The sequence below is a fragment of the Apteryx mantelli genome, chromosome 12, assembly GCF_036417845.1.
Source record: "Apteryx mantelli isolate bAptMan1 chromosome 12, bAptMan1.hap1, whole genome shotgun sequence".
NCBI classification, from domain to species: Eukaryota; Metazoa; Chordata; class Aves; order Apterygiformes; family Apterygidae; genus Apteryx; species Apteryx mantelli.
In genome coordinates this window covers 23,341,771-23,411,984 of record NC_089989.1, presented here as the reverse complement: position 1 = coordinate 23,411,984, position 70,214 = coordinate 23,341,771, and the positions used below count along the sequence as shown (strand labels likewise).

The 70,214-nt window shown below is 45.3% G+C and overlaps 3 protein-coding genes across 5 annotated transcripts; 2 read left to right on the top strand and 1 right to left on the bottom strand.

Annotated features, from left to right (window-relative positions):
• Window positions 1-12,369: 12,369 nt before the first annotated feature.
• PROK2 (prokineticin 2) lies at window positions 12,370-19,036 on the top strand. Its single transcript, XM_067303627.1, has 3 exons — window positions 12,370-12,477; window positions 15,913-16,038; window positions 18,164-19,036. Exons 1-3 carry the CDS (start codon window positions 12,370-12,372, stop codon window positions 18,287-18,289), a joined length of 360 nt encoding a protein of 119 aa, XP_067159728.1. The 3' UTR covers window positions 18,290-19,036.
• Window positions 19,037-29,855: 10,819 nt separating this feature from the next.
• On the bottom strand, window positions 29,856-31,867 carry GPR27 (G protein-coupled receptor 27). Its single transcript, XM_013943305.2, has one exon. The coding sequence runs from the start codon at window positions 31,865-31,867 to the stop codon at window positions 30,722-30,724; it is 1,146 nt and encodes a 381-aa protein (XP_013798759.1). The 3' UTR covers window positions 29,856-30,721.
• A 7,472-nt stretch (window positions 31,868-39,339) lies between these two features.
• Window positions 39,340-66,308, top strand: EIF4E3 (eukaryotic translation initiation factor 4E family member 3). Of its 3 annotated transcripts, XM_013943313.2 has the most exons (7): window positions 39,340-39,358; window positions 54,892-54,964; window positions 56,568-56,662; window positions 58,712-58,772; window positions 61,952-62,018; window positions 64,198-64,353; window positions 64,908-66,308. In XM_013943313.2, the coding sequence occupies exons 3-7, from the start codon at window positions 56,637-56,639 to the stop codon at window positions 64,952-64,954; spliced, it is 357 nt and encodes a 118-aa protein (XP_013798767.2). In that variant the 5' UTR covers window positions 39,340-39,358; window positions 54,892-54,964; window positions 56,568-56,636; the 3' UTR covers window positions 64,955-66,308. The 3 variants fall into 3 exon arrangements, with proteins under 3 accessions (XP_013798767.2, XP_013798776.2, XP_067159595.1); XM_013943322.2 differs by lacking the exons at window positions 39,340-39,358; window positions 54,892-54,964 and adding an exon at window positions 54,971-55,802; XM_067303494.1 differs by lacking the exons at window positions 39,340-39,358; window positions 54,892-54,964 and adding an exon at window positions 60,656-60,738 and having other exon boundaries at window positions 56,642-56,662.
• The last annotated feature ends 3,906 nt before the right edge of the window (window positions 66,309-70,214 follow it).

The following is a 70,214-nucleotide window of genomic DNA, read 5'->3' as shown; positions in this document are numbered from 1 at the left end:
AAGTCAGACCTGACTGTCCGCTGCGTCGAGCCCTTAGATTTTTTTCTTCTCTAAGTTTAAAGTCTGCACTTTACATACAGTAAGGGAAGGCTTAAGCTTGACTGTCAGAATAAAAGCTTTTTCTTTTTAGATCGTTTCCTCTCTGCAGTTCAAACCAGCGCCAGCCCAAGTAACGTCAGCTTCAAAGGCTTCGCGGCGCTGCAGCCTGTCTCAGTGTCTCCGGAAAGCCTGCGCATCCGAGGACCAGCTGCGCTTTGCCAGTTGTTTTCGTGGCAGCAGCAAAGAGCCGGGCTGCTGGTAACAGCAGGACGGGCTCAGCTCAGATCCAGCGTGCTGGGAGCTGTCGTGGTAAAGCTGAGGCAAAGGGAGCCAGCATTTCTCGTGGGGGATTGCTCTGTCCTGGTAGCGAGAAAATCATGAGTAATTGGCCCTTGTGCATAGAAACCCTTGAAAAGCTTCTCCGGTTTATACTGGATTAGAGAAAGAAACATAAATTACTATCAGCCCTCCCACGGCCGAAGGGAAAGCCCTGTCCCCCCAGGGCATGGAGAGTTAATCCTGCATGCGCCTGGTTAGACTCATGTTAGGGTTAGGCTGTGGCAAAGCTTTCTCTTCCCGTCTTCGTCCTCGGCAACTTTTCTGGTAGAGGAAGTTGTTTAAGATGCTGATAAAGGTGATGATAGTGTACAAAATGATTTCTATAAGGTCCTGATTTACTGAACACCACGCTTAACTTTTTTTCTCCCCTAAGTTTGTGTTTAACATTAAGTGAACAGGACTATTTAATTGTAGGAAATTATGTACATGATTGAATATCTTGCTCTACTTAGTTTTATTTTTAACAGAATATCCTGTTTATGTAGTTAAGGAAAAGTAAAACCCATGTCCATGAAAGCTGCTGGTGCTTTTTTTAATCCACATAGGCTGTTGGCCATATGAGGCTGTAATCAGGAAGGGCAGAACAAGGACCAGTCATGGGGAAGTTTCAGCTAATAGCATTCATTCACATGTGAGAAGGGAACAGCAGGGAAAGGTCAGCGTAGGCTAACAGTTACGCGTTTTCTCCAAAGGAATATACACTCTTCTATCTTTTCTCCTAGGCAATTATCATAATTGTGTGAACAAGCTATTTAGCAGCTTTCTGACTGAATAAGCTATCAGCTTTGGCTACTAAAGGTAAGTCACTTGACATTATTCTGGTTAAACACAAAGCACTTTCTGCTTAAAATGTCACCTCAGACAAGGCAATGAAATGAGATAGAACTGGACCAGCGCTGACTATTAACCTTGGCAAGATGAAGTACGGAAGGACACTGTGACGGCACAGGCAGAAAGAGCTAAAACAGGTAGAACGCAATAGGTTTTACTGAGGGATTTACATGTCTGAGTGGTTCATTGAAAACTGATTCGTTCCTCCTTTTCACTGTGCTCAGCAATGCAAAACTAAGGGAATTGCTGGTTACATCACCCACTGGAATTTAGGGTAAACTGAAGGAAATGTTTCTTCATCTGTAGTGTAGTCACTCTTCATTGCCACAGGAAGTTGAGTAACTGGGTTTAGAAAGAGTTGGCTTTAGAAAGCGTTGGAGCAGTACCTGCCTGTTCCTCTATCTATATCTGACAGGTTTTGAGATGCTCAGTTATGAATGCAACTGCTTTTTGAGGCACTTTTGACAGTTGTCTCAATGCTTCTCAGAAAAATGACCCTTGAACCTCTAGCGCTGCAAGAAAATCCTGCCTGAGCAGTGGTTTCTCCATCACAATCACAAGAAAAGCCATTTCTGATTTATTCGCTGAACCAGTACATTGAGTGATCAGGGGAGGACTGGCTTTAGGAAATGGTGCTGTTCCCCAGAGAGTGCATAATGGATTGAGTGTAGGATACTGTGCTTAACTGGTTTCTCGCTGCTGAACGCTACTGTCATGGTCCCGAAATGCGATGGTCACTAAGGAATGCTGAAATTAGACGCGCCATGATTTGAATTAATAGCAATATAAAAGAAACAACACTCTGTGAAATATGAATTAGAGCTCTCCATAAGCAACAACCCGCTGTTTGAAGAGCCCCAAAGTCCATCGAAGTTGGCCACAGGTTGTCTCTGGACTCAGCAGTTTTTGCATGAGGCCCTGTTTAAAGGGCATGAGCGTTTTGAACATTTTGGTTTATTTTCAAGCCACGTTTTCAAAAAATTCCAGAGCACTGGACAAAGGGATTTGCTGTGTAGTATTTGTAAATCATTTCTCTAGAGTGAGAGACTGCAGAATCCTTCCTTGGCAAACAGCCAGCCCCTGTCCCAGGGCAAAAGGCCACTTATCTTAATGATCTTACCACATGTGTGAAAACTTGTTTTTGCAAATGTAGCTGCTTGTCTTGTTTCCAGCAGGGTTTTGTCAGCTGGTATTACCCCAGCACAGGGTTAAAATAGATATCTTGAGCTCAAGTATATTGTCAAGGCAACAAGAAAATACATTATGGTCTTATCCAGCCATTTACCACAACCATGTTACCCTCAGGCAATGCTATTTACGTGGGACCCCGGTCACAGGGAACGAGGCTTCTGCAGCGATAGGAGATGTCGGCTTTTGGGGAGCAGAGCAGCATGGGAAATGTCATTGCCACGTGTCCTCGGACTTGCATTCCTGTTTCGGCAATAGTCAGTAAAAGGGGAAAATTAATTGTGTGAATCTGGGCTGTGAAATAGGAGTGGCAGAGAAGAGTGCAGGAGTGTGGGAAGTGCAGGACACTGCTGGCTCGGAGAGTACGTCTGCGTAGGGCAGAGGCAGGCAGGGTCCTGCCCATGCACCTTGGGGATTCACTCCCAAATTTTGGCATGGCTGGGAGGCAGGAGGCTCAGAAAGAGCTACCCAAGGACCTGACACCAGTGATGAACATCTGGTGTGTGTGCTCTGCACCTGGATTTTGGTCTGCAGCAGGGAGAGACAGGGCACCCCAAGTCCTTCCCCTGGCTGTGCACAACCCGGTCCCTTCATCATGCCCTGAGGGAGACACAGCAGATGGAAGTAAGAGCATATGGTGCACCTGTGCAGAGGCTTTGAGAGAGTCTGAGCATGCTGCTGGGCTCCGTAGTCAAGCCCAGACAACCACTCTGCCATCTCACTCATCTGTCATACTCCAGACAGATTCTTTTCTGCTGCTTCCTTTTTCCTCAGCCTTGGATCATTCTCCTCCTCCTCTCCTTTCATTCCCGGCCATCTGTGGTCTAGCTGCATCTACCCAGATAACGAGCTGTTCGGAGAATGAGATGCATCTTCCCAGCATTTGACTTGCCACCGGGGCAGAAAGCCAACACCAGCCTGCATTGTTGGGGTTTTGCTTTCCTTTGATCTTTACCATAAAAGCAACCAATTTGGATTCCTGGAATACTTAACCACCCCTTGCACCAGTGGCTCTTGAAATGTGAGTTGGCAGAAGAGCAGAGTGGGAAGCAGGAGGGTGAGGTGGATCATTTGTCCTTTGTAGCATCTCATCTCCAGAAGGTGATGCAGTAGGTCACCATCCTCCCTTGAAAGCCAGAGCTTTGCTGGCACTTCGAGCTGCCCACGCAGCTGGGGCTTCCCTGCACGCCTCCTGCCGCAGCCTTCTCCTGCCCTGGCCCCGAGGCCAACCCCACGTTCTGCATGAACCTTCAGAGGAGCCAGTCCTGGTCAGAGCTAATCCAACCAAGAAAAGCCAAATGGCTCATTCTGGGCCCAGATCCAGTTTGGTCTACCCTATAGCAACCCTTTGGTTTGCCTCACCTGTGCTTGTGCCTGCAAAAGGGGGTGCGGCAGAGCAGGGCAGGAACAGGAGGTTGGGGCAGAGGGAGGGCATGGTCCTCTCCTTCAGTACCGGAGTGCCTCACCTTGAAGTGTTCGCAGAACCACAGCCCAAGCCAATGCCTTCACCTACACGCTACTCTCATTTCTTTAGTAGCTATAAGGAAGTTGCTTGAGTGATGGTTGTTTTATTAGGCTCCCTGGTATTTGTCTAAAAGATAAAACTGAAATGCTGACCTGTTGTCGATGTTAAAGAATCCAGCAGCCCTAACATAGTCAGAACATCTAAGTTCTGTATTAGCTCTTTATTTTCCACATCCTAAAAAGAGAAAAACACAAACCGAAAGCAAAAACCCACCAAAACCAAACCAAAGGGTCTTTTTTCTTTCCTAGTCCAAAGTTGCTCTTTCATGTGGGCAAGTGATGTTAAATGGTTGCCAGGTGCCACCCCAGACTTGGTGGTACCCCACCCACAGCTAAAGCAATTCATGAGAATATGATTTGCTAAGTGCTTTGGGATGCTCAGAAACATAAGTCACTAGAGATATTTTGTAATTTTCTAAGCTTATATCTAGGGGAATGGTAAGTGAAGTTTCCATGCTGGAGATGGCTCTGGTGAGGTGAAGCGTTTTGCAGCTGTCCCCAGAGGGTTTTTAATGCGTGCTTTTGCTAACATGCTGTTTCACTGAAATTTTCACCTTTCTGAGCAGAACTTGCATGTGGACAAAAGGGGGAAAAAAGGGAATCCAGTGGTACTCCAGGCCTTGGAGGCACCTCAGCTATGCCCTGTGCTGGGAATGCCTGCCTCTTTACTGGTGATGGCATTAAAAAATGAAACAGCACTAAGTACAGGGGAAAGAGAAAAGAGGCAGAAATGAGAAAAGTGAGAGGGAAAGAAGAAAATCCTGTGAGTGGGTCCTGAAGGCAGGGATGGATCAGAAAGTGGATTAGATCCTTCTGGGTGTACATCCTCCATATTTCTGCTTTGGATGACCAACATTACAGAGCAGCAAGGGAGGATGGTGGGCCACAAAGCTGCAAATGCTCCTATTAACAGTGATAAATGCCCCGTCCAGCAGGAGATCTAGGAATACAGGCCCACCTGCAGCACTGCATCTACTTCCCAAGCTGCAGATCCCTTCGCAACACCCTACCACAGACCTGAGACTTATAATAATTGCCCCAAAGTTAAAGAACAAAAGCCCCAGCCATAAGGTGCCCCATGAAGTGGCAGGACACAAGGAATGTAAAGTCCAGGGGCTCTTTTGGATGAAGTTCCCAGCTGATTCTGGGAATTTGCTACACCCATATTGCAGAGGATGTAAAAAAACAAACAGAAAACTACAAAAAAAAAAAAAAAACAGAAAAAGAGTTGTTTCTGGCCGTTTCCTCTGGGGGTAATTCTTCCCTGACCATACAGCTGTGATGAGAGCTGCCAAGCGGGCGCTAGACCTGCCGGGCCCTTAGGAAACGTTAATCCGAACAGGAGTGCGAGCACAACCCGGCATCCCGGCTCGGACCGCGCCCAAGCTCCAGCGCGTCAGTGAAAGCCTGGAAAAGCAAAGCAACGCCACCAAAACAGAAACCAAGCTGTGCAGCAAGGAGGAAACGTCTCTGCCTGCTCCCGGCAGGCAGCCGGAGGAAGCCGTGCAGCCTGCGCAAAGCAAAGTAAATACGGAGCGAACAAGTGACCTCTTCTTGGTCCCCTTGGAGATGTTAGTAGGCGAGACGTTAGCAGCGTTCATAGCTGGCTTCCACGGCGAGCCGGGCACAGAGGAGGCTTGTTGGTGCCCCGGGAAGGTGCAGGCGGCTGGGCACGTCCGCAGGGCGGCGGGGCGCCGGGCGCGATGGGGACGGGCACGCCGGGGCCCGGTGGGGGGTACAGGGGGGACCGGTGGGGCACGGGCAGAACGGGCACTGCCGAAAGGTGGGCTATTTTATTTACTGATTGTGGGCTTACAAAACACGCTCGGCGTTGGCCTGGCGGGCTCCTGCTGAGGCATACGGTAAATACGGCGTCTTCGGTGGGAGCAGAGTTGCAGCAATGCCCTCCTGAATAACCCGTCTGAAATTCCTACTTTCTGCAGATTTCTATGGCTGTAGAAACTTTTCCATCTCCCTTCCCGACAGGCCGGTAATTCCCACCCCAGTGAATAACTACCTTACTGTGTTCACCCGAGTGTCGGCAGAGACCGTGGCTCCGCAAGCCCGGTCCCCTACCCGCAGCTTGCATCCGCTAACCCATTTTGGCATGTATTCAAAGGAAAGAAGTTTCCTACCAAAAGTAATCACTAAGAAGAACAAAGGTTGAAAGAATGTTTCCCCGAAGTCCAGCTAACTCCCCAAACCAATATTACATCTTCTTGGCAAAAATTCTACATTTTTTTTTGAAAACATATCTGAAAATTACAGAAAGGCATTGAGTCCCCGCCCGTCACATGAATCTCCCTCTCCTCAATTCCCACTCCATCGCTCAGGATCATGCTGCCCTAGGATTTGTAAATGCAATCACACAAATATGTAGAAGTCTGAATAAAATATGTATAAAGTCAAAGGATTCATCTCTCATGAGCAACTAGAAAATGTTAGTTTGTCTTTTGCTTGTATATCTGCAGCTTTTTTTGGTCCACCAATACCCGATTTCCTTGACTCGTCTGTGTGTAATATTCCACTTTAACCTTTCTGAACTGATGGGAGAATGTGTACTTTACAACCAAAATGATTCATGCAGTTACGTGATCCAGTGCCGAATAAGAGTGTAAGAATCCCTAATCTAGAATATTAGCACTCATCTGTTAAATACTCCTTTTTATCATACTGCAGGACCATCATCTTATTTCTTACATAAGGTTCTTCATAGACTACTATGACAACGGCAGCAGAAACGCCGCTGAAAAGCAGCATAATGAGACATGAGGATCATTAGGAACATGCCGCTAGAACAGCAGCTCATCACAGTTGTTCTTATCTGACCTCAGAAGTAAAGACGTTCTTAGATGCTGTTTTGTTGTTAATGCTTTTTCAAATCCATTTCATTTTATTAGTGTATTCACAAGGCTGTTTCAGTTTACATTTGTTCCATCTATAAGAATATATAACTAAAAAGAGAGCTGCGTGGATATTCTTGTGGGGTGAGATATTGCAAGCTAGAAAGCAGTAATTGGAAAAGACTGAAATTTCCTGTTTAGGTAGGGTGGTATCTCTCCAGTGCGGTGCTCAAGCCAAAACCACCACGTTTTCTGTATTATCCAGGCAGTATGGAATGAGCCAAAAGATGTCTTCACCCCTATATATGTCTTTACCCCCGTCTGTGGTATTGGTGAGAATATTCCTGAAAGAATGCTCAAAACTTCACAAAATTTGTTGATGTATTGGAAAGGGTTTGGAGAAGAGCTACCGGAATGATTTGATGGTGACAAAAATGTTGCTTTATTGCAAGAGAATAAAAGGGCTCAGCTCGCTTTATCAACAAGGAGGTGATATGGAATTTGTTCACAGCCAGTAACTGCTGGCAGAAGGTGACGATGGCTGATACGAGAGGGCATGAGATCATCCATTGGTCTGAATCAGCAAAATTCAAACTGGAAATGAGGTTTTCAGAGCAGGAACAGTTTGCCAAGGGAAGTGGTGAATTCTTCATTGTTTTCAGTGAAGGCTTGATTGCTCCTGAGATATGCTCTAGTTCCAAAACAAGCTGTCTCTCCATATTTGGGATTTGCTGATGAAATCTGTGGCTTGATTTAGTAAGATTTCAGACTGTAGTCCCCCATCTAATCCAAAAATCTGCAAGTCTCCTGACACTTTTTTGTTCAGTTGGTTTATTTGATGACTAATGTCTCTAAGTCAAAAGAGGACAGAAGGGAGCCTGTGGTGCAATACTCATGGAAAAGACTGCTGTGGCTCACTCCGAGCTGTGAATGGTGTGCTGTCCCCTTAATAATAAGCATTTTCCTGTTTCTTGTACAACTGGCTTCTGTTTCGTTGTAGGTGGACGTGCCTGCTGCTTTCCTCCTCCTCCTCCTTCTCCTCCTCCTCCTCCTCTTCCTCCTCGCACGTACAGAGCAACACCTGGGCACATAGACACTAACTGGTCAGGTTTGTGCACAAATTCATGCAAGTAACAGTTTCCATGGCCCTCTCCAAATGCGACTGGAATATAAATGTGAGGTCGTCTCCCTGAGTCACAACAGATACTGTATAATATTATAATTACCGTTCATTTTCTTTATGTTATACAATTACACAAACTGCTGTAAATAACCTAAAATCATACCTGTGGGTGTCCAGACATGCTTAAACAGTTTATGTTTTAAATCCCAACTGGTTTTACAGTTTCAGTGAGAACTGCAGGTAAGAAGCCTTCGTTCTCAGCCAGCCCACTGCTGGTAACTTGTGAAGGTATTGGCCAACTTCAGCCCTGTATGAGAGGGAGGTAGAAAACTTCAAAATAGTTTGCAAAAATTTTGAAACTTAAGGATAAGTTGGAGAAAGCTTAATGAGAACTGGTAACTGAGTCTAGGGACCCAAATTAATACCTACCCAAAAAGAAAGACCCTCTTCTGCCTTCTGTACGCTAGTGCCCGAGACAGAGGGCAGAGGAGCGAGGAGTTTCTTAGGCCAAGCCCCTGTGAAATGGGGTGAATTGGGCCTGGGCCCGGCTTCACTCAATGTTAATTATTTGCATAAAATGGAAGTGCCAGGGGAGAGAAAGATGGCATCTCAACCCAGAGTACCAGCTTTCCTCGAGGGAAAAAAATTAACATGCAACCCTGTGTAGCAGGATCTATAACGTTATACAAATCTACATAAGCATCTCGGGTAGATGCTTGTTTTCACCTTGTGTTGGAGCCTGCAAGCTTGCGCTGCTTTGCTGAATCCAGACCACTGTTTGATACATAGTGTGAAAGATTAAACAAATTAGATACTGTAGCCATTAACAGACTTTTTAGGACAAAAAGTTAATTCTCCTGTCTCACATTATATGCTTTTTCTCATTTCTTTTATGAGAAAATTGTCTTTTTAGAGAGCTCATGTATTCATGTTCTTATTCTTCAAAAATCTGTAAACTCTGTAGTGCATTATCACTTGAATAGGCCAAATAATTATTTGAATGCCTACTCATAGACAGCTTGCGGTAAAATTGAGGCTTCAAGAAGAATTAGAGAGAGCTACCAACTGCATGGAAGGCTAAAAATAGGTACTTCACTCTGGTTCTAAAAGCAATTGAGGTCTTTTAGATGAGTCTTAACTTACTGTGTCAAATTTAAAGCATCCTGATTAATTTAGAATGATATTTCCTAATTCTGATACTGGAGTTTTTATGGTAGAAGAAGCTGATGTTTAATGGATTTGTGAAGGCGCTATGAAAATGGGACCTCATGGGTTCACCCCTGCGAGGGGAACCTCACTTTTCCAGAGCCCAGTCCAAGCTGGGACCCTGCAGACCCTTGGCCCGCAGGGGAGCTACACCGGGTCCTCCACCGGGTGGTTTCGTACGGAAGCCACCACGTTTTTGTGAGCTGGTTCAGTGACACTGGGATGAAAGCGCAGAAGTTGGGGGGGGGAAGTGTCCACGGTAGCTGTGATAAGGCAAGAGGGGGCTGGTCGGCTGCTTCTGCGCTGCCCTGGGTTGTCCATCACTTGTGCCCCTGGGGACTCGTGTCTCCCCCGCGCGACCCGGCACCTCGGTGCAGCCTCCTGCAGCAGCAAAGCAAACGCTCCCATGGCATGAATGAAGCCAAATGATTCACTTTCCCTATTTTTTCCCATTCTCCTCAGATTAAAGAGCAACAGCTCGAGCTGCAAAGGAGAATGTGGAGGCATTTTTGTTATTGTTCCAGCAAAGACAGAAAGAGATACTCAAAAACCTGTACGTGTTTCAGAATGAATTGGTTCAGTAAAAAAAAACGACAGTGCAAAAAGCTTTGAAACCGAGAGACCTCATCTGGAGCTAGCCTTCCGAGTGGATTAAAACAAATAAAAGGACTTCTGAAATCCTGATACCTTTGTGAGATGGGCAACAGGAAGATTTACGTTCAACATTGTCTGTGGATTTTTCACTACTTTTCTGATCAAATAGTGTTCCAGGAGGTAATGACAGTTTGAAATTCAGAGATCAGCTATCAGGGAAAGATGTAGGAAGATCACAAGATCAGCAAAAAGCTGCTGAAAGAAAAAAAAGGGAAAAAACATGCCTATGCTGAATGCACTTTTTGCCTACTGTAGGACCACAGGGCACTTCTGGCAGCACAAGGGTAGCCCAGGGCAGGGTAGGGAAAAGGGGATGAAAGACAACTGGCAACCTTTCATAAATCATATATTTTGAATCAAGTGGCTTATTTTAAAAGGAATGACTGACTCCACATAAAACTGACCAAAATTCTTTCCTTCCCCCCCTTTTCATTCATGTTGATTCTGCAGTGTTTTTGAAGTATCAGCAGGTTTAGAGTTGAAAATGATAGTCTGACTTTTAAAAATTCTGGACACCTGGGAATTATGAAAATATTTCATGTATTAAATTCATTTTTAGTTTCTAGATTACAAATAAAAATTAAAATAGACTAGAACCTTCAGCCGGTTGCAAGTGGCAGTGGTTCAAGCCAGCCGTGCAGATTTACAACAACTAAGGATGCAGCCCAGCTATTTTTAATACTCTTGTGTTAAAATTGGCCTACCCCAATTTGCTTTTAAAGTATCCTTGGAGTAAGGCTCTATTTAGTCAGACCGTGTTTGTTTTGCGTGCATTTTTGCGACGCAGTCATAAACACCAAAAAAGCCAAGTTTGTAATGAAAACACCGCCAGACAGACTGCCCCCCTTAGGGGATGCCGTCTAACAAATCGATTCGACAGCTCCTGACCAGAATTGAACTAACCAGGATTTCGTGGAGACAATAAGTGCATTATATGTTCCCTTTCAACTGCTTTTAAAGTCACTTCAGCCAAGGAACGAGACTGTTTTAAGAATCATGTAAATATGGGCTCTGCAAAGACTCGACCTTCCTGTTTGGAAAAAAAAAAAGAGTTTGAAAAATCTGTCCGCCGCAGACTATCCGCAGGAATAACACGCTTAGCTTCCCGCTGCAAAGAGCGGCTTCGACCACAGTTGTGGCTGCCACTTCCGTGTCCCTTGGCCTCACTGCCCGCTAGCTGCCTCATTTAGCGTGTGTGTGTCTCCACGACGTTATCTCGTATTTTTGTGCAGTTTGTGCCTCCCTGCAGCCTGTGTGCGCGGCCCTCCTTGTCTGCGGGTCTGGCCACCTGCGCCTCCCTGTTTGCTCTTCTGGGTCCTTCTCCCTGCAGAGGGGCCAGGAGCTCCTAAAGGTAGTGCCGTTAGTCATTCAGCTTTGGCATTAGTTCATTTAAGTGGTGCAGATCTAGCAAGAGGAGCCCGCCGAGACGATCGCGGTATGGCTTGGTGTTGGGGTTAGGATGGTCTCGCGGTTCATTGCCTCCAAAACGGGAGGTCCCCGCTCAGCCTCACGCTCACCCCACCGCTCCATCCTGCCCTCTTCTGCCTTCGATTTAGCAAGCTACACAGTGCGCTGGTTCGGGTGGAAAATCAGCTCTGCGAAAGGAGAGGGAAGAGCTGTTTTCCGTCCAGTGAGCCAGCTCCTATGACACATGGTGTGTGCCCACGACGGTTCAACGTGAGGAGAGCGCGGGGAATGGGGGCGTCTGACCGCAGCAGCGAGAGTGAAGCGCGGTTAGGAGGGGATGCATGGGTAGGAAGGGGGTTTGCGCTCCAGAGAGCTTTGATGCTCAAACAACCCCACAAAACAATATGAAATAAGCTAAAAAAGTGCACATAAGTGTTTCTTTTTTCACAGAATTGCCACACTTCTTGGGCTAACTAACTATAGTAAGGAGGAACTGGGGTTACTTCAATTCTTACAAGGCCTACGGGGTAAATCTGCTTCAATGCTCCCTTACCCTGACAAGGTGAACTGGTGCCTCTGGGTGCCCACCCCAGCTGGGGCTTGCCCACACCGCTGCTGGGCCCAGCAGATGCGGGGATGCAGGCACGTCCTGTTTTCATGAAGGTGAGCAGACAGAACGTCTGTGTTGAGACCAGCGGAAGGAAAGTGGCTGAGCCTCCATCAGACCAAGAGGTTTGAGGGGCACAAACTGCGGGGACACGGGCACTGCCACCAGAGATGTGTTGCGTGAGGAACCCCCTGGAAGCAGGGGCAGGCTGCCGTGCACAGGATGCTGTCTTCAGCAGCTGTGGGATGCCCCCGAACCTGCTGTGGGATGTTCCCCAGACCTGTTGCTGGATGTCCCCCTGACCTGCTAGGAGATGTCCCCCAGACCGGCTGCGAGATGTCCCTGAGCAGCGGTGCGATGCCCCCCCGCTGCCCCGGGACGCCCCCAAGCAGCGGCGGGGCGGGCGCGGGGCGGCGCGGCGGTGCGCGGCGGTGCGCGGCGGTGCGCGCCCCTGCCCGCTGCCGCGGCGCTGCCAGGGCGGGGGTGACTCACGCTGCCGTGCATGGCAGCCCCGAGCTTTATAACGGCTGGGGCGGCCGTGGCGCCCCGCTCCGCTCCGCTGCGCCGCTCCGCACCGCGCCCGCGGGGAGCGCAGGGGCCGCGGCACCATGCGGAGCTGGCGCGGAGCTCCGCTGCCGCCGCTGCCGCTGCTGCTGCCGCCGCTGCTGCTGCTGCTGCTGGCCGTGGCCGCGGGGCACGGAGCCGTCATCACCGGGGTGAGCGCCGCCGCGGGGCGCGGCACCGTGCGGGGCGGCGTGGGACGGGCGGCGTGGGACGGGGCTGCATGGGACAGCACGGCATGGGACGGCATGGGACAGGGCTGCATGGGACAGCACGGCATGGGACGGGGCTGCATGGGACAGCACGGCATGGGACGGCATGGGACGGGGCTGCATGGGACAGCACGGCATGGGACGGCATGGGACGGGGCTGCATGGGACAGCACGGCATGGGACGGCATGGGACGGGGCTGCATGGGACAGCACGGCATGGGACGGGGCTGCATGGGACAGCACGGCATGGGACGGCATGGGACAGGGCTGCATGGGACAGCACGGCATGGGACGGGGCTGCATGGGACGGGGCGGCACGGGACGGGGCTGCACGACACGGCACGGCATGGGACGGGGCGTAGTGGGACGCAATGGGACGGGGCGGCACGGCACGGCACGGCATGGGACGGGGCGTAGTGGAACGCAATGGGACGGGGCGGCACGGCACGGCACGGCACGGCACGGGGGCGCGACGGACCCACCCGCGGCACCGGACGGGACGGGACGGGTCGCGCCGCCACCGCGGGCTGCGGGGGAGTCGGTGCCCGGGGCCGGGGCGCCTCCGGGTCGGTCCGGGGCTGGGGGGCTCCGGGGGGCTCCGCCGGGGGGCGAGGGGTGCCCGGAGCCGGGGGTCCCTCCGGGGTGAGTGATGCCAGGACGTGGGGGCTCTCGTGGGGTGAGGGGTGCCCGGGCTGGGGGTCTCCCCGGCTCGTGCCGGTGCAGCCCCGGCCCCGGCTGCCCCAGATGCCCCGGGGAGGAGCAGCTCGGGGCGCCTCGCCGCCCGCTGGCGCACCCCGAGCGCCTCCAGCTCCCCCAGCCGTCCCGCTTGCAAGGCCGGCACCGGTACTGCAAACAGCACAAAACGCTGGGGTTTTCCTTTTTCTTTTTTTTTAAGTATGACTGTGCTGCTTTTTTTTTCCCCCCCTTCAACAGCCACGCATTGCAAATGAGTCCTCTATTGTTGTTGTTATTGTTTTTACCCTTGAAGTTTACTTTGGTTGTGAAAATATTTTTTTTTTCCCAAGTTGTTATTTAACCCGAAGTATTGCATCACTCTTAAGTAAAATGATTTTCTTTTTAGTGTTTGCTTTGGATTAATAACCCCGTGCTTGCATTCTTTCGAGAGCTTACACGGCTTTTGTAACTGTCGGAAGTTGTACTCACAGCAGCGGGTTGCTCCACTGCTGTCCGGGCTCCCGATTCAAAGCACGCTGAAGTCAATGAAACGGCTCCTAGGGATTTCTCTGCATGCTAGCTAAGTTCCCAGGACCAATTAATTTTGAGATGACAGAGTGTGAAGGGATTTTTTTTAATATTTGAGAATTTCAAGTTCCTTTTAAGTAGAAATATTTCAAGCTATGAAGGGTCAGTTTAAATAGGTCTTAGTTTTTAAAAAGGCTACACCTTTAAAGCATAATTAATCTATTAAATAAAGTAATTGTAAAGCACAGAATAACAGATCAAGGACAAAATGTATTCAATCACTAAGAGTACATTAGAATTAGAAAATGCTGCTTCCTTAACTACTGCAGGGCAGTTTTTGCTTAAATCCCTTGGATGAGCTTTTGGCACCTGATGAATGGGCGCATCTCGGGTGAAAGTTCAGTTAGCTGTTCCTTCCCAAATTCTGCGGGGCTGAAAGGCCCTTTTCCTTTGCAATTTAAGGAGTTGACCGAAACCTTCCCCACTTCAGTGAAGGCTCCTCTGCTGGCTTCCGCAGGCTTTGGAGCGGGTGTTTCAGCTGGGACTTTTTTTCCCTTGGGCTGAATTATCCACAAAACCATGTTTGAATGGGGTGCCGAAGAACAATGTTCTTAATGTTGCGTCCTCCGATTATTAGGAAAAACTTTTTCACTGTGAGGGTGACAGAGCACTGGCACAGGTTGCCCAGAGAGGTGGTGGAGTCTCCTTCTCTGGAGATATTCAAAACGCGCCTGGATGCAATCCTGTGCAATGTGCTCTAGGTGACCCTGCTTGAGCAGGGGGGTTGGACTAGATGATCTCCAGAGGTCCCTTCCAACCGCAGCGATTCTGTGATTCTGTGATTCTGTGATTAGGAATATTGGTACGACTTTGGAGATAAGTTGTGGGGAGTAGCACTTGGTTTAATATTGTCATGCATTTTTGGAAGGGAAGTCTTAAAAGTTCTCCGGGACACACACAAACACACATGCACACGCACATATATATGTATATATAGGGGGAAAAGGGGGCAGAGGTATTCTTTTTTTTCCTTTGAGATATTAGAAAGTAAACATTATCTACTAAACATTATCTATCTGCTGTAATGGTAGTTTTATGGCCATACTACTCTTTTAAGTAAATACACTGGTGCGCTTGGGCTCACTTGTTGTATAGAGCTGTTTGCTTTGTTAAATCCATATTTTAGGAGGCATGATAGCCGTTTGGGTTACGCACACTATTTAGTTGCTTGACCCTAATGCAACAGCTCTTTCCTAAATGACTAGCTGGTCGGTAAATATGTATTTTGATCTGACTTCTGCTTTTTGAAATAGTGTAATATTTACCCAGTAGAGTACAGTCTAATGGCACTTATCATGTAAATCCCAAGGTAAGAGATATAAGCTTTTTCCATAAGCAAATGTTTGTTTGCTACGGTCTTCCTCAGGCCCATTACGGTCTTTTATGTACCTTTCTGCACGTTTGCCTCTTTATGTCCCACTCACCAGAATCCCCAGCCTGTCAGTCGTGCTGCCAGACATTAAAACAGTAGTGATTTACTTAAGCTTAGTTTTATGATGTAATCAGAGCCTTTAACCAGCGAAATTTCTCATCTGAGAAAGAAAACTGGCTTTTGCACCAACATCATATAATAAGTCTGATAATCTTTTGCTTAAAGAAATAAGGGAAAGATGTGCAATAACCTGTTTCCAAACTCTAATATGCCAATTGCTCTTAGTTTTGTTTTGTTTTAATATACCCAATAGTTGGATTTTGTTTTGTGCTCATATAAGCCACAAAATGTATGAGATAAGTGGCTGAAATTTCTATTTCCCCCTTGGAGGGTGAATGCATTTTCCTGGATGTGGATTCTTATACGAAGATTTCCTATCACATGTTTAAGACCTCTTGAAGTTGCATGTAATTCTAGCTGGCAACCGGAGACTACAAAGTGCTGCCCATCCCAAATCAGATCCCGCATCAGGCAGCGATGGCTTTAAACACGCTGGGCTCCTCTCCGAGAGGTGCCATGGACTCTGTACTCACGTGAGCGGGAGATACGCGGACTGTGGGCCGTGCCTTATAGCCTGTTGTTTGTCCTCAATGCGCCTTTATAACTCGTATAGCCCTTAAGCACCTGGCCTGGCCCATGTATGGAAAGGATTAACTGTTTCGGTGCTCTTCGCTGGACTGCAGGCCTGCGACAGAGACCAGCAGTGCGGCGGGAGGATGTGCTGCGCGGTCAGCCTGTGGATCCGGAGCCTGCGGATGTGCACGCCGATGGGCAACCTGGGAGAGGAGTGCCACCCCCTGAGCCACCGCGTGAGTACGGCGCGCTGCGGCCGGCGCTGGCGGGCCAGAGGGACACGACTCGCGCGCTGCGGGTCCGACCGCACGAAGCACCCGCGCGGTGGCAAGCTTAAAAAGCTGCTGAGAATATAGTGATGCCAGAGAAAACTTGCTCTTGAGAAATCTCACTGGGGGCTCTGACTGCTAGATAGTAATTTCAAATATTTATGTATGCATACACACACACATATATGTAACACTAATTACGTATTAGTACGTTATCTTTATATGATATACTATATTATTATTATAAGAATATTAATACATGAAGTATATGTATTTATGTATATTCTATGTACTATACCAAAAGCCATATTTATATGTAAATAATGTAATCTCGATAGGGAAGGCTGAATGCGATGTTGCCAATGAGTTTGAGACCTCGGTGGTTTTCAGGAGCTTCCTCAGGGAGTTAGCTCGTTGCATCTCTCGCTATCGCGTTTGATGCCTAGCTTCTCAGCTCTGTATCTATAGGCTATTTTCTCAGCTTTAGGAAGAGCAAGGCTCTGTCCTCTTAGTATTACATTGTTAAATCTTCTAGTAAGACACTGGGGGCCAGATTCTCATTTTTGCTATGCAATGTAATAGGTTTCTCTTGCAAGGGGTCTTTATATTTGCAGGATCCTCGGGATAAGAGAAACTGGCTTCTAGTTGTTCTATGAGTTTATTGCTATTCCACAGTAATTTACACTAGCTGATGCATTCGAAGCTAATCGTACACATAATTGCAATCAGTGAAGATGCCTGTCCACCCCAGATTTACGGTCACAGTCGCTGATGTTTATAAGCTTTATGAGGTTAATTTTAGCCTTGGATTCCTCACCCTGCTGCTCTTCATGAAAACCAGAAAGCAAATTGATTTACTGCAGTATGCGAAATTAAGCATTTTCAAAGGTGGAGAGCTTGCTCAACAGTTTCCCTCCTCTAAATATTTGGGTGGGAAGGAGGTTAGGAGACCAGTTGCCCTGAATATCAAACCCTCCATTTGCCTGCAGGTCAGGTACGGCGCAGACGCCGTCCGCTCAGCCTTTCCCCGCGTCGCTATGCCATTGAATTTCATCACTGCCTTTGAAGGCTACGTAAAGTGAAAGGCAATTAGAGCTCAGGGATTTTTAGCCCTGCGCTTGCATCAAATCACACACGGGGGGGGGGGGGGGGGGGGGGGTTGTGTGCTCGATTTGCCCGAGCGGCTGCGACAAAGTCACCGCAGCCTTTCGGGTAGTGCAGAAAAGAGGGTCTGGCCTCCGCGCGAGGCGCGGGTGCACGTGGACCTGCAAGGCCCGTTTCTGCCCGTAACACCCCTGTCAGCGCCGTTAATGTCGCTCCTTCCTTCTTTACGACCGCCGCGCAGAGGAGCGGGGCCGGGTGGAGGAGCAGGTGCCCCGTGTCCCCTGCCAGACCAGCGCCTGCAGCTCCCCAGTCCAGCCCCTGCCCCGTCAGGGTGCTCCTGCGAGCCCACGCAAGGGTCTGCGCTGGAAAAGCCCCAAAGTTGCTAGCTGGCCAGAGCCCCAAGGCGGCCACGCGGGGCGGCTGCAAGGCTCCCACCACCGCGGTCCTGCGGAGCTATCCGGAGATGCCCCCGGGGAGCCCGTCAGCCGCCCGGCTACTGGATTTCCACCGTCTAGTTTCCTTCTCAGCAACTAGGTGGCGTTGGCTTGATGCCGTTAAAACCATCGGCTGGCGTTTCGGAGGCGCGGGGCGGCACTGGCCGGCTCGGAGACGTGGCCTGCACGGAGCCACCGGGCGCCAGCCCCGGCCTTGGGGCACCAGCCCGCGCCCGCAGCACCCCTCCAGGGCTTTATTTGGCCACATCTTTGGTGTGGGAGTTTCTTGCAAAGAAACACTTCCTTCCCGCGAACATAAGGTTTTGAATAAATTGCTCGAGCTGTTGGAGGGCTGCGGGAAGCGTCTCTGAGTCAGCCCGTATCGGGCAGAAAGCCGAGAAGCGAGGTTTTCCCGCGGTGCTGCGCGCGCGTTCCCGCGCGGGGTGATGCTCGGGGGGGGTCCCGTGCATCCGCAGGCGGTGACCTTCCTGGCGCCCCGGCGTGGAAAAACCCACCGGATGCCTTGCGCTGAGCTCTGCCGTGTCTCCTTGCAGGTCCCCTTCCCCGGGCGCAGGATGCACCACACCTGCCCGTGCCTGCCCGGTCTGGCCTGCGTGCGGACCTCGCCTAGCAAATTCAAATGTTTACCCGACTTCAGGAAAGAAGATGTCTTTTTCTAGCAGGAGCTGTCCTTCGCTGGGAGGAGCTGCTTGATGTATTATTTTTCTTGTTATTGTGATGGAAATGGTACCCACCGGGGGAAACGCTGTAGTATACTTTCCTGCCTCACCGACATTACAACCATACGTGAGATACTGTGCTGCGACGGCCGAGATTTTCAGGAGCGACTAGTGATGACGGATGCTTTCATTTTGGGGTGGCCAAAATGAGATTTGCTAAAGCGATGTCATTTTTGGAGGGCAGGACCTGAATAGTTTCTGATGGGTCTCATTCTCTTCACGGTTCCAACTTAACCCAGCATGAAAACATCCAAGATTATTGTCAGTTTTAGAAAATTGTGGCCACTTTTTTACACTTTGGAATGCCTAAATCAAACTGAGATTTGAATAATTACATAATGCAAAGCATAGGATGATTGCCAAAAAAACTGTATTTACATTGCATTTCAAATCTTTATTAATATAACTGTATTTGTAAGTTAGGCACATCTCTACAGTAAACATTTAACCAATAGAAGTAGTTTTTACACTTTTTAAAAGTGACAGATGGAACCAAAGCATTTCAACATTCAAAGCATTAAAAGATTTTGTTATTTTAGTATTCTATGAGAAAAAGTTGTTGTTACTTGATTTGGTGTAAAACTAGCTGATCATCTCAAACTATGTATTAAAATGTAGTTTATATATTAAAAAAGGAACTCTGAGGTTTATTGTAATGGGCTGCCCGACTTCTTGTACCTGTATCAAATTTGCTGTGTAAAAATTCTGTATCAGAATAATGGCAGTATATGATTTGATTTATTTTAATATTATAACATTATTTTGTCATTGTGGTTTTCAGTTTTTATTTGGTGTAATCTGCTATCAGGCATTTCATTCACCCAAACTAGCAGAGCTCCTTACAGATAGTTTAGTAAAATATTATATGCCTCTGCCTGTTTTTAGGGAAACTCAGCACTTTACAAGGTGTGAACCCCCCCCAGCTAAAACTTTGATTTAGATGATGGGGAATTTTTGGTGTAGCTAACATGAGAGTTTTTTTTCTTGGCACATACCTCAAAGGAACGACTTTAGCATGTCAAACATACAATTTGTGAGGGTTTTATGAAATATTGTGCAACTTCATGTTTACTTGTCAGTCCCTATAGCTGGAATTCCAATAGTTTGTGTGAGTTTCACACATTTTTGGCTCTCAGACATGCAAACATATGCCGAAACTGGAAAAGTGAAGTCATTCAGCTTTCAACAATCGGTGCCTCTGCCGCCGCTGCTGGGGGGTGAGAGGAGTTAGCAGGGCCGTACGAAAGCAAACACCTGCATCACCCAGAGGAGACGGGAAGCGTCCCCGCGAGTTTGACAGGCGCCTTTCACTGGGCTCCCTGCAGGGACGGGGAGCCGCGTCGGGAGCTGCTGTTTTACCCGATCCTTGCGGATCTTGCGTGTGCTAGAAAAACAGGGGCCTTGGGAATTTTGGTTGCATCTGCCTGATCCCAACCCCAGGGCTCCCATTAGGAAGCCCGTGATGCTACGTTTTTCTCTGCCCTGTCTCTGCGCCCCATGCACTGGTGACAGAGCAGCCACGCAAGTGGCAACAGACTCAGCTCCAGTAAAAAAAAAAATAAATAAAAAGCAAAGTCTAAGGTGTCCCCGAGCCAGAACAGCAACTTCTATACTTGGTTTGCATTAATGTCATTGGGTATAAGGTGCCTGCACCAGTAGATTTGAACTTCGAGGGGCTCAACTCACTCTTTTCTTGCAGGTAGGATATTTGCAAGGAATTTTCTTCCAGGCTGGTTATGGAAAGCTTGGGTGACCTGAATTTGTAATTTTAAGCTCAAGTCACCGAAGCTTTCCATAACCAGCCGCCTGCAAGAAAAGGAGTGAGCTGAGCCCCTCAAAGTGCAGACCCACTAGTGCAGGCACGTTGTACCTGATGACGTTAATGCAAACCAGCTTAATAAATACCATGGACTTCAAAACACACTTAGGAGGAATAATCAAGAAGGAAAATAGAAGCAGTGCGAATGTGTATGTGTGCGTGTTTGCGCTGTCTCTCGGTCCATGCGTTTTTACCAAAGCACATTGTCAGGGCCCTCAAAACCAGGAGACATAGCAAGAAACACCAGCCCTGCTTCTCATCTCACAGCAGCATAAATCACCATAACTCCGCTGAAGGTAATAATCCTGTTTTATATCATGGTAAGTGAGTGGACAATTCTAGCTGATGACTGCCTTAGACCTGCCAAACACAACTCCTCGGAGAGTTTATTCTACAAGAGCAGAGCAACTTTGTAGTTGTAATTTGTGCCAATTAACTTGTGGGATCAGGTGTTCATCTGGGTAATGAGAACAGCCCCAACTACATCAGATCAAAGTTCGCAGCACGTACAGGAGACCGAAACACCCTTGTCTCCGAGACGGTCCCTGCCGAGGGCAAGGGGAAGGGGTTTCTCTGAGGGAGACGTTGTCCTGCAGCCATCTGCGACCAGCTTCCCTGTGCCTCCTGGTGCCCTCCGAAGCGTGGGCAGAAGTGCTACAAGCAAAACCTATCTCACATCCCCAGTATAGTTGTATACCACAACTCCCCTTCCAGTAATTGAATTCTTGTTAATTGGCACTCACAGTGAAGGTTAGTTGATCGGGGAGATCATTTTGGAATGAAGATTAAGCTTTGGCATCCTGGTTCTTTCCTAAATTCTGCCTTAATCAGTTATCTTTTGCTCCCATCCTAGAGAAGATTTCCTAATCCATCCACACCTGCAAAATGCCTTTAATTTACTTCTTTAATTTATTTTAATTTACTCGTGGTGGCAAGTGTCACCAGCAGATCAGGCAAGACACCACGTGCGTGGCAACACCACATCTCTGGAGAACTGCAAGGCCAACTTCCAGGAGAAACCAGACTGAGGAAAGAGTGTAAAAGTGTTACAGTCCTAGAAACAGCTTCCTGAAACAGCTACGTCCCCTTCTCCAGTCTACCTGGTTGGCAAAGTGTTGGGAGAAAGGCTGGCTTTAATGCTTTCCTTTATTCACTCCACTTAGGACATCTGGGCCAATGTTCAGTTTAATTTTATTAATAGTGTATTAATATTATTAATTATTAATAGAAGTGTATGCATTAATTTTTGATATTATATTAATATTGATATTACAGATATGCTATAGGATAATGACCATCTCCCACCAAACTGTAAGATTTGCCATGTTTAGTACCAGACAGTGGTTTTGCAGAGAGTGGTTTCAGGAAAGGACTCTACCATATTGGGTGAGTTGTGGCCTTAATTTAATTATACGCTTATTAGGGAAGGTGAAGAAGTCATGTGTTTGATGGGTCCGTATCTGGTGTAGTAGGCATGCACCTGTAAGCCTGGGGGGGGCGGGGGGGCACAGCAAAGGCAGCTGCGGGGCAGGAGAAAACCTCATCTACATCCTCCTGCCCACAATTCCTCCTTGGGGAATTTTGTCAGCTTGTTTGGAAAACTGCGAGTTTTTTTCAGGATGGGAGTGACACTAAACAAATTTTACAGGCTGTGAGGCAAAGAAGGACTCAGACCCATGTGGGCAACTCCCTGGGAGGGGGGTCACCCTGACCTCATGGGGGTTTGTATGAGCGGCAGCTGAAGTGCGAGTAAGCTGGGGTTTTTAGCTAAGGCGATAGCTAGGAGGCTGGAGCTTGCAGTGATATGGAGATAGTGTGCTGGGGGCTGGCCAGGTGCTAAGGTAAGGTGGTGGGGCTGTACTCCAAGTTGCAGGCTGTTGTTGTGGGTTGTATTCAGTTACACCAACACATAGTGCAATAAGTTTGTTAGTACTCAGACACCAATGAAACAGGCTTGTGTAGGGGGGTGGTGGTGGTGGTGGTGGTGTCCTTTGCCGGATGGGCTATGAATGATGCTTTGAGGACAAGGGTCATCCTGAATTTTGTTGCAGCTGCTCCCTGCAATTGTTCCCCAACCACAGTGTCCAGACACGGGAATCACTGTGCTCCCCAGCAAGCGTGGACACACCGCCTGGAAACGTAGGGCTTTGCTTAGCAGATAAGTCTCCAGCATGTTGGAAGGTCTCATAATGCACCTCCTAGAGAGGTACTTTGCTATTCTGCCCCGTCAGCGTAATGAACCGTACCGATGTACGACACCAGCCAGTGTGACCAGGGACCTCGCTGGCGGCCCCCCGTAACTCTCCAATTTGTTATTACTGCACAGATGGATGCTCAAAAGAAACAGAAGGTGCAAAGATTCCCTTGATTTAAACAAGATGTCTCAGGAATTTGATCTTGACAATGTGTAGCATGTTTTCCAGAAGGAATTAGAAAACTGCAGGAAGAGAAAAGACTGTGCGAATACAGGAGGATCTTGATAATAGCAAAATCAATGTGCCTTTCTCTGTTACCCGAAACAACATGCCAAACCAGCAGGGGTACAGCGGCTGGAATAATCAATAATTCTGAGCGCAGGAATGGAGGCGACTTTAATATACATTCAACATATAGCAAATCATCTCTCGTTTGTCAAGGAGAGTCTTGAGCGTGTGCAGGATGAGGCTAATGAGATAGGATGCGCGGTAAAAATTTGGAGGGGCCAATTTCCCTGTATGTCCCTGCTGGGGGGGGGGGGGGGGATCGCTGGCCTTTGGGCCAGTCTGGGTTGTGAAGGAGTTAAAGGCCCCCGTGCATAAAGAGCTGAAGATGGGTAAAGCTGGCGCGCTGCAAGGAGAGTGGATGGCAGTGTGTGTATCATGGCAAGGAGTACTGTGCGGGGGTAACAGCGAAGCATGAAGAAAAGGAGGAATTACCAATATAATAACATAACACGCTTGTGAGCACAGCCATGGCAGGGGTTTCCCAAAGGTCTGAGTATGAGATAGCATAGCACGGGGAGGGGGGGAAAAATGAAGGCAGCCACAATATAAAAATGACAGAAAGTCTCCTCTGTGCTGCAGACCCCGGGTTGGTATTAGCTAACTGTGCATGGGGAGCGCCAGGAGCATCCCAAATCGATGCTCGGCCGCACCGTGGCAGCGGGCACCAAGGCAGGAACGGCCCGTTCCCATTCCGGGGAGCCAGCTCGGGGTCTGCAGCGCCCATCCCGCGTGTGCGCGGCCGGAGCCAGGACGGGAGGCGTAGTCCTCATCCTCCCCTCCGCGGGTCCCTCGGCAGCCCCAGGCCAGACTGCGTGGCTGCTGTGTCTCCACCGCAAAGCGGCAACACGTGGAAGGGATTAAATCTTGTTTAAAACGTAATGTGGCTCTGTGAATCCCAAGGCTGTAGGATAGTTGAGAAACAGGCTGAAAATATGGTCTGGTTCCAGCTAAGCAAACAGGACTGAGCCTTCTTTATTTACTTTTTCTTTTGTACCTGCGAGTGCATCGCGACGCTATTTCACGCCAGCGTTTGCAGGCTCTTTTACAGGACGGATAGGCAGGCGCAGTGCTTTCTGCAAAGGGTTCACAAAGTTGCTATTAATTTCAGCGAGTGCATAGTTGAGCCCACTTTTTTTTTCTTCTTTTTTTTTATTCCTGCTTTAGGGTATAGTAGAGGCCAGAAGGCAGAGCACATCTCTGCGTGCCTCGGTGTGCTCTGCCAGAGAGGTCAGCTCAGGCAGGGGCACTGGGGAGGCAGCTGCAAGCATGCTCAGTCTTTCCAAAGATTTCACTACATCCTGGCAAAGCAGCAGATTTTTTTTTCCTCCCAGTTTCTTCTCTCACATCAGTAAAAGCTTGACAGGAAGGTCCCTCACCCTTTGAAATTCAGTGATTAAAAACTTACTGACGTTGTCACAATTCCATCCGCTGCCCTGGTTTCACTGAGCTCCCCAAAGTCACTAGCAGCCTTCCACACGTTGCAACAGAGCCCTGGATAATTCCAATTTGGTTTGCATCAGCACTTCTGCTTGGGCCACTATTGCACAAGCAGGAAGGAAAAGGTCCTTCTGGCTGAGAGTTTGGGATCCGAAGAGAAAAGCGAAGCGGCCTCTGTCGCGACCCCCGGCATCGCTGCCGCTCCCGCTTCGCGATGCTCGGCCTCAACGTGTCCCGCCGTGCTTTCACACCACGGCTCCGAGTTATAGCCCTGCACGCAATTCCGCGCGCTCCTGGGCACGGGTGCCCACGCTCTCCCCTGCAGTCGCGCTGCTGAGCATATTGCACCTCCATCCGCCTTCCTCCGCGCCCAGATGTCCCCGCGGCTGCTGCCGGAGCGCGCTCCCCGGGGCCGCGCGTGCCGCCGGGAGCTGGCCCCTTGCGCCCGGGCCTGAGGAGGAGGAGGAAAAAAGGAGGAAGGAGAGGAAGGAAGAAAAAAAAAAAAAAAAAGCCCAGCTGATTTACTTCACTACCAAGCTACTCAACTGCTTGCTTTCCATCACCCTCCTGCAAGCACCAGGGTGACAGATGGGAACAGATTGAGTGGCTCGATGCAGTGAGGTAATATTGCACTAAATCATTCCTCTGGCTCTCACTGTCAGAAAGCACCGTGACTTCAGCCCTTGTTTCTGAGCCTGCCTCTGTTTTCCCCCTTTGGATTTTTTTTTGATGGAAGAATCTATTTTACAGCTACCTTTGCTAAAATTTCGGAGAGAGGCAAGCACTAATATTTGTAAGGTATGATAAAATGGGTGGTGTAAAACACTAGCAAAAGGAAGGAGTGACTCAGTGCAGGATGGAAAGGATCTGTGGCTTGACAACTGCTGCTGTTTGCTGCCGTTTCTGCCTTTTTTCCCCTGCGGCGCTGGTGCTGGGGTGCGGGCGCTGCCCTCGCGGCGGCCGCGGCCGGCACGGGACCCCGTCTCCAGCAGGTGTGCCGTAGGCAGTGTGCGGGCTCGCTCGGCACATTTCACAGATGGAGCATCCATTTTTTCCCTGGATGATTTGTTCCAATGGTTAATCATCCTCACACAAACACAGGATTTTTTTCTTTTTTTTTTTTTTAATGACACACCAGTAGATAACATTCAGAAACTTTAGGAAGGGCTTTCTCTTCACCGGGCAGGCTCTTGGTTTCTGCCCACTCTATTAGCGCTGTGATGACTGCCTAAAATTAGCTGGGACTTCACAGCTTCCCTGCGCCCTTGCAAGACGAGCTTTGAACTTGAAAGCCTCCTACACGGAGTGCTCCACGGTAGCAACCTGGTCACAGGAGAAGCGAGAAACGTGGCACTGAAGAAAGTGGCTTTCCAATAAATACTTCCGCGGTAAAGCCACGCATGACTCACAAGATCAAAGGCGCAGTGCAAGTACCGAGGTCATTAAATGCGAATGGAAATACAGAAATGCAACAGCTTGCATTAAAGGCTTAGCTCGACTTTAAAGTTAAGTGATGAAAGCCTGTGCAGTCAGCGATTGTTCACCCATAATGATGGTCGGCTCTTGCCATCAGTAATTCGCTGTGCTTTACGGAGGTGAGTAAGAATAATTAATCATTTTTCAGATAAAGCGCTGAGGCACGGGGCAGTTAATGACTTGTACAAAGCGAAAAAGGCTCTGAGTCGCTTAGCATGGTCAGCTCGAGGGAAAGCCGGAGGCAGCCGCAGACATCAGGCCCACTTGAAATTCGGCTCTTGGTTTCCAGCTCTACAACGGAGAGCTCAGCCCACTTGGATGAGTAAGGATTTACCTGCACAAAAAGTCCATCGTGACACGTGTGGCATGAGAAGCCAACATCGTGAAGGCAGCTTTGGGGTAAAACGTCCAAAGACACGTCGGAAGACCTCCATGCCCCAGCCCAACACAGTTCTACACCAGCTTTTAGGAGACCATCTTCACTGATGGTCCTGCTTTCTCAGATGGCTCCATTTCTTTGAGATACCACATTTTATGATATGCTGAAGCTTGCCAAAACCCCAGCACAGGAGATGCTTCCTGGTTCATATTAGAATAGAGTTATTGGAGCCTGTGCAGTGTTTTGAGCAACTGTAATAGAAGCTGTGCTAAAGTTGAGGACATTAGGACATCTTTATTAGAAAACAGACATTCTCTCACTTTTTTTTTTTTTGATTTGTAGCATAACTGTCTAATAAGGTTTCTGGGCTATTCTAATATGTTGCAGTATCATCTGATCTGCAGCCTGTTAATGAAGTATCTGGAGATACTTTACATCACCTGCTGCCAATATAGGTATACCGCACTGTTCGGAGCCGCTTCTCTGCTGGGGTGGTTCACCGGCAGCACGCCGCCAAAGGAGAAAGAATACATCCTCAGAGGCACCTTCCTCTCCCCAAAAAAGCCAGCAATGAGGGCTCATTGGCTACATGTTCCCCAGGCTTGTCCTCTACCTCCAGCACGGCCACTGAGGACGAACCTTCACTCAACAACATAACTTGCCCTGGGCCAAGTGTTTTAGCCCCTTTCCTAGCCAACTCTTTTCTCAATCTGAGCAGCAGAGTCAGAAGCTCCCCACAGCGTCACCTCAAGCTTTGAGCAGTGCAAACCACAGACTCCTGCATCCAATACTTCCTGAGATTTCAGACCGGTGTCATTTTTCACGTTGGCTTGACATTTAAGTTTATGCTAAAAACCGCCACCGACTCCAGCACGGCAAGATTTTGACTGGGGATGTTTGCGAGGAATGTGTTGAATACCTGGCGGGTGAGCGGAGATGCCGGCAGCGATGAGGATTTTCCAGTGCAGCACAGCTCACGGCACGACTGCAATTCTCCAGCCACAGCTATGCAAAAGCAAGCACGCCGCAACCTCCGGGCCAGGCTGCGGAAAATCCCCGGAGAGATGATGGTGGTATTTCCTGTGATATCAAGCGCTCGTGCTGCCAGGAATACGGAAAGCTATTTCATATATATTCCAGATACAGGAGGGGTGCAAAGAGGACTAAATCTAAATTCTGCTCCAGCACGGGTAGATGGCAAAGTCGAGAGAGCCGAGCTGTCACCCAGCTCCCCGAGCCCTCTGAGGGCTCGGCGTTTCGGGTGGCAGCGTTGGGGATGGCGCCCTGCACTCGGCCCCTTCTCCTTAACATTATTCTCTAATTCTGCTATTCGGAACAGGTTTTACCCTCTCTGACACTCTATGATCTTGGCCAAAGCATTTAACCTCTGTGACTCGCTTTCCCCATTTGCAGGCTGAGGGATGCTGTGAGAACATGCTAGTGCTGTGAAGCACGGTGAAAAAGCTTAATTTTCTCTTTTCTTAGATTTCAGAAGGAGTGTTTTTCCCCCTGGTGTTTCTCCAGCCCTTTCTGGCCTGTCATCCCTTTTTTTGTGCTTTCCCAGCCAGCAGGACAGATTTGGGAAGTGGGGTTTGTTGGCTGCACTGAGGGCTGTTTGGCTTTCTGCATGCGGAGCTGTCCTTGACGTTTAGTTTCACATTTTCTGGAATTAGGCTTTGTTGCAAAACACCCATCTAAACCCTGAATTAAAGCTACTGGAGTTCCTTCTCTTTTGTACCAGCCAGAACCAGAGTCTGCCTGATGCTACAAACACCTAAAATATAAAATTAATTAATTTAGCCCTTCATACAGCACTCGCTCTGCCCTCGGAGTATGTCAAAGTCCTGAGAGAGCCCTGAAAGTTATATACAAGCAAAAGGCACAATATACAATATACAGACATCCATTTTTTTACTTTTTTTTTTTTGGTATACTTTTGCTATAGCAAGGCCAGGTGTGATTGCAGTGATAGGTGACAGCGACGCAGCTGTGCTCAGCAGTGAGTAAAAAACAGTCCCCCCCAGTGGGGATATCCCTGGGATGGGGAATGCCAGCGTTCGCAGAGCGTGCGCAAAGATAGGCACTCACTGCAGCAGAGAGCCTTGATTCACTGCCTTTCCAAGTCTAAATAAAACCATCAGGTCACCCAAAAGTGAATTTTTTTTTTTCTTCCTCCCCCATGTATATGGTTGACTACAGAACTCGTGTTTAATTTTTTGAGGGGGGAAAAAAAAAAGTGATCCTTGCAGTTTTTAAGGATGTTTTAAAATAACTGTCGTTTTAAAATAACTGTTTTCTCAACACCATGGCTAAAATAGAATCATAATCATGCTACTTATAGCTTGGAAGACAGATAAGATCCAAAAATATCAGGTATTTTTAATAGAGTTGGAGAAATAAAACATTGGCTGTTTCCTATTCCTGCTGGTATGAGAAAGCAAGATTTAAATTAGAGACCACAGTTCTAGGCTCCCGTTATATACTTTTAAGGCATCAGTAACTGTTAAATACTTTTACCTACACAGGAAGTTTCTTTTTAAGGAACCATGATTTGGTAAAACTTGAATCCCACTGAAAAGACCCAACAGTCAAACAAGCTGACCAGATATACTCAGCACGCGATTCCCAGTACCAGCGCCGAAGTCTCGTGCGTCCATCTGTGTGACACAATTCTGGTCACTCACCAGCTAAGATTCACGGCTATATGATCTGGTATTTTGGGATGCAAACGTAATGAGCACTGATAACCAATTTCTGCTGTGGTCTGGAGTTCTCCACAGCTCTCCTTCTGCACACAGACGCATTTACACTAGGAGTTTTGGAAATGGTCATTAAGTCTCACTTTGTTTTCAAGCTTTGAGATGCCCAATCTGTTATCGTATTTCTTAGTCGGGCCTTGACAGTATCAGGGCAATGAGTTAGGTGCATCTGCCTGTTGACTACCTTCTGTACAGTCGCACGGAAAGTGCAAATCGCAAGCCTCACATCAGGCACTTCCAAGAAATGTTGCCTCTGTGGTTTCCAAATCAGAGTTACAGAAGGGCAGGAAAAAAAGGCAAGACAAAACCAAACCAAATACCCCACCTGGTTTCATCACTCACTGCCTAAACTTGAAGCTGTCACCTTAGCCCTCTTCTGAGGCAACCGTCCAGCTATTGAGCATGTCTCTTCCGTAACCACTTCAGACAGGACCGCTACTTCTCAGCTGACATACAGTAATTTTGGACTACTTGCTTAGAAATGATTTCTACCGAGATTTCTACATGGAAACTGAGCTCATTACCTCTGTCATTTGTGTGCAACTTGCTACAAAACTGCGATGATTAATGTTTCTTAAATGTTATATGATACCACAGAAAGCAAGCACGTCAGACATAGCTTCCTCTGGGATGGCTAAAAAAGTTGTTTCAGGATGCTGCCATCAGGCTGCTAGTTAACGTACTTTCAGAGAAGTTTCTGCGGAACGATAAAGCAGGTTAAAATGCCATGCAGGATAGCTTTAAATTACCTGTTAAGAATATAGTTTACAAATGAGTACAGTATTAACCAAGACACCATGTTAAGAAACTGCTTTGCCTAGCAAAATTAGTGATTCACAATTACCCAGTCTTTTCTATCATTAACAGAAGAGCAATTCGCTAAAGCGGAAATTTGGTTTCAGTAGACAAAAAAAAAAAATTGTGCTATTTAAACCTGTTGCCCATCATGAACTTAAGTCTTCTTAAAAATAGCTTTAGTCACTTTTATTGGTAGAAACACCTAAATTGAGATCTAACAGCAAATAAGGATTGTGCTTGTCCATAATAACCTCAGCTGTGAAATCTACTCAGACACAAGACATACAACCTTCTATATACATAAGTTACTTGTCAGCAAAGCAGTATGCTGCCATTCTGAGACAATTACATACAGTAAAGGTTTTCAATATTTTATTAAAGAAAACAGTCAAAATGTACAAGTATTACCCAGGTTTGTAGATAACTTCCTATAAAGGCAGTAAAATATGAATTTCAATCTAGGTTTAAAAACTGCTATAGTTGATTATTTTTAAAGTTGATATTTTAAAATCACGTTTCACAAATAGTTCTGAAATATTACCAAATGAATAGTGCAACAAGAAAATTGAAATTAGTTCTACACTGTGTTTGCATGTCAAGCAAAAGTTATAAGTAACTGCTTTAAATACTTAAATCATTTGAGAATGAATAACCCAACAGCTCCCACCAAAAACTGACTTCTGACCACATTAGAAGTGTCCTCTTCTTGTTCTTCAATTAAAATCAAATAATAATAAAACAACACCTCTTGAGGTCATCAAAAATAACTTTAGTATAAAATTGTCTTGGCCTTTATCAAATATTACATGAGTAAAATTGTTAAGCCTTTATCAAAACAGACAGGAATAGGAAAAAAAATGTCATGGCCTTAATCCATATCTGTTGGAATCACGTCTAGAAACGTTAGAAGCAAGACCAGAAACTTGGAGCCCTGTTTTGTTTTTAAAAACCACACAATCACAAAGAAAAACAGCTTCTTACAGCCTAAGGTTTGGGGGTGTTTTGCTGAAGTGCCTGTTCCCACAGACAGCAACCTTTTATGTTCTGAGGAGAGCATACGCAAAATATAGAAAAATAAATAAAATAGCTTCTTACAGCCTAAGGTTTGGGTGCTGGGCAGTGGCTTAGTACGTCCCCCACAGGTCACTCTCTGGAGATCATATGCAGAACCACAGAAAATGGTATCCACCTTTCTTGCTTTTCAGACTGAGAAAAGCCTCCCTACATCCCAAAGCTCTTGAGATCGCAAAGGATGGTGCCCTGGGTGCTCTGGATGCTTTGGCAGCACGGGAAGTGGGCTCGGAGACAGACCCTGAGCTCCTTGTTGAAGATGAAGCAAAGGATGGGGTTGACCCCTGCCTGGGCAAACGTCATCCAGACAGAGGTGGTCAGGTAGACCTGGGGGATGGAGCTGGCCTTAATAAAGACCCGCAGGTAGCAGGCCACAATGTAGGGGGACCAGAGGAGCAGGAAGAGCAAGGTGATCATGTAGAACATCTTGCAGAGCCTTTTCTCCATCTTAAACTCCTCCAGCACCAGAAGCCTCTTGATCTGGCTATGGGTGGCCTGCCTTATGCCCACGAGGGTGGGTGGCGTGGGCCCCCTGCCAAAGCCAGCCGTCCAGTTCGCAGCTGCTTGGCCGGTGGCCCCCGGCCCGTGGAAGGTCCAGTTCTGGCTGATGGCTGGTACCAGCTGGGCAGGCTTCATCTTGCGGTGACCGTGGATGAAGAAGAGCAGCTTGATGTAGACCAGGTGGGTGGCGGCGATGACGGCCGCCAGCATGAGCATGAAGCCCAGCGTGTCGTTGGCCTTGACGTAGCGGTGCTCGAAGATGCACTGCTCCTCCTCCCGGATGAACTTGTAGGTGCCCACGTCGAAGACGGGCGGGAAGGCCATGGCCATGGAGAGGGTCCACACCATGCACACCACAGCCAGGCAGGTCCAGCCCGTCATGCGCTTGGCGTAGAAGCGGTGGTGGGCGATGGCCATGTAGCGCGTGACCCCCACGCAGAAGAGCAGGAAGGCGGCGTGGAAGCAGAAGAGCACGGCCAGGAAGGCCAGCACCTTGCAGCTGAGGGGCCCGTGGGGCCAGGCGCCGGCGCCGCTGCGCACCGAGAGCATGACGAAGGGGAAGCAGGCCAGCGAGCGGAGCCCGTCGGCCAGGCACAGGTCCAGCAGCAGGTAGTAGGGCGCGCGGTGCAGGTGCCGGTCCTTGAGGATGAGCCAGGCGAAGAGCACGTTGCCCGCCAGGCTCACGCAGAGGATCAAGCCCAGCGTGGCCAGCTTCAGCCCGGAGGCGCTCAGCAGGCCGCCGGCGCTGGGCAGGTGCGGGCTGCTGCTGCTCCCCAGCTCGCTGCCGTTCGCCATCGGGGCCTTCCTCCTCCTCCTCTTCCTCCTCCTCCTCCTCCGCGGCAGGGCCGGGGTCTCAGCGCCGCGGCAGCGCGCCGGGGCCGCGGGCCGCTCCGCCGCCGCCGCCTCCCGCCGCCCGCCCCGCGCAGCGCGGCGCCCCCATGCCCGCCGCCTTCCTCCCCCCCCGCCGCCCTCCTCCTCCTCCTCCTCCTCCTCGGCCGCTCCGGCTCCGCGCGGCGCCGGCCCCGGGCTCCCCGCCGGGCTCCCCGCGGGCCATGCGGCCGCGCTAGGGCCGCGCCCCGCGGCGCCCGGCTCCGCGCCGCCGCCGCCCCATGGCCGGGGCGGGGGCGCTGGGGGCGAGGCGCGGAGCGGCGCGGAGCGGCGCGCAGCCTCCCCCTCTCTCCTTACCGCCGAGCTGCTCCTGCGGCGCGGGGCGAGGGGCCGGCCGAGCCTGCGCACAGCGCACCGCGGCGGCGCGCTCTGCGCGGCCCCCGCCGAGGACAATGGGGTAACCCCCCTCCCCGCGCCTTCCTCCTCCTCCTCCTCCTCCTCCTCTGCCTCCTCCCCCCGCGGCGGCGCGGCCCGGCCCTGCGGAGCGCGCGCCTGAGTCACCCGCGCAGCGGCGCGCAGCGGCGCGGCTCCCCGCTGCCGCAGCGGCAGAGCGATGCGCATCCGCCCGGGAGCCGCCGCCGCCGCCGCCGCCGCGCGCGCCGGGCTCCGCGGCCGCGCACCGGGGCGCCAGCGCGATGCGCATCCCCCCGCTCGGGAGCCGCCGCCGGGCGCGCCCGCAGCGCGAGGGGCCGCGCCGGGCTCCGCGGGCGCGCACCGGGGCGGCAGAGCGATGCGCATCCCCCCGGGAGCCGCCGCTGGGCACGCCGGGCTCCGCGGCCGCGCACCGGGGCGGCAGCGCGCGGCGCATCCCCCCTCGGGAGCCGCCGCCGTGCTCCGCGGCCGCGCACCGGGGCAGCAGCGCGGGGCCTCGGCCCCATCGTGGGCACCAGGCCAGGCGGATGTCTGGGCCCCAGCGTGGGTCCCCCTGGGGTGCTGCCCACCCGCTTGCCGGGCAGGAGAAAATACCCTGGTTTTGCTCTCTGTGGCGGCGTGGCCTGAGGCAGCCTCCCCGCTCTCTTCCGGGGACAGCAAGGGGTGAAGTGTCTTCTCGTGCATGCAACCCGTAGCTGTGCATGCACCAAACGCCTGTGTATACGTACAGTCCTGCTGTGTACGTGTTACATTGATGTATACCTCACCCATGTCGCATTCACAGCTGTGTTTGTGCCAGTTTGGCCTCGCTAGAGCTACGTCTCTGTACTACAGCCACTTGGCCCAGGAGCAGCCCGTGGGCTTCCATGGACCTCTTACAGCGTCAGAGCCTGTTTGGGCTCGTTGTTCTTTCCTGGACAGCAACAGCGAAGGTTTATGGCGGCTTATGTGCAGCAAACACTTCGGTGTGGCCGTAGGGTAAAAGTCGCCTCTACAAGTCAGCAGTCTGACTCTGGTGTTTTTAGAGGGTCTGGGGTCTCACGTTCAGTTCCTAAGAAGACAGAAGGGGAAAGAGTGATGGCAAAACATCTTTAAAGCGCATCTATGCTTTCTGTGCTTGTGTGTTGTGTGGGGGCTGACCCAGCTTCAAGCTGAAGTTTCACGCGGCCTGTGCAGAGCTGAGCAGGTGGTTAAAATGCCTTTGGCCTAGCCAGCACCGAGCTTATGCTGGTGTACGGGTGCTGTTGGTCCACGTTTACAATGGGCAGTTCAACTAATGTAGGCCGAGAGCCAGAGGAAGGACTGTGAGACACGGAGACTTGTCCTTCCTCTCCTGCTTTGTCTTCCTCGTCTATTTAGGGCAAGGCCTCTCCGTGTGCCTCGCAGAGCAGACATCGCAGCAAGAACCGGTTCTCACTTGAGATGCTAATGTAATTATCATACTATTACCGAGTTTCCTTCATGGCCTCTGGTGAAGGACACCGCTTGGATCCTTTCAGAGAGTTCTATTAAAAGACATCAGCAAGTTCAACGTTACTCCAGAACTATGGCAATTAGATTGTCTGCCAGCCCCCCAAGTTGTGGTGTTAGGTGGAACAGTTTGGGGGCAGATCTTGGTGGCTGATTTCAGAACGTGACTTTTTGGTTGGCTGGGGCCAGGTGCTGATGCCCCCGGACCTTCAGAGTCACCCTGTTGAACTGATGCCATTTAAACGTTGGTAGAGCCACAACCAGGCTTTGGCCCAAAGATCTGTTGAGGGCAACTCATGTTGTCCATAGGTTTGTAGCTGTTGTTTATTGTTATCCTTTGGAAAACGGAGAAGTCCCGATAGCAAAAAAACCAACCCACCTAAAAAAAAAGAAGGCAGATAATGAGGCTGCTTTCTGCTTTCTACCAGTACCTCCGAGCTGTTTTCAGTTGTTAGGTTTCTCATTTGCACCGAAGTTTTACTGTGACAGAGACTTGCCTACGGGCTGTTCAGGGCTTTGTGCAATTTTCAGGGCGTTTCTCACATTTGTGCAGTAGGCAGTGACTCGAGTATGTGGTGTGCAGTGTCTCCTTTACAGCCTGCGCCAGCCTGCCTTCGCCGGCACTGGCGGGAGGAACGGCGCCTCGCAGGAGGAAGCGGAGGAGCCTGGTCGCTCAGTTGCCCCCGGTGCAGCAAGGGAATAAATTAATGACTTTATCACAACGGGGTGCGGGCTGCCCGGAGCACAGTGCCAGGATCAGTTTTCTTTTAGGATGCATGGCTGTCCAGAGGAGTAAAAGGGAGTGAGAAAAGGCCACCGTATGGCCTGCGTTAGCTCCGTGAGTTTTGCCATCAAGTGAGCAAGCGGGAAGGACACCCCTGTGCCTGCAGGGAGGCTTTCTCGTCTCCCTGCATGTGGGCCAGCGCCGCCGAGCTGGCGCAAGGGCTGGCGTAACTCACTGCTGTCTTGCCGGGCCTCTTTCTGCCACCTGGAGCGAGGGAGAGCAGGGAGGGGATGGTGCTTCACATAGCCTTCGCGGACCCTGCGTGAAATGTGCCATAGAATCAGAGTTCACCCTTGTGTTTCGGGTGAAAACCGCTCAGGTCTCCACTTTTCTGCTCCTCTTCTGCCAGAGGACGAGCGGTCCCCACTCCGGCTGGTTGTCCAAGCTAGGCCAGTGGGCCAGCACGGCTGGGGGCACCTGCAGCTCTGGGTACCTCTGGTCAGAGCCATCAGGTTCAACCAAGTTCCTCGTCTGGCCTCAGCCTCAGTTCAGGCATTTAAAGAGGGTCCCATTTACATTATTTGGAGATCAGAACCGGGTCTGTGGCTAAAAAATGAAAAGCAGGATATTTAGTAGCCCCCCAAAATAAACCAGTGTCTTCTGCCTACTCCTGCATGCAGGGAGCGCAAAGTCCTGCTGAAACAGGAGGGCTGTGTGTCCCAGTGCTGTCTGGTTGGTAAACCAGGTCTCGGTGAATCCTGAGGAAGGGAATATTAAAATGTCCCCTCTGTTTCTGCTGCGGTGAAGCTGCTCATGGAGCTGTTCCCGTCCTCAGGGACCGTGGTGCGTGAGGAAGCTTCTGCCACGAAGAGTCAAAGAGAGACACCCACAATATCTCCATGGCCAAGCTGTCAGGCTACTGCTGAATGGGGGCATCTTTGCCCGTGGTACATCCCTGGATGGAGACTGTGGCGCTGAAATGCCAGGCTCCTACCTCCCGATGTGCAGGTAGGGACTGAAAACATTGGTTGTGTACTGATTTGGACATTGCCCGATGAAAGCCAAATCCGTGCCTTCTCTCAGCGGTGCTGGGGGACAATTAATTACCAGGGACTGTGATGAATGCGTTAAGCCATTTCCCTTTCTCACTTCAGTCACTTGCACAAAATGAGTTTAATGAAGGGCTATTCTCTGCTTACAAAAAGGTACTGTGAAATTCCCCTGACCTTTCCATGTGCTTACGTTAATTGGCTGCCTCTTCGTGTTCCCTTCTCGGTGCCTTAAACGGTCAGCGTTTGGAAAGACGGCTGAAATACAGCATCTTGAAATGCTATGGCGTGTTGCCTTCTTTCCGTCAGTCACTGGTATTCTTATTGAAGTCTTTGTTATTTATTCTTGTTGTTTTTTGTATCCACGTGTCTGGGAGCTCTGCGTAATGCTTTGGGAAAAAGGAATATCCTGGACTCCTTGGTACTACTGTAGTAAAAATCAAAGTCTCCTCTCCAGTGTGATGTAAGAGAAGAAGTAGGAGATACCTGTGGATGTGCCTGGAGGATAAAACCAAAGCCTCTGCTGTGGCAGGGACACTGTTGGGAAGTAGAAAGGACAGGTGAGAGCATCAGCCAAAGCAACTCTTCATCACACACAGTTCAGGCAGGGAAAAGTTTTGGGCTCAATAATCAGGGAAGCGCAAAGGTCAGTGTGTACCAGAAAGGGATAACGGAGGCTTGAATCTGATATTGGTGCAGGAAAGATTTGGATCCCACTTACCAACTTCCTTTAATTTCTCAACAACTATCCCTATTGTATTCGTTATTTCTGCTATCTTTGCACCTAACAGGATGAGTCAGGGACCGGGGCGCTCCACAAACAAAACGCAGAGGCTCTCCCTTCTCTGGGGGAGGTTAAAATCCGCCTGTGAGATGGGAGCGAACAGATGAAGCCTGGGGATGGCAAGGGACTACCCGTAAACAGGGAGATGGCAGCAGTCAGTGCGAGAAGTTTTAAGTCTGCAAAATTTACATTACTGCTCAGAACAGCTGCTTTGCACGGGAATCATGCTTGCCTTCTGTAACCATGGTGCAGCCGTGTTATGTGCCAGGTGAGTGAATGAAGGGAGATTTAAAAGAGCTCCAACCCCCCCAGCCGTCACTCTTGCTTGCAGCAGGTGCAGCTGCCGGGTCGGAGAGGGACACTGGGCGCTGCCATCCCATTGAGAAGAAAACAAACCAGCAGCGGCCAGGTCTGTCTTTGGCAAAACACTGATGAAGTGTTTGGGAGGGGGTGTTTCTGTTCACACGAGTCTCAGCACAGTAATGCAAAATGCACACATCAAACCAAGTCAGGTGAGAGTATTGATGCCGTCGCTGAATCCGGATTTCCTAGACGGTAGCACAGCGCCCGCGGCCGAATGTGTGCAGAACTGCTGGCGTCTAGAAGAGAGGAACCTGACAGCTAGCTATCACATTTTTCAAGGGCTTATTCCTAGCTGTTTAATACCTCATATGCTCTTTTGGGGAGGGAGTAGAGAAGAACGGGGGAGTATATTTGGCACAGCAAGGAAGTGGACTCGGGTCTCTTCCATCCGCTAACGCTGTGCAGAGGGAGAGAAAGTGTAGTGCCGCAGTGGTGCTGATCCTCCTCCACAGCGAGCTGAACGGTTTGAACTTGAGCAACTCCTCTCATTTTTTTCCCCATGTGATTGTGAGTCAGGCTGAGCTTCTCTATTCTTCTCCATAATTGAGTAGGAGATTATTTTGACTGGAAATAACCAGACGCAGGTGTCATGGCTGTGAATGTCTCCGTGCATGCCACTAGCTCCAAGTCCTGTAATGTGCTGCAAGGGAAGCTGGCCTTTAAAGAGTGGGCTCAGTGGAGAGGGAAGAAAAGGAGAGGGGAAGAACAGCTCCTTCCGGCTCACCGCTGTCGCGGTCTCCTCTAAACTGAACCCGCCGAGTTGTTGGTGGCATGCTGTTCCTCAGAAGCGCCTCTTTTGTGGAAGGGCTCCCCTGCGACACGGGATGAGACGGGAAGCCTCAGTGACGTCGTGTCTTTCTGCAGGAGCTGTTAGCTGCTGTTCCACTCCCTGCCATAGACGTGCCAAGACAGTTGCAAAACATCCTTCCTCTAAAATCTCCGAGGGACTCTCCCCGTGCGCAGATTTTCCTCTTTCTTCACTTCATTTTTCTGTAGTGCCCTCTCACGGCCGTGCACCTGGGCTGTGCTTTGCACCCCTTTGCTTTGCCGTGGGCTCAGCAGGCGACGGAGCGCAGCCCAGCCCAGCAGAGGAGCAGACCTGACGTGCATAACGTGCGTACGTGCATATAGGCAGGGGTGCGTGGGTCTCTGCCGCGGGGCGCGGAGCCCTGCCGCGTCGGGCTCGTTGCAGGCGGCAGGGAGGTGGGTGCAGGCACCGCTGCGCGGGCTGAGTCTGAGCTATGTGCATGCAAACCAGCAAAGCCGGTTACTCAGGAGCGTCTGACTGCATCAGACTTTCCCTGATTTGTACCTAAAGAAAAGCGGAATTGCTTCAGTCTGTTGAACCACGGTGCTGCGGACTAGCCAACCGCAGAAGTCTGGCTGTCTGGTAACCACCTCCAGGCGCTGCTCGTCTGCGTGTGCACCTAACGTCCCAGCTCCGTGCTGTGGAGCTAGCGAGCTTTTGGAGATATAAGGGTGCTGCAAGCTCCTTAGTCCGTCGATAAGCAGCTTCTTGTCTTTAGGAGCACCGGCAGCCCTTGGCTCAGGGTCTTCTCAGCAAGTAGAAATTCTTCTACCGTAGCAGGAAGGGTTATGAAGTCTTGTCATTAAATAGGTGCATTGCTAATTACCTGCATGCACGTGTGCGCCGCAGCCACCTCTGTGGGCGGAGGTCACAACTGGCCGTGGCACAGATGGGCAATGCGTTATACGCTCCGTCGTCAACTTTGCCTGCTTGGCTGAGTTCAACCTTAACAAACGCTGCTCCCGGCACAGGCACCGTGCGGTCTCATCGGTGCAGCGTGACTCCTCCGCTCTCGTAATGGTGAAAATTGACATGCAAAGCAGATTTATCACTAACAGCATAGACAGTTTCAGAGCAAAAGGTGATAGCTTTAGTTATAAACTTATTACAGTTAAATTATTTAGTTGTAAACAACTTATTTTCACTGGTTTCCTTTCTCTGCTTTCAGACAGAGCTACTATGAACGCCTGTCTAGAAAAATCACTGGCTCAAAATAAAAGGTAATGTACAACTGAAAGTTTATTTTCAAAGCCAATGTGAAAACACCTTTTTACTACTTCAGCGTGAATTCAACCCTTCTTGTTTTCTCCGCTCTCTATTTACTAGCATCTGCCATCGAAAGCAATCCTGCTGTAACTGGTCAATAGGACTGCTCCTGGCTGTAATTGCTGCTCTTACGAAATGCTCTTATTAGCCTCTTTGGCTAGTCAAAGCATCTTCATTTTTATTGAGTATTTTACTTTTTTTTCCCTTTTAATTATTGTCCAGATATAAATGATCCCAAAAGCACTCCTGCAAGGTGTAACTAGGAACATAATTTGGTACGTGTTTCTAAAATTTATTTTAGTTGCTCTCCTTGGAGCAGTTTGGGAATTGATCTAATCAATGGGGAGAATTATTTGAAATGCTAGAGGTACTAATAATGGAATTCTGTCCTGCTGGTGAAACTAGTTCGTTGGCAGATTTGCCAACGAGTATCTTTCAGTATAATCTATATTGAGGTATGATCGTATGAGATAACGACTTAAGTGCAATTATACAGTGTAATTGTTCTACTGATAAATTTTTTTTTTCTTTTTCCTTTTGCAGCAATACAGAAAGCGCCTAGGTAAGAATTTCATACTGTAGTTGCATAGATAGTATCTGCACATGTGTTTTGTCTGAAAGTTTTTCCATACTGACATCAGTCAGTGTTCCCGGCATTGGCTGGCGTTGCTATCACTCCTAGAATTCAGCAAGCGTTTGCAGAGTCTGCTTCAGCTTGCACGTTCACTTTTTTTTAATTATTATGAAATACCCAAAGGGTGGGACTGTTTGGTTTTTTTTTAACACGGTGCTATTCCGATACACACACACACACCCCTTCTGACATCATCTTTTAACTCAAGCAACTAAAATCCGAAATCTGATTTCTTTACTGGTGTATTGTGCTTATGTGTTGGATTTCCTGTTGGTTTGCGGATGATCCTTGTGCACAGCTTAGGCTGAAGCCAGTCCTACTTTCTCTTATTTTGCACGCTGTGCCGATGGACGTCCCTCCTTCCCCACCGCCCCTCCGCTGCCTCACAGGCTCCCCGGACCTTGGGCACAGGTTGAAATGAAAGCATAAGCAGTGCAAAAACTTTCAATGTGAGCAAAACTGTAAGATTTGGCAATATAAGAGAGTCCATGAACAGTTTACACTGGTTTAATGTAAGTTCTTAGTTAACCTGGTGTTGTCTGTCTAAACAAGGCCCTTGCCGGTGTGCTGGCCTGGGATGATAATTCAGCAGCGTGTTACTGTGGCCCTAAGCGACTTTTGGGGGCCAGTTCAACATTTTCCAGAACTACTTCTGAAGCCCTGCAGACAATTCAGCGCTCTGCCCAGAATTAAAATCAAGCCATCCTCGGATTCGTGTTCAGGGGCTGAAAGCTGCTAACTGACACTTCTGTATTTAAATTACTTCTGCAACAAAGACATTGTCTCGTCTTTTAATTTTTGAGCTCTAGAAATAGCACGTAAAAAAGATTTTGCAGTTTAGAAGTGTTCGTGGGTCTGGACCAACTTTTGCGGGCTAAATAAAGCATGAGAAATATTTTTTACCAGACTATCAACAGAGCTTTTAAGGCAGTCTAATGAAATGGAATCTATTATTTTAATAGCACTTTCTCTCTGGTAAAAGTTCCTACTAACTTACTGAAGCAGGGCTTGAAATAACAGATAAAACCTGTCAGAAAAGCTGTGATATAGTTTGGAGCTGATAATTGTGACCAAAATCTAAGCTTACCCAAACCCTGAGTTTAAATGACAAAATGCCCTGAAATTTTTCAGATCATCATGTAAGCTGTTAAAGATAACAAACAGCTTATTTGTGCGGGGTGTTTTTTTTTCCTGTTGTCCCTTCTGTACTAAGGTTTTTTCTTTGGGAAGATTGAATGGTTTCATTATTTATTTATTTGGTCTTTTGCTCCTGTATTCTATCTAATGAAGTTCACTTCACTGACCCAGAGCTGATACAAAATGAGGGGAAAAAAACCCTCCCCAAAATAGCCAATATTCACTTTGCAAGCACATGGACAATAAGGAGAAGCACGTTTGGTTCTGAGGACAACAGGTTACATTAATCTGCCAGAGCGATACCTGTAAGAGTTATGCTCTTAGCGTGTTAAACCTGCAGCCTTTATAGCTGAGAGGAAGAAGGTAGGGCTTTGGGGAAAGATCCAGCAGGACTTCAGACTTTCTGTGATCAATGTTGTAGTTAGATAAAAACAAAGATTAGAAAAAAAGGCATTGGTTATGTACATAGCTTAAAAGCCTCGCGCGAAGCCTCTGTATATCCTTTGGACCCTATTTTACCTTTACGATAAGGATGCACATGGTTGGAAGCACTGTCGAGATCTGTATGAATTTCATGCATGCAATGGGTGAGTCCAGCCTGGGAAAGGAGCGTCACCTGCCAGGCTTTATAAGGACATTTGCCACCGTTCTTCTCTACGGAGAGACCCAGCTTTGTTGCCAGTGAGTAAAGTGGGAATTTTGACATTGATTTCCAAGGGAGCCAAATTGAGCTCCATGAAAATGGAGCATTAGCATGCAGCGCTCCTTTTCGTTTTTTTCTTATTAATGTGACTAATTAAATGTTTGTATTTTTTAAGCACTAACTGGTTTTTGATAGTCATTTAGAGACTTTGAGAAAGTCAATAATTTTGATGCAATAAGACTGTAGACTCCAGAACAAAGTCCGCATGGAATCTGTGGTGTTGCTAGGATACAGCTATTAGTATTTTCAGTGGCTGGGGTATTTTTTGGTGTGTTTTTTTTAATAGCTTCAGTCTAACCACTCTTACAAACAATAGGAGAGTATGTGACTGACTGATCTCATTTACACAACACTCAAATTTACAGTAACTAAGCCAAATTTGACCCATTAGTTTCATCTAATGTTATATGTGAAGAAGAAACACAGGGAGTAATTTTGACCTGAACTCTATGGAGGACATTTTATTCCGATTTCAACTTTTTTTTTTTTCTTAAGGTGTAGAATTTTCTACATCTGTGTGTTACATTCATGAACTCAGTCTCCCTCTAGTGGTTCATTTCCAAAGGGGTCCTTGGCTTTACTGTCCTAGAGACTTTGATGGGCACAGAATTTGCTCGAGTGTGATGCAGAAAGTTGAGATGAACCATATGAGCTGAACCATAGAGTAGCAGGGAACTCATAATTTGCAAGAGATGAGTATAAAACCAATGATCATTTTATTATTTTCTGTGTTATTTTTCCATTTTAGATTTTTTAGAAAGATTTTTACAATATAAATAGTAGTTGAGGCTTCCCATCTCAGGCCTACTCTGCTGTACGGACTAAAATGTTTTGCTCAGTGTGTAGGATTTGCTTCCTGCATATTGTTTCCTTCAGCTGTGTACTGTGATGCCTGTAAAAAAGAGACCTGTATTTAAGCTGATGTTCCACATCAAAGCAGTTGCCAGATGTGGTACCAATAATACTCTTTTTGACTTAATATAACATAAAATGAATGTGGTGGATGATGCTATTTTGGGGCCCTCATGTTTAGGGAAAAGATAATAAGCGGAACACTCTGCAGATATTTTACTGGGAATAAGGAAAGAAAAGCTGTTTGGAGTTTGTTTCTTACGTATAACAGAGCTTGCTTTCAAAGTCCTTTGGGCTTCTTGCATTTCTGCATGTGATCCAATGCCTTACAAGCCTGGGGAAAGGAAAGGTGGAGGGATGAAAGCAGAAAGCTAGTATCCAAAGCCAAGTGAGAAATTCAGGTCTCTTTACAGTGGTGCATGGATTGTGTGCTGAGCTAAGCCAGTTCAGCTCCCTGGAGAAGACTAGGTAAAGAATAAGGATCTGGTCCAAAGAATATTTAAGTCATTATGTGCCATTATGTAACTATAAAGGGCTTTGGACCAAGAAAACTTGGAGAAATTTAGGATTACCTGGCCTAGAAGTGAGCAAACTCCCATTCGATCTCCATAGGCCCCTGGAACTGGAGGTTATGGGATGCTGTTACCTTTCTGTGAAGCATTTTACAGTGTATTCAGCTATGTAACAACTTTCAGGCTTTTAGTTTTGTTTGGCCTTTACTTAACGGTCAGCTTCTATCAGGCAATCAGGAATTCCTGATCCCTTGAGATATCACTTAAAACACTTTCCTGTATACACCGCTGTGTAAGAGGTGCACAGTGATGCCCGTTATAAGTATTCTGTAGCCATTTTTGTCTTTCATTTTTGTTTTCATATTTCAGACTGAAGTTTTCACACATAGTGTCCTGGCCAAAGGTGATTTGATTTTGATTTTTAACTTGAGCAAGAACTATTCCATTAGTTTTGTGTATATAAAAACCATGTATTTACTCCTAGCAGATGGAACAAGATTTTTTGCACTTTTTCTTTCTACCAGCTTTACAGCTAAAAGAGCAGATGTCGGAAGGTAGGAGTTCAGTGTGCCCATGGTCCACTCTGAAATTTGTTCTAGCATCACTCACAGACAGTAAGTTAAGAGGACTCCTACGTTTACAAGGAGGTCATGGGCATTTGAGGGGTTTTCATGAATACATGAATTGGTTTTACTTTTATGTAATTGTATAGGTTTTTTGTTTTTTGTTTTTTTTTAGACTTGGACAATGCATATGTAGGAATGTTTTTGAGAAGGAAGGAAAGGATGCAGCTGAAAAAACCTTTTTGGACCAGTAAATCCTACAAGCTAAGGAAGCTTCCTCTGCTTTGTGAAGCTCCAAAGACTGAGCCAAAGATGGGTATCAATATCAGCTGTTTCAGGGCTCCCTCCTAAACCACACTTTTCCAACCAACCGCACGGGTTCCTTGGGAGTAAACTTCAAATGACAAGCTGCAGGAATAGCGCCTGGCTAAATGTCAAAAGGGAAGAAATGCCATAGCTGAGATTCCATGCAAACCGTAGCTCTCCCGGGACTTGCGCACCTCGTTCACCTTCAGCAGGCTTGCACATTTGAAGGAGGACATCCATGAATGGGCACTCCCAGGGATCAAACGTATCCAAAACCTCTCGTGCGGAGCATTGCTTGGTATTGTCCTGTGAAACTTTCTGTCCCAGATGAGACTGGACTCAAGCGTGTAGGAAAAAGAGCGGGGCGGGGGCAGTTTGTTTTTAACAAAACAAAGTTATGCAATATCTTGTAGTGGTGACATGTTCCCAACTTGCCGCAAATGAAGAACTCACTAAATACGGTATATCTCTGGCCATATCATTTGAATACATCTTGTTTCCATGGCAACCTCACTTAACAGCTTGGCTGATATGAAATCATTCCTAGATGGGGGAGCTTTTGCCAAAAGCATTTGGACTCAACACTTTAATACCATGTTTTAGGTTTTTAAAAACATTTATTTAAATCTACGGAGGCAAATACCAAGTAAAATCCCTTCAACTTCACCTCTGCTTTGGCCTTTGGTTGATCAGTTTATCTTCCTAGGAGCCTGTCGTAAGCAAGTCTTGTGTTTCTGAATATGCTTCTAGAGTCACAGTCAATGATTCTAGAGCAAGTGATCATGGTCGTGTACCAGCATTTGGTACAGAAATTACGTTTCAGAGCTGTTGGCTGATCCTGTGACCACAGGGGCACCAGCAGCCTGGTGACAGCTCAAGTCAGTGAAGGTATCTGCTGCCACTAGCTTTGGCTCCACGTAGAGTGTCCACGTCAGCTCTGGTTAGACAGAAGTCCATCATCTGCATTTCATGCAGTTCAATTTGTATTAGGAACACCGAGTGAAGCCCAGTTAATCTACTAGAAGTTCTGCAAGGTGTCACACCTATCATCTCTAAAATAGCTGATGAACTGTGGAACATTTCCAGTATAGACATGAAATATGACTGCTCATATGGCGCTTGTTCTCTTCCTCACTTCCAGGTGCTAAATTGCATTAAAATACAGCTAAAATAAGCCTAATGCGTGCCTCGCGTTTCTCATGCATGCAGGTATTGTAGTTGCCACAGTGACAATGCCCAGCTGTCGGTGAGAGGAAGGGTGGTCCTGAATGCCTGATGATGTGCTCTGCCCGTTCGAACCACCGTGTCTCTAGACTACAGGGATTCTCCGCTGTAGCTGGGAGCAGGGGCTGCGTGAAAAGCTGTTTGAACAGGCAAATAACTTTCCAAGCACATGTAATATACCCATTGCTGTCAAGACTTTGGGATCAGCAAGGATTACAGGAGCATGGTTTAAGATCTAAAGTGAGACCATGGAAAGAGTTATGAAGTATTTGGTGTTTTTTCTGGCTATAATGTGCATCCTTCAGCTCTAATTAGCCCCAGTGTGAAACGACTTGGGCCTTGCTGTGGCCAAGAGGTTCAGGTACTTTCCTGGGGGCAGGAAGGCAGTGCTAGTAGCACGCAGAATGTGTCAGAACAGTATTTCCAACTCAACTTTTCTTTTGCCATTTGTTGCCTGAAATTAGCTGAGCTGATCTAACTGCTGACTGCTGTGGTAGTGGGAAGGTCGCACTCCCTCTCTGCTGCTCTCAGTCACACAGATCTGCTTTTTAAGGCCCTTTTATAATCTGGTTCAGTTCACTAACTTGAAATTATATTTATCCAGAAAACTCTGCAAGCAACTGGAGCACATGGCTGGGAGCTGGAAAAAGCAGTGAAGATTGGAGATAGGCAATCGTTCTGTCACGGTGAGCTTTAATTGACTCATCTTTGCACCACCACCTTGCAGTGTAGAACTACACCATAATATAGTTTATATTTATTGTAAATCTGCTTGAAGAGGTTCAAAAACACAGGAGATGGCTTCAGCTGAGTTTCTTTAAACAAGAGGCTTCCAGATATATGGCAAACATCAGGGAAATGTGTATTTTTTAATTAAAGCCCTATGAATATCCAAAAGTGCTAATATTTTCCTGGGATTTTAAATCTCTGAATTGATGTTGTTCAAGAAGTGCTGGCAGCGCAGGGTGGCTAAGCAGAGTCAGGATATCGTTCTCACCATCGTTTTTCCTTGTGCGATGCATCTCGGGAGACTCATTTTTGCTTTTGTGTCACGACTTCTTAGAAATCTCCATAGGCAAAGGATGTGCTAATTCAGTGCATCCTGTGATTGCCCTTCCTCCACAGCCAGATTAATTTACTGTTATTTGAGATTCCCACAATGTACTGTGTGCCGCTGTGAAGCCTGGTATTTACTGATGTAAACAAGAAATGAACTGAGGCTTTTTTACATGTCTCATTTGGAATAATGATGCAGACTCTGTAGCCTGGTATTCACTCGGTATCTTGGAGGCGTGGGGGTTGTACTTGTATATTGTTACTTACAGCTCAGATTGTTTATAACATAATAATTTGTTTTCAACCTGAGACATGTTTTAAATCATGACTAGCTCAGTGATAATGGAATCTGGAGGTTTTCATTGAAGCTTATGGTTCCCGTCACAGAGGCAGGTGGTAGATTTTAAGTTGGTTAGGTTTTTGTAATATACTCTAGTAATTTTGGCCTTATTTCCAGAGTGCTTGTGCGGCATATCCAAAAATTGACACCTCACTGGCAACCTTAGCAGAGGGATACCAAAAATGTAATAGGCGTGCAGGCTGACAGCTGCAATCACAGAGGCAAGATGTGGTCCCTTAGGGTCATAAGAAATCAGCACTTTCCTCCTGCCTTCTCTTCTCCTGATCTGAGAAAACCCAGGCTATTGGCCCTGGATACAGCCACTTATTGGTATTTTTCAAGATTAACATTTTTGGTGGGCTCATCACCAAAATAGAGAGAGAGTTCAGAGCGGGCGTATCAATGAATCGTAGCATCCAAGCTCTCCCAAATGATCATTATCTTCTGTCTTCTATTTAAAGAGGAGTAAATTAAATTGCAAGAGATGGTGCAACTGGTTTTCCAGATCTTATTTAATTTGGCTAAGCAGTTAGCATTTTCCATCTGCACAATATAATCATTAACTTTTTTTGTCTCTTCGTGTTACTGTACATACTGCTTTTTTACGGGTGATCTCTGCCCTTTCTTACTGTTAGATTTCATTTCTATGAAGGAGTGTGGCTTCACTGGTTTTTCTGTTAGGATGAAGTATATATAAAATTATTCATCCTACTAAATATACTTGCAAGGAATCCTATGTGATTCATGGTCTTTGATCCTGCTATCACTTATGTGGGTGTTTAGCTTTACTACTGTGCATAGTCCCACTGGGGAGAGTCTTAATTTATAAAATACTATTATGAAAATAACGTGAGGCTTCAGCACATGTCCATGCTGGATTAGGAGGCACCTCCAGAAGCAAGCATGTAAGTTAAATAGGCTGCGAGGAAGACAAACAATTCCTCTGCCCCCCCAGTTTTGAAGCAGTTCCTTGTGGTCTTGCTGTCTCCATCCATGGTCAGTTTGTACTGTTGTCGTCCCGTCGTTTTGTGAACATGTCACCGAATGTGAGAGTTTTGTGTCCTGAAACTTGGATTTTTGGAGCTATTTAGATACTTTCCTGCTCAGCGCTGCCATGCCAAACTGAAGCAGGAGCCGGTCTTCGAGAAGGCGCCCCGAAGCCTCAGCTTGGCAGTTTTGCAGCCCAAGGCTCCCCGCCACGGTGCCTGCGCCAGCGGGTCGGCGACGGGCCGGGGGCGAGCGCGGGGCCACGGGTCAGGTCCTTCCCTGGAGCTCCCCGGGGGTGTCCGCGCCCGGCGTCCCCCGTCCCCTCGCCCGTGTCCTGCTCCCCCGTCCCCTCCCCTGTCCCCCTCTCATACCTCCCCCTGCCCCCCGGCCCCGGGTGTCCTCTGTCCCTCCCGTCTCTCTGTCCCCCACTGTGTCCCTCACACCTCCCCCGTGTGTGGCGCCCCCGCTCCCGGCCCTGTGCCCGGCGCCCCCCGCGGCCTGGTCCCCGTCTGTCCGGGCCCGGCGCCCCGCGGCCTGTCCCGGCCCTCTCCCCGGCGCCCCCCGCGCCCTGTCCCGGCCCTGTGCCCGGCGCCCCCCGCGGCCTGTCCCGGCCCTGTGCCCGGCGCCCCCCGCGGCCTGTCCCGGCCCTGTGCCCGGCGCCCCCCGCGGCCGGCGCGGGCGCTGCGGGGCGGCGAGGCGAGGCGAGGCGCGGCGCGGCGCGGCCGAAGGAGATGGCGCTGCGCCCCCCCGCGCCACCGCCCCAACCGCCGCCGCCGCCGGGCCCGGAGCCGCCGCGCCGCCGCGGGCCGGAGCTGCGCGACCGCGCCGCCGAGGCGCCCGCGCTGCCGCTGCACTCGCCGTGGACCTTCTGGCTCGACAAGTGAGTGCGGGCCGGGACCGGGGCCCGGGGGCCGAGGCGGCGGCGGCCGGGCCGGGCCTGCGCCCCCGCCTGGCCCGCCGCGCCCCGCCGCCCTCGGCCCTGCTGCAATTTTCATACCCCCTTTCACCTTCCCTCGTAGTCCCGTCCACCCCCCCCCCCCGAAAATAAACGGCGGCGCTTTCTGTTTGTGTGCTTTTTTTATTATTATCATTATTTTTTTCTTTAAAAAAGCAGCATTTGGACTGCTGCTTGAGCAAGCTGCCCCGAAGATCTGCTTGTTTACACCGGCGGCGTGGAGGCGAGCACGTCTACCGCTTACTCCCTGCGCCCGAAGGTGACGTCCACTGCGCCTTGCGGGGTTCTATCACGATTTTTGTTGGGTTTTTTTTTGATTTCACCGTATTTTACACTTTCAAAAAACAGTTTTTCTACTGATTTTTTCCCTATGATTCCATATAAGTACATTTAATTAATGGTATTGTTGTTTTTTTAATTGTAAAACGAGGAGCATGTGTAAATTTTTAAAAAATATAACTGCTACCTTAAATTTCCAGAAGTTTGGGGCCTGTTGTAAAAAATGTGGGGCCAATGGTCAAAACCTAGTGATTTAGATGCAAAACACTATTGTGTTTTGTTTACCAGCAACAATAATAATAGAATAATGTCAGGGAGGGAGAATGACAGCAAAACAGCAGGGATGTTTCATGCATTTGAAAACCATTTAAGGCACTAAAAAGCACACAAGAGATGCCTTTTAATGCACAGCCATAAATATAACTCACTGCAGTGTGCGCGGGTTCGTGTGTCTGCGCGGAGCCCCGGAGCAGCAGCTGCAGTGTTTATCAGTACACCCACACAGATAGGGAGCGGGAGCACTGCTCAAGTGCGTGCAGGATGAACTTTCCATAGGCTATAACCACATGTATGTTTTTTTTACTTACTTTGGAAATACACGGTGTGGAGCAGTGGTGCTTTCCCATGAGATGAAGCTGATTTTGACTACTGTTACATATCACCCTAAACTTGGACTGAAATGCAGGAAGAAGTGACTCTTAAGAATCGGGCTAAATAGATGCTGAGATGGATATGCAGAGTTGCCTTTTTTTATTATATTACTGTGAGAGAAATCCATAACTTATGTTCTAAGAGCTCCATAATATATCGTTAAGTTATACTGTTAAAATAAATACCCATCAGCTAAATAGTGCTATGTATAGCAACAGTGATATGCCACCAAATAACAACTGCCTTAGGTTTAATGACCTCACCTTATAATATTGTCACTTGATGCATCTCCTGTTTCAGAAGTAAAAGTCTTTATCTCACATCAGCACTTATTTCTGTAAATGCCTTGGCATCAGCATAGCATCTGGAGGCTGTAATCCTGTGAGCAGGTCAAGTTCTTTATCAGTCTCACTTATATTCTTGGACATTTGCATTTCCTGTAAGCGCTAAGCCTTTTTTGGTATGCATGGCTACAGTATTTACCATCTGATGCTGCTTTCTCATATATTACCCCATATTTGTTTTAGAAAAGTGAGAATGATGAAAGTGTTTGGGAGAATATTATTCACCAGTTTGACAAGTAAGATCGTATGTATGATCTTCAAATGTCAGTAGATCAGCCAGTTCATAAAAGAAGTCAGAAAAGCTGTCATTTTTTTTCTCCTCAGAAAAACAAGATTTTCTTTTTAATTGTAAACATTTCTTAAGGTTGCGTGCTAAAGGTCCTAAAACCAGGAGCTTAGCTGTTTTCCATGCTGCAGGTCTCCGAGTTCATACCTGTGTATCCCAGGTAGTGCTTTTGCATGCAGCGCAGTGGTGGCGTTACAAGACGTGGGATTTCAGCAAGGCGGGCAGGTGCCTTTGGTGCCTCCTTGGGAAGCGGATTCACGCCGGAGAGCTTTGCACTCATGTTCGCCTCAGTGAGACTCTGCGCTGGTGCAGGGTCCTCTTCAACTCTCTGGCTTTTGAATGAAAGATTGCATTTCTAGTTTTTGCAGCTCTGTCTTTCAATTCTTCAGCAGTCTTTTGATTTTTTACAACAAAATACAGTTATGCCTCACTGAATATAGCAAGTTAAAAACAAGGATTAGAAATCTGGTCATTGTATTCAGGTTGTGTAGCGCGTTCGACATGGGGATTGTTCAAAAGGAAAAGTCAAATGTGATGAGGCCATCAAGGGCTCGGGTGTCGTTGATAACAAATGCTGTTCAGCATTTGAAACCATCCCTTAGTGGGGTTTTGGGATGTAGCTCTGGGTGTGATCTTTGTGTAAATACAAGGATGTGAAACTGCTTACACTTTTTTCACATATGTATGGGCATGAAGCAAATAGCCTACTTTGTAAACCGTGCAAATCATGGCTATAGTTTAGACTGAGTACTGTATGCCATTTTATTTTTAATGCTACACTGAGTAAGCCTTTCTGTACAAAATAATAATGAAAATTTACTAGCACTAGTAGCTGCCTGATTTTTCAGGCTCACCGTGAGAAGCTGAAGGTTCTGTCTGTGGTGAGTTTTTGGTGCAACGTGTGTGAATGCACATGCGGTGATGGGGACGTTACATATCCTTGAAAAAAGACATCTTTTGAAAGCCTACCTGCACCCGAGCTGCTAGTATTGCTAATATACCGATTTCAGTCAACGATAAGAAAAATATCAGTTCCCTTCTTTACAAATCAGTGCTGTCAGAAAACGAGCATAGATCGCATTAAAGTCTGGTACAGAAGGCTCGTCTCTGGCTGAATTTTGTCAAAGATCCACTTCCTTCAGGGGAAGTCTGTACGTCTGTACAGATCAGGCAGTAGGATCACGGCCGGCCTGTTGTGTCTTCTTGCCTGACTTCTGGCAGTGATTTTAAGTTAGTTTGTTTTTGTTGTAAGAGCAGTTTAACTTTTATGTATCTGTTGAGAGGAAGAACATGCTAATAAATGTTACCAAATGTAATGCAATGCTATTAGTCTGCTCCAGGAAGGTGAAAATGTTCTTAGAAAACGCATTATCTTTATATGCTTATTTTTCTCTCTCCATGTTACACTGATGAGTTTTATATAAATAAACTAGTAGATAAATTCTGATAATTGAGCCATTTTCATAATAATTGTGAATTTTTATAGCTGAACACATCAAATATTTGAAACAAAACTTAATACTTTCCCTTCTTCCCTATAGCAAAAACTTATTTATCTAGGATCATCTATTTCGTCTATTAAAGCTCATGAGTAGGTGGCTTACAATGAAAAATGATAGTTAATATTATAAAAATGCTCAAACCGGTAAATGCATTTTGACAGGCTTTGATAGCTTGAAATCAGTCTTTGTCTGTATTCAGAATGGATTACTAGATTTGTTTAGTTGCCACAGCATGTTTTTGAGTATATGCTTTGGAATTAAATATTTTGCTTATTTATACCAAAACCAGTTGCAGCTAAATACTTAGAGTGATATTTTCTGAAGTGCTCGGACACTTTTAAAGTTGCTCCCACTGAAGCTGTGATGAAATTCCCATTGGGAAACAAAGGCCAGTGTGACAGTGTGAGCACCTTTGAAAAAAATCCTACCCTTAGTTCGTCGTAGGGAAACAGAAGAGCTACAGTTCGGCGTTAGACATTAACATAAGCACGACCACCTGGAGATTTATTCATGGATAAAACAATGGAGTTTATCTTTGTATCTTTGTTCATTATTCATGGAGGAATAATAAAGAAGTAGCTGCAAGCTGGCGTTAGGATTCAGTTTGGGCAGGTTATTCACAGCTCCGTTTTCTCGCGCTCTTAACTAATGCCTCTGCAGTTTACTGTAAGATACGGGACATAAGTGGAAATTAGTTATTCGCCATGGCTTGAACTGAAAGTTCAACGTGGCCTATCAGATTAATATTGTTGCTGATGGCAGTAAAATTATTCCAAATGAGGGAATTCTGTAATGGCTTCATTTTAAGAATCAGTATTTGCAGTTTTCCTGTTGTGTAGTAGCATGTGTAGTGAGTTTTTTCAGCAAAGTACACAATGATCTTATGACTCCTAGCTTATATCATAATTGAGTGTGTGTTGGAAAAGTTGCAGAAAAAGGAATTTCTACATTTTTTTTCATTTGAAGCTCATCTACCATTTGTGCTAATTTAATCTAAACTTTTCCTGTGTACTCAATTTAAAAAAAAAAGGTCACTATTTTGTGTGTTTTGAGGCACAAAACCCAATCAATTGTCATCTATGCTGATCTATGGAGCTTATGGGTGTCTATCACGGAAACGCAGCACTCTGGATTTGTCGGCATTCTGTAATCTGGCAGGAAATTGTGTGCTTTTTCCTCTTGTTGTCTGTAGCTCGTGTACTTTGTTTTAATGTCTGCCACTTTGGCTGGCCGTGACTAATATATTGTTTCTGCCTTATACTCATGCATTAATCCTAATTTATGCAAGTGTAATTCCTCTTAGTGTGGCAAATGGCGCAGAACTGAAACTTTTAAATTGATGTATGTTATCATTTGATAATTTGCAGTCCTTTCAATAGTTTGTTTCTCCTGGTTAATCAAATCGTGAATTGGGGTTTTGGTTGTATACAGAAATAATAGGTTACAAATGATGTAGAAGTATAGCAGAGTATTCCTGAGAACTTTGAACATTATTTAAATATAAGCTGGATATAACATATAAAAAAGGATTAGTTGGGTATTTGAATAGTTATCTCGGAGATCTCTTCATCTTCTCTAAGTACTTTTTTAATAAAAAAGCTTTTGGCGTTAGCGATAAGCCCAAAAGATCAACGATACTTTCCAGAGTTGGATGAAAGGCTGAAATAGTACTGTGTAATCTCATGGGCATGAAGCTCTGCCAAGCAAGTTACTAGAAATAAAAGAATAGTCCATCACCTTAAATTTTCAAATACATAATCTGCTGGTTGGTTGGGGTTTTCTGCCAGCTGGTCACATAGGTTCTCTGGAACACACTATCTGCAACTATCAAAATGAATCATCTGGTGACCTCAGAGAGGAATATTCTGGATTTCATTCTTAGCTGATTTTGGGAATGGCATTAGAATTGCTAAATGGCTACTATGAGTACCTAGGTAACCTTTGGCTATAGCTACAGAATATCTTTTCATCTCGTATTTGAATAGACTTTATTATCACAGCATCTCAACAGCGATATCAATGTGAATATACAGAATGATGATACTGTAAAGCAAAGTTAACTCCATACATATTGGTGGCAGAAGTAGTACATAGCAGAAGTAATTTCTCGGGCAGTGGTATGAGACATGGAGAAGCAAAGTTATCTCTGGTTTTGCCCGTTCGTGAAACAATATTTGAGAGGTTCTGCTTTCTGTCAGTGCTAAGAAAACACAAGTGATACTGCGTTGCAGACCCCTGCTACTCCCTGCTGACAACTAAAGTTAAATCACCTGCAAAGCTTTCTGTCCCTTTTAAGTTGCTACTTTTATTGTATCCTGCATTAGGAAGCCATCTGACTGTCTTTTTTTTTGTTCAGTTAGTTTGAATTTCTGTTTATTCTTTAATGTTGAGTGTAGAGTGCAAAAAAGGCAACTTTAGTTTCTCAGTTTATCAGTCTTCTCATGATATTTTTCATAGTGCATAGATCACGTTAGTAGAACCAACACCATATCGATTTCTTGTCTGTTTTTGATAACTTCTTGTTAAAGTAATTATTGAGATTTGGACACCTAATACACCATTTTCTCATCAGTTCCATCGCTGTGATGCTGTCCTGTGTCTATTGAGTAACAGGTAAGTAGTTAGCTAGACATTAGTTTCTGTTCTGTACTGAAAAAGTCGAGAGGGGGTTCTCTGCCATTTTTCTATGTATTTTAAGTCATTCATTTTGACAGGTGCCTTCAAAAACTTTGGAGCTAATATCAGAGTTTTGAAAATGTGATGCTGTTTTTGTAGTTTTGCTTAGGTTTAATTATTCAATTTCTTCCTTTTTATGTATATCCAGCTTTTACCCAGAGCCTGAATTGTGTCTTTAATGACAGAGAGGTTGTTTAGTGTGTTCCTGAATGTGTCTGTGCTGATCAGAGGTATCAGGGCAAGACAGCTGCTTAGACGGGGGATTACTGCTTATTTCTACCCTTATCCTTAGATCTTTCTTCAGCAGGTACCTGGGCAACAACTTTGTTTTGCTCTCTGTTTCTTAATCTACTCTGTTGCTCTTTTTTCCAGGTTCAGTCATCCTATATATTTGTGTTTCCTCTTTTTAGGATGAAAGGGAAGGTTGCTTTGTTTCAAAATAAAGATTCTTTGGTGATCGTAGTTCTGCTTTAGAAATAATACTTTAGAAATAGGGCTTGTATGAGTTCAGTTACTCCTCTAGTTATGTGAGTTTATAGTTTTGTGCCATCTAGCGGTGTGTGCAAGTAAGCAGGACTTCAAATTTAGAATATAATTATAATTAATTGTATAGCTAACGTTTTTTAAAAGAAGATGGAAGTATGAAATGCTGAGAATATCTTAAAATGGCCAAAGAGAGATCTGGGTTGTGTTGAATGCAATTAAGAAGAAACCTTGAATGTTAGCTTGAATTCAGTTACTGATAACCCCTAAAATTAAAACTTTTTTTTTTTATGCCTAAAAGCAGCAAAGAGAGTTTAAAAGGAATACAGTTATATTTGGTTTAAAGTCTTAATTCACCTGTCTAATTAAAACATACTTTTGTAAACTATCTGACAAATCTCAATTCATCCTAAAGTATAAGAACAATTGAATTCCTATTTTTAAACAAGTAATGATCATCTAAATTGGAGTTTACTGTATAGCTTTGGCGTGTGAATGTTTCAACTTCTTGCTAATACGTTCCACTTTTCTCCATCCGTCTCCCTCCCTTCCCCCCTACCCCCAGGTAAAATACATATTTTTATTAACTCTACTTTTTTTTCCAGGTCACTTCCTGGTACTACAGCAGCTGAATGTGCATCAAATTTGAAGAAGATTTATACAGTACAAACAGTACAGGTAAGATTAGCTTTGCTGCAGTAGTTCTTACACATGAAAAATGAAACTTAATGCGTGAAGTTACGTTAACACTCTCATGAATGAGTCAAACTCATGCCTTCACTCACCTGTGGTATGAAATGTAAGTACTGCTCTTTCTGTGTGGTATCACTTAGTCATTCTTTGAATTTCATTTGGCTTTCCAGACCAGAAAAGGATGAAGTATATTGGTTTGCTTTGATCAGACAAGCCCACTCTTCTTAACCATTCCAGTTTCCTCTGGTGCCGCTATTGGATTGTTGTGCTTGATGTATTTTAAGTATTTATCCTGCTCTTTCTCAAATTGTTCTTTAATACAGCAAAGTTAGAGCTTGTGGTTGGTTTTCCTGTCTCTACCCTTGAGCATGATTTTTTTTTTTTCCGGTGAACTGGTTTATGGTTAGGTACTTTTACATCATGGATGTTTGCAGCAATAAGAAATTCTGCATGTTTCTATGTCATCTAGTTTTAAATCATCGGTGCCAATCAGTGGGCATCTCTTGCAAGTAAAATGGCATTTCTGTTTTACTGCCAGAGTTGGTGTGAAATACAGTGAATTGGTATTTGCCTTACCTTAACGCTAAGCTGACCTAGTTCACTAGATCTCTGAACTTCTAAGATGATGCCAAAGCCTTCTCCTTGGAAGAACCCAACCGTGGTGATCTTCTGTAGCTTTAAGTGAAGCTGTCGTACTAATGTTTGTACAGTTTGTTACCTTACATGAGATGTTTCCTCTCAGCTGATCGTCCTAAGAGATAAACTGGTTTTAGAAGTTTTCTGGAAACAAGGTCATCAGTGGCAGCACTTTGGCATAAAGCATGTAAGTCTGAGGTTGTTCGCTGCAGACCTTTGGGGGAGGTTCTCTTTCCCTGTCTGTGTTAGCAGAGTGTCCACATCATTCAGGCAGTGAAATCAAATTTGACAACACAAGTGGGTCCATTTCAAAATGGGGTTGAACCAAGTGTCATCAGCTCATCCATAGGATCACCCGTTTGTGCACGCTTCTCCATTTTCACGAGGAGGTAAGGTACTGCGCAGGGCAAGGACTGCACAGCAACAGTCTGGGGCAGCGGACACTTGTGAATTTGAGTCAGTCGCATGGTAATTCTTTGCTTACACATCTTTTCTGTGATCAACTTCAGCAGATTACTGCTTAGCATTAAAAGAGCAAAAACAGGACACAGAACTCAATATAAATATTCCTACTTCTGCCTGATTTTCATATCCATTTTTATATTTTTAATAGTTTTTCTTCTCTTTTAGTGACTGGATAATGGAAATGGCTCTTAGATGGAATTGCCAAGGGCTGCCAAAAATTATCACATAATGTTGCAATGTTTGGTTTTAAAGTTGTATTTATATCTAATGTTACATCACTGCATGTTGTTGCAACATACATCTTTAAAATCTTTAAGAAGTGAAATTGCAACAAGTTGATTTCAGAGCATTTTTTTATAGAGTACAAAAAGGAGATAGTTCTCTATGAGTAAAATATGTGATGGTTCTGGAGAAAGTGAACAAAGGAAGTAAATCTGCATGAAAGTTCTTCTCACATGTTAATGCAACTATACTTTTTTTTTTAAAGAATTTCTGGAGTGTGTACAACAACATCCCTCCTGTGACAAACTTGCCCCTGAGATGTAGTTACCATTTAATGAGGGGAGAGAGACGGCCACTTTGGTAAGTGTGTTATCATTAGACATTTCTGGGAGCGTGCAGTGAAAAACATTAAGTAAATGGTGAAAGGAGGCAGGAGTGGGACAGAAGTGTCTTGTCTCTGTTGCCCGCAAATGGCTGAACTAAGGTTATTTCTATTGTGGGTCTGTCAGGATCTTGTTAAGCTTAAAAGTTACTTGTGCTAAAGAGAATCTGTATTAAAAAGACTGTAACTTGATTGTCCATTTTGGAACATAAATGTAAATAAGAAATTAAATTATGAATTAAAAATAAATTATGTCTCTGAATTTCAATTCAAGAATACACAGAAAATACTTTATGGTATATTATGCTTTCATGTGCATTACTAGTATTTGAATTTTAACTTACAAATTTTTTTCTCTTCACCGAAGATAGTGTAGTAACAATGCAAATGACTGATACTCCTTGCCAGTTTTTTACCCATGCAAAAGTATGGTTCATATGCATATAACTGTATATATGGGCTTAGATTAAAGCTAAGTATAACTATTTAACTATGCCATTATGAGGGGATAAGTTGCAGCAAATTCCTATGAGATTGTAGAATGGAAATGGAATAAAGTATAAATCTTTTTTTTTTTTTTCCAGAAGTTGAATTTAGCATACCTTCTTCCTTTACTTTCTAATTAGGTAGCTTAAACATTTTCTGAGGAGATTTGATCTTTTTGGCATCATTTGCACTAGATAGTGATTGAATTAGAGTTCTTTAACTTGATCATTGTATGTCTAACTGGATGTTGACTTACTACAGGAGGTTTCCATCCTAATCTGAAGAAGTAAATAATTTTCTGAAGTGAAATATGTCTGAAAACATACATTACTTTTCTAAAAATACCATAACTGGTCAGAAGATCTAAAGTGGGTTGAAAAAAATATTGGTGCCTGTACAAATCAAGTAGGCAATTGTGTGCAGGTCTTGATATCTTTTTCAGGATGAGTGGGAACATTTTGTTTTTTCTCTATTTTTAGTTTTGATTTGGTAAGTGACTAGTAGGGGTGTGAAATGCAAAGATCTTTTTTGAAAACGATACATCTATTTTAAGACTACCCAAGTAAATGTACATGCTGTATTTTAGGAAAGGGATTGCAAGATGTTGATATCATCAAAGCCCACTAACTTTTCAGTAATTACTGCACAGAAGCTTTTCTCTGATTACAGTTACAGCATGCTGGCTAATTGCAGCATTGTTTTTAGGAGGAAAAACAAATTCTGGAGTGCAAATTGAGGACTGCAGATTTTTGAAGATGTCATTCCAAAGTTTGCCTCTCTTCTTTCCCCAGTGTTTGTCTGGATTGGTGGGAGGCCATTGATCCTGGGGAATCTTTATAAGTTTCATATTCAACCATTGTAGGTTTAGATATTCAAAAGGTGAATTTTAGAGTATGCCTATGAAAACTTCAACTTTGCTTTTACAGAGTTCTAACAGAAAACTAAAAGCAAAGTAAAATTTATAAAAAGAATGTTGACAGAATAAACTTGAAAAGTCTGCAGGTTTGTTGTTGTGCCTTTGCTATTATAAAGCAGTTTCTGATCATGTCTGTCCTGACCCCAGACAACTTCCGTCTTTTTCTCTAAATAAGGACAATTAATTTCTAGCTGTCATGGAATTGAGATGAAGTGTGTTCAAGTTCTTCTGTTAAACTGAATGAACTTGAGAGTAACAAGTTGCTTATGCAAAAATATGCCAGAGTTTTTCCAAAATAAAAGGTTACCATAGCAAAACATAAAAGTGCTTTGTGGCATATTCCCATATAATGTGCAGCCACTTCAAAGATAGTCTGTGGTCAGGGAAAATGTAAGTATTTTCCAACACACAAAACTTAGGAGAGGAATTAGGTGTTGAGAAATATACTTCATATGAACAATGAAAGATTTATCTCTGATGTCAAAAGTCATAGCTTGAGTCATGCTACCTGGAGTTAATAATTGCATTTCAAATGTTTTTTTTCTGGGAAAATTAAACCCCAGACATAGGTTTATCTCGATGTGGATTTGAATGTTTATTTTACTGATATATTTTCCATAACCAGGGAAGAGGAAAGTAATGCCAAAGGAGGTGTATGGAAAATGAAGGTCCCTAAAGAAAGTACGGTACGTAATATTCATCTGTTACTTAGAAATGATTGAACAAGGGGGTTTCTTTAAACTCTGTGAAATAAAGCTCTTGTAAAGTTTTTCAGTTTTGACATCATCCAGTACAACAACCAAACACCATTTTTAAGTCCGTAATCTTTTATTGCAAAGCAGCGAGAGAGCGTTTATTTTTAGCTAATTCAGGATCTTGTTTTTGACAATACTTGCCACTGTATGGTCAATCAAGCGAAAGTTGAAGTGTTGTACTCCATTTCTGTTTGGCAAGCGTAGTATTTTGCAAGGGCCTTTGTTCTCAAGACTCTGTTTTCACACCTGTAAGCACACAAAATATAAAAAACTTTTCCTGGTAATACTAAATGCTAAATTATAGCCAGAACCTTAGTGATGCTCTTCAGGAATCCACGCACAGTTCAGCACGACTGCCAGAGTTTTGCTTAAGTGCCAAGTGCACCTACGCTCTGTGTCAGGCTCAGTAGGACTATTTGTGCTTAACATTGCTTGTATGCACCCGTACAGAGATGTACGTAGCACTGTTTGCCCTGTGCCTTTCTTGTGCCAGTTGAAGACTAAGGCTTTGTTTCCATGGATAGCTAATCCCGTCTAATGGCTTGCTCCCACTGGAAGGGGGAAGATCTTGCTCATCCTCCTTTCCCGGTCCCACTTGTACTGGCAGTGCTGCTCATCAGATCATTCTGTGAGCCAGTTTAACACACAAAGATGGCAGAAATTTTTTTTTAATTTGAGCAGTATATGACCAGGAGATATTTTTGATGAATCTATGGGGTAAAGGAGAAAAGAGGAAAGAGTGGGATAGTCCCCTTTGCTGGCAACAGTGAGCTGTCACAGCACCTTGTGCAAGTCTTGTGAAATTATAGCACTTTTTGATTTGCTCTTTTTTTGTTTTGCTCTTTTTTTTGATTTGCTCTTTTTTTAATTTGCTCTTTTTTTAATTTTAAATTTTAAGAGAGAAAATCTGTTCAGGCGTGTCGTTGTTTTAGCCCTGCTGAAACAATTTGTTTTCTGTGTGCTGGGCTTTGTGCCCCTATTAAAAGCATGTGAGTAACTTTTCCTGTGAACTGTCACAATGAAGAGATTTGACCTATTCACATGTGTTATTTATGTGTGTAAGTGTGTTCTGGATAAGGCCTTTAAATGCTAAAAGTGAAGTGTAAGAAAAATGTGACAGCCTTGCAAAAGGCATTAAACACTGAAAGATGGTACTTGAAATTTCAGCCAAAAGTTAATTGATTTTGCCTGTGGGGTTTTTTTTCCATATGTGAATTGCAGCTTTCCTCCTCTCCAATCCCCAGTGATCACAAAAGACTGAAATTTTCTTTTTCCCTTTATAATCCAAAGTGTGAAGATTGTCAGAAGTGACAAGTGGTTTGGGGGGCCTGCATTTTTGGGTGGTGAATTTAGAGACCTCAGAGAGACATGTTTTTTCAAAGGCTAAATGATCGCCACTTTTTGAAAGAAGGGAACTTTTTGATCTCTCAAATTAAATATCACACATCCCTGGTCACTTCTGAAAGTTTTAATTGGAGATGAACTTGAGTCTGCTTTTAGTACCTTTGTAAATGGGGTAAATAATATCTTCATGCCCATTTTTGACTTCACACTTCTAATGGTCACACATGCACACAATATCTGTTTGGCTAAGAAGAACTGTCTTGTACAGACCTAAGTGGAAAGGATGACATGCTACAGCAATGCTTTGGTGAGGGTGTGGAGGGAGGGAGATGTAGTTTTCCCAGAGATATCAGTCTTTCAGATGGTATGACAAACTGACTGACAAAATACTGACATTTGAAAATGTTTTTGCATGTGTACAGTGACACTTCTGTATGTCAACTTCTAATACGAAAACTAATACTTTTTAGATCCTCATAAGCCTGATCCTGCAACTGCTTACTACTGGATGAAGTGCTTCCTACCCATGAGACCATTAGGACAACTCACAGTAGTGAGCACTACGCCTGGTAATGAGAGTATGCATGGTCAGTCTCAACGTTCGTATATGAACTCTTCCATTGGCAGGCAAAATACATCATGTCAAAGATTATCACGCTGACATCTTCAAACTGCCTCAGGATGCAGTGCATCAAATAGTTCTTTCCATAGCCTACATCTATATTATGCATTGGATTAGCTGATAATTATCGGGTCACAGAAATGCATGGTGCTCATCCTTTGTATCCTAGAAGATGGCTTAGGAGTGCTCAGAAACTCAGAAACTCCATTAAAGCAGTTTATTGGTTTATCTTCTTCATAGCTGCTTGCTTTTTGTTTTAACCTTGGTACATTTGATTTGTTTTTCTTTTTTTAATAGTACTAAAACCCAAGCTAACTCAAAATAGCAGAAAAGACATTCCTTAGAAGCAGTATATGAAAAAGTCACTATGGTGGTATAGACAAATATAGATATTGCCATATTCTGAAAAAGAATTTTATGTCTCTAACCACACACCTTGGAGCATATTACTGAATGAGTTCGTCGGAGTTGCATATAATGTGTTGGAAAACAGATTCCAAGTTTTGAATGCTCTTTGGCTTAGGTGATAACAAATGTCAAAAGCAAATAACAGTGTAATTAGTCTAACAGAGCCAAAGAAAACTGGCTCATAGCTTTTTTCCTCCAGTTTTCTCTAGTTAGCATTTAAATTTGTTGAAAGTCATGGTCAAGGAGAATCAGACATGATGTTTAAATATAAATCCATTTAGTTTACTGGTAGGGTTTTCTGGTACTTTTCTTAAAGTGGATAGTAATTATTTTCCATAGAAACAAATGATTACAAGTAGAGCTTTATGGTCTTTTTACCATGTGAAATTCTTGGGAGAAATCTGCTTTCATGCTTTACAGTAATTAGTGCATTCAGGATGAGTCATGGACACAGATGTAGAGAAGGTAGATTTATACTTAAATATTTAAAATATTTATTAGAACAACTCTGTGTTACAGTATTTATTATCAGAGTCTAAACTTGCTCCAACTATGCTGAAGAAATTAATAATATAATACAGTGTGCAACTGTTCATTTGCACACTGTTCAGTGTACAATGTACTCTTTTTCTGTCCAGACAACCTCAGAAGGAGAATGCACTCAAAACTGAGCTAGCAAGCTTGACACTTAAATTAAAAGAAAATAACACAATAGTAACTGTTTTTTTCTTCTTAGGCTGCAGTTTGGAAAGAGCTACTGTTAGCAACAATTGGAGAGCAGTTTACAGATTGTTGTGCAGCAGGTAACTTTTTAAAATAATTTAGGCTAGCATCACAAATACTGGGTTTGAATGCAGACTGTGGAAACAGTACTGAAAATATAGGACAGGGCAGGAAATCGTACTTGTATCCATTTAACATTAAGAGGAGGACAAGCTTGTCTGACTGTCTTGGAGCAGAGCTAACTCTAGCTTTGAGTTCAACAGCTTGCATCTCTTGGAGGCCAACAAGTTTTCTAGGGTTTAAACGTCTGTCTGTTAGCCAGCGTTCAAATGATTAGTGCTGATTCCACAATGCCAGGATTCTGGAGCCCCCAAATTACATTTCCATAGGAGATTGCTTGTACTATCTCATTTGGAAGTGGCTAAATTAGATAGACACCCCTGTTACCCCTCATGGTCTCTGTTGATTCTCCTAACAAGGTGATGAGTTGTCAGGGGAAGCGACAGAGAAGACCTGAAACAGAGAAGCTGAGTGTTTTGCCCATGGTTACACTGAAAACTTGCAGCAGAGCCATGATACGAACCTGGGTCTCCTGAATCCCAGGTTAGCGCTCTAGCCAAAGGTGGTATTTTCATTATCGCTTAAAAATATTGCTTAGGTCAAACTAGTCTTTAGCATAATTGAATTTACATAAAAATTCTTAAAATACCTTGCTGGTTTACTGGAAAACAGTCATTAATCATCCAGAAACTAGTACATGATTTTGTTCAGGTGTAATAATTCAGTGAAGTCATTTTCAGAATAAATTTCATCTCTGTGCTTGCAAGCTTGCATGTTTCATTTGGAAATGGTCCTCAGGAAGGGCTTGTGAGTGCTACCTTGCTTAAGATATATCATCAAATGCTGTATCTTAGTCATGAAGAGCAAATATGAGTCTGTGACCATTTCATAAGCTGAAGTTCAGTTGCAGAACTGTTTCTTGTTACTGGGTAAAGCAGATGATTAACTTGTCAATCCAGCAGCCTACAGGGAATGAATTCCGAGAACTGATTACTAAGCTAACTTTTCAGTTTAACATGATATTTTCCATCATTTCTTGCGACCATATTTACTTCTCCTAGACATATATATATGATTAAACTGGCTTTTATTTAATGATAAAGAATATCCCATTAGGAAGTGTTCCATCTCTGCTTTATCATTCAGGAGAAAAGAATTCAGTTTCTCCAATTCACACAGCAACTCAGCAAAGATTTTTCAAACAAATATTATCTCTCAAACGTAGTTAATATAGTAGAGCAGGCATATTGCATTAGGTTGCTTCTGGTATGTTCAGTTGGTTGTTCTGTTTTGTTTTTTTTTTCTAAAAGGGTTTACTGAGCCAGTTTCTCAGATAATATATTTCATTGCTTGCCTGACTTATTTCAGGATTGTAAGAGAGAGAGTACAAGCCTCAAATCCTTTACCTGCGAAAGACGTTTCCAATAGGTGCTTTTTAAAATCCTCCATATGCATAATTGAGCTGATGCCAAGAAGAAGGGAGAGTTTCTGCCCAGGGAAGGGGGAGGTAGTCGCTGGGAGGAAGGCAGAGGCAGCCTTCCCTTGCAGCAGCAGCACGGTCTCGGACAGAGCTATCCACACAACTGCATCCGGAGGATTTCACACCAAAAGTGCTTCTCCCCTCAAGTATGGAGTTACCAACACTGATAGCAGCAGCAGCAGCAGCAGCAGGCCTGGCTGTGGTTTTGTTAACTTTTCTTTGCTGCTGCTTTGACAAAATGGAAAGGGAAAACAGAACAATACAGCTTATAGTCTGGAAAAAGTAACATACAGTCTCCGCCAGGCACTGTTCATGGGGTATTAGTTGCTTTTCCCCCCAAAATTTTGCTTTTAGTAAGTTGCTGAAGTAAATTACCTTTAATAGTTTATGTTACTAACTTCAGTGAATATTGTGATTCCCTTCTAGTCAAAGATAAGCGTGCAATAATACAGATGAATAACCCTGGGACAATTTATTAAAACTATTGTGAGGTAATATTTACAATAGTTTCTACGAGCAATAATGTTTGTTTCTTTCTGGTAACTATTTTGTCTGGTTTCAGCATTGGTATTCTCTTCATTGGAGATTTCTCTCTTTCCTTTCTTGAGTTTGTTCAACTTTCAGTCAGTGTTTCATAATACATAAGTATCAGATTAGACATGTCTCACTTTTAAAGAATTCTTTAATAATGCTTTAATAATGCTTCCTCTTCTGTACAGATGATGAAGTAATAGGGGTTAGCGTCAGTGTTCGTGACCGTGAAGATGTTGTACAAGTCTGGAATGTGAATGCCTCTTTAGCAAGTGAAGCAAAAGTTTTAGAAAAGGTATATAAACTTCTGCCACACACATCTTTTAAAGCAGTGTTTTATAAACGTAAGTATTTTGTATTAGTTCATTTCTACCTTCACTAGAGAAATAAAGTGCCAGTAGGATATTTCCATGGGCATAACCTGCTTGATTTATCTTTAAAGATTTAGAAATTTAGCATCTCTCATTACATTCAAATTTTTACTTCAAAGTTATAGACAGTTATGTCCCTTCAATGTAAGAGTTAGCTACCATTCAAAGTATAGAATATTTTAAATTCAATTTTACAATATACTTGGTTTCATATTTAATATGCAAGATTCCTAAAGTGAGTTGGATAAATCTCTTGATAACTCTCAAGATTGCATGCTTTTTAATTTAGATATTCATGTGGTGCAACCATTTACTATCAGGATTTTAAGGGATGTCTTATTTTAGGCTGTAAATGAATGGACTATCAGAATAGTCTATTCCCCAAATCATTGTTTGCATGTTGTGTCTTCCTTGACTGCTCACACATTGTTGTCTTCTGTTTTCCTCCTTTTAACTTCTTGACAAAGTTTACATGGCAAAGTTTACACTTTTTATTGTTTCTTTTTTCCCCCCTCTCTCTTCCTTAGCACACAGAGAACATCATGCTTTTGAAGGCCGACGTGGAAAACATTAACGGCAGTCTGTACCAAGTTCCTTCTTTGTTGTTTAGTGTTTTGAAGTGCTCTGGACACGGAGAAGGATGGACGAAGCCCTGCAGAAGCACCACATGCAGTGCCCTTTTGAGTTTCTAACATTTCAGATTGGGCTATTGCTACTGAAAATGAGGAAAATGGTTGCCTTGATTACTAAATGCGCCGTTCATTACTTTTTGTTTGGTTGGTTTTTTAGTTCTTCATTATTTCTTTGAAAATATATTTTGGCCACTTGTTTTTTTGATCAGATTATATTTGTCCCTGTTTCAGTAAGAAAGAAAGCTTTCCTTTCTTCTGTACTGTGCTTAGTTAAGTGCAAATGTGCACAAACATGGTATGCTGCTTTTTCTAGATGTGCTGTACATAGAGGAATACTGGCTTAATGAAATGTGTTTTCAATTTTCGTTTTGAAACATTCCTATCATGTTAAGATTTACTCACTGTCTTTGTCCCAAGAGAGAAAGAAATTGCACTGCATTATTCTAATATACCATGTAATCTGGTCTTGCACTGGCAATAGCCACATACTGTAAGAGTAAATAATAATCACTGAATGACAGACTAAAGAGAACACATTTTTTAGGACTAACCCTCTGCGAGATGACGTTAACCAGTAACTTTAGTAATTTCAAAAGAACAGTTATTCAGACTGAGAGATCTTTCAATAGGAAGCCCTACAAACTCTACACCTCTCTTATTTTAAGAGGGGATGGTGTTTTTAATGGTTTTATATTGTATGCTTCCTTATGATATTTTTCTGTAATGAAAAAAGTGTCATGAATCATTTCTAATGCATTTGACTAACATCCCCCACACTTAGATTATTTTAGGCCTATGTTTGCATCCCTGAAAGCATCAGTATCAGAACTGCTGTTGACTTCAGCACAAAGGTCCCATCGTATGTAGTTTCAAGCTATCGTAGCACCTTAAGTGAATTTTTTTTTATTTACAGAAAAGAAATGGATTTTTTTTTACAGTGGGAATGTGAATATGAACCATGCTAGTCTTTAAATGTTTGTCTGTATTAATTATTTGCAGTGTCAGTTTGTTTTGCTATGCTACCAAAGATGAATTTAGTTCCTTTTACAAGAAGAAGCTGCAAAGTAGAGATGAATGTACACTCCACTGAGCATTACTTCATTGTTAAGAGTTTTTATTTGGCAACTGTTCAAATTGCACTGATTTCCACATGTTTAGTATATTAAAAGGCAGCCATTAGAATCAAATAAATTTTAAAATAAGAATCACATTTGAGATTTTTACAACTTCATCTGTATTTATGAATTAAAGCTGTGCAGTTAATGAGCATTATTAAACAAGTTTTCTAAAATCAAATATCTTGCTTCTGTAATTGCTTTTTGAGCTTAAATGTTACTGAACCTTTTTTAAACCTGTGTATTTTTCAGTGAAACTTTTTCTCTTAGAAGCTATCTACGTTTTGTTCATAGATAAAAATGTCTTTTAAATGGAGTTTTTGTATTAAATCAGAAAGGAGGCTTAAAATTTAGTAGTCTCTCTTGTATATTTTCAGTTACTACTTAAGATATTTTTCTTGCAGTTTAGATTATTTTCTTGCGGTTCTTTATATACTTTATAAAGTATACAGGTAGACTGAGGTTTAAAAATAGAAAGTATAGAGACTATTACCAGTTTAATTATTTGACATTTTATAAAATTCATATTGTTGCAGTGACCAACTAACCTCATTTGCTTTGATTAGTTTTTACCACTCCACTTTTCTAAGATGCAGCTAATGCTGCAAGGATTTCTTTTTATAATAACGTTCCCTTTGGATTACCCCAGAATTGTCTGAGACCTGTTACAAAAATATATATATTGTTAATGTTATATTTAACTACAAACAGGGTTTGAACTAACAGCGCAGTTTCTTTCATAGGACCATCCTCATCTACTAGATGTACTTGTTCTAGACTGGCTAGTTCGGGTGTTGGTGCGGGTGTAGCTGTGTCTGCACAGAGGCCAGCAAGGACTGATGTTGTGCGTGCAGGTTTTTCAGGCAATACGAAGGGCTGCGATGTCTCAGCAGCTCTGTTAGCACTGCCCAAGTCAGCTGAAACGTGGCGGTCCGGGTTGCAGGACTCCGGTGTAGAGATACTTCATCTTACTGGTACAATGACATCTTTAAATAAGAGAATGTAAAAAGGTGCTTCACTTTCAAGGTGAAATGAGCTCATTTTCTGTGGCAATGAGTAATACTTCAGCTACTACAGTTTTTACTGAATAGGGTTTAATGTAAGTGCATGTTTACAAGGCCCTCGTTTTTATCTGCAATGAGAGTGGCTGGTGTTCCCCTTTTTCTAAAGAATGGGTAAAGGAAGGCGTCAGAATAACAGTTACCTGTTGCATTCTAGCTGATATTTGTGGGTTTGATGTATACAAATATGGAAAAGAAATGCCTCCAGGCCGGTGTTGCAGAGTCGAAAGGTGGCTTCAGAGAAGTGAGGGTAGAAAACTTTCAGAAAAATGTTTTCAACAGCTTGACGAGCAAGATTTCTCACTTGAAATACTTCCCTATCTTTGGAATACTAATAGGAAATTAATCATACGCTTCACCGTTCCCTTGCCTTTACTTTTGGAAACAAGCCAGCATGTCTTACCTCTCCTCCAGGTTTCTCTGGTGAGAGGAAATTCCCTGCCACCTCTCTGGCTGCAGATCCATTAACTTCAGGAGAACAGTATCTGCTGGCAGAAACAGCAAATTTGGTGATGTAACCGGAACTTGCTAGTTTAAGATGCTACACTATTCATCTTACCGAAGGAAATGATTTTTATGTAGTTGCCACTTTTTCCTTGAAGACCTCTGTGCTTGAACATTGAATAGAAATTGAGAGAAATTTTGTCCCAGCTGTATCGTGTCCCTATAAGAGCTGTCCATTGTCCACCAAAGTCCAAATTAAAAACTGTTGTCAAGTTTTTATTGTTCTAAGTCCCCACTCTATTATATAAAACTTGGGAATTTTCTGTGTAACTTGAAATTCTGATGATAATTGTTATTATTACTTGATACCAGGGTTGACAAGAATATCTTCTGACTAAAATTCAGTTTATCGTATGCCACAATCCAACTTTGAGCTTGGATCAAAATGTACAATACAAGTTTGTAGGAACACGACAAATTATATATGTGAATTTTTAAACTTGCAAGCATTAAATCTAAAGACTTTGTAGAATTTTCCAACTTCCATCCAGACTGATCTTTATAGCACTTATATGTTTTTACAAAGTGGTGTTAACAGTTAATTTCTTAAAGTCTTTGAAGATTTATTACTTTTACCTGGAGATCTGCTTTACTGAACATAATTAAATGAACCCTCCACTACTTCAAAATCACCTAACTTGTTCAAATACATATCAAAGAAGGAACTACACAAATTCCTATCAAAATGAATTTCTGGTGGCCTTTCAACATAAAATTAAAACGTTGAACTTCCATGGCTACAGACAGCAAAGAAACTCCAAGCATCTCCATGAGCTGAGCTAAAGAAACACGGTTCCCTCTGGTTGTCTCTCGTGGGGACCCACATCGGCATAGCTACTGGAGGGGCTTTCCCGTGGCGTTTATCACTAGCATAGCAGGTCGCACTGAAGCCTTTCACATAGCTGGAGTACTCGTCTCCTTACTCAGGCAGGTATTTTTATGAAATTTGTAGGAACTTCATTATCTTTGATACGTCTGACCTGTCAACCAGGTCTGACAGGTCTGGAGTTACTGTTGCACGTGCACCCAGGGATGGCTTTAGCCTCCTCCTAGGAAGCGGGGCTGAAATCAGAAGTAGGTGGACAGCTCTAGCTGTCTCCTTGAAAAGGTTCACGCTGCTTGGTGAGGGGCCATCACCACATCTGCCAGGTGAAGGAGCTAGGTGCTGAGCAGCGTTAAGTGGAGGAGGAAGAGGAGGAGGAGCAGGGCCAGCTGGGGAAGGCTGGCTGAAGAAATGCTGACTCAGGCTCTTAGGTGGGTGCGAGGAAATTAATGGGCTGAGAGGGGAGGTGTGTGCTTGGTGCCCAGGGAGCAGGAGCCCAGGCTGTCTCCCTAGAGGGTGGGCTGGTTGAGGGGGTAAGGAGTGTGCAGACCCTTGCTGGGCTGCTCCTGAGACAGGTGGAGCCGAGACTGAGAGGGAGGGAGCTGGACGGAGGAGAGACAAGTGAGAAACGGTAAGAGAAATACCTTTTTATGTCTGAACACTGCACTTCTTGGAACGTACAAAGTCTGGAGTTGCCCCATGTACTGGCAAGGCTTGAAGGAGAGACTGTTCCTGGTGAAAGGTCTCTTAGGAAGAGCTTGTGCCGCTACAACGTGTGAGGGCTGCTGTGTGCTCTGTGATATCCTCATCTGCCTGCAATATCCCAGGAGCAGCTCCAGGCCCTGGTGGTGCATGCTCCCTCCAGCTTCCAGGGACCCACGGCCCAAGTAGCAAGGCTTTAATGCAGATCCTTGCCACACTTGATGCTTTAGTGGTTGCTGAAATGTGCCAAATCCTGTCACACGTCTGTTCTGATGCTGCTTATTGGCTTTCGGTCATGTTCTGTGGCCCTGCATGCGATTCCTTTCGCTGCAGCTTTATTGGGGCTGTTCTGTGCCCTCCTGGCTGAAGGTTCCCACCAGGTCTGGGCTGGGCTCGCTGATCAGCTCCCCTCTGACTTTGGGGCACGTCTGGTGACATGGTGGTCTCGGTGGCTCCCCAGGCAGCACCACCACTGCTACTACAAAGATTAATTGAGACTTGCCCTTAATAGGGATGAAGAGCTGTCTTCTGGGGCAGGCTAATTAACAGGATTCTGCTCTAATAATTATATAGCAGTTTATTGAACACAACTTATTTGATGACATCTTTTGAAGACATAGCAATTAGCAAACAAGGAGAGGTTACTTTGCCTCCAAAGCCTATTTCCAAGCATTTGCTGGTGTGGCTTTAACTTTCATTCTCCAGAAGAGTTGTTACTGACTCTATTTTATTTATTTTTTGCAGCTGTCATTTGACAGCTTGTCCCTGCTCTCCTGTTAAAGGAGTTGGTTCCTTCCATGGATCCATCTCGGCTTTGGAGATCTTCTGCTTCACCTGTTGCTTCTTGCTCTTCATTCGCTAAAATCTTCCTCACCTCTTCAATTCTGCATAACTGATGATAAAATATTTGCTCAAGAAGATTGCAAAGCTTGGGGGGGGGGGGTTGATTTCTCCATAAATTGAGCTCTGAAAGGTGCAGTGCACTCAGCATTTATGG

What these genes read in the sequence shown, in the direction of transcription:
- PROK2 (XM_067303627.1), top strand. Translation starts at nt 12,370, where the DNA reads ATGCGGAGCTGGCGCGGAGCTCCGCTGCCGCCGCTGCCGCTGCTGCTG. An exon ending in ACGGAGCCGTCATCACCGGG is followed by an intron (nt 12,478 to 15,912) that starts GTGAGCGCCGCC and finishes GCTGGACTGCAG; the next exon opens with GCCTGCGACAGAGACCAGCA. An exon ending in GCCACCCCCTGAGCCACCGC is followed by an intron (nt 16,039 to 18,163) that starts GTGAGTACGGCG and finishes GTCTCCTTGCAG; the next exon opens with GTCCCCTTCCCCGGGCGCAG.
- GPR27 (XM_013943305.2), bottom strand. Translation starts at nt 31,867, where the DNA reads ATGGCGAACGGCAGCGAGCTGGGGAGCAGCAGCAGCCCGCACCTGCCC.
- EIF4E3 (XM_013943313.2), top strand. Translation starts at nt 56,637, where the DNA reads ATGAGGGGAGAGAGACGGCCACTTTG. An exon ending in GGAGAGAGACGGCCACTTTG is followed by an intron (nt 56,663 to 58,711) that starts GTAAGTGTGTTA and finishes TTCCATAACCAG; the next exon opens with GGAAGAGGAAAGTAATGCCA. An exon ending in AGGTCCCTAAAGAAAGTACG is followed by an intron (nt 58,773 to 61,951) that starts GTACGTAATATT and finishes TTTTCTTCTTAG; the next exon opens with GCTGCAGTTTGGAAAGAGCT.